This window comes from Pinus tabuliformis, chromosome Q, assembly GCF_031772625.1.
Source record: "Pinus tabuliformis cultivar Carrire ecotype Pingquan chromosome Q, CPIR1, whole genome shotgun sequence".
Taxonomy (NCBI): domain Eukaryota; kingdom Viridiplantae; phylum Streptophyta; class Pinopsida; order Pinales; family Pinaceae; genus Pinus; species Pinus tabuliformis.
Window position 1 is genome coordinate 1,182,577,210 of NC_142296.1, and position 72,089 is coordinate 1,182,649,298.

Sequence of the window (72,089 nt, forward strand, 5' to 3'; positions counted from 1 at the left end):
GATACTAAACTTGGTGTTAGATTCAGTCTTTGTAGCCTTCCACCAGCAATCAAAAATTCTCTTACAAAGTGGTCTTAGGGTGTCAAAGTCAAATTTTGTCATTTCAGTGAGTCTTCGAGTAAAATTTGGTCACTAGGTATTAGGTCTAGGATTGTTTTCACTCCTTCCTAAGTTTTCCAAGTATTGTTCAATGTCACCATTCAGTTGAGTGTACCATCATTCAAAGAGTTTTCATCATTATTTCAAGTTCCAATGGGTCATTTTACACCTTGTTTGTGCTTCAGTTGTGCTCAGGTAAGGCTCATTTCCCTCTCCTAGGGTTTTGAAGGTAATTTTTCTTGGATGGTCAAATAATCAACAAAACTTGTATCCTGATTATCATACACCTCTCCCTACCCTTAATATACCTTCTTAAACACTTCCCATCACTTATATCCCTCAAATTCATCATTTTCCCACAAACCTACAATTTGACACTTTCCTAGGTTAGGCCTATGTTTTTCCCTTTTGGACCCCTTGCCCTCACTCAATCCTTAAAATTACACTTTCCCCTGCTTCCTAACATCCCTTATTACTTCCCAAAATTTTCTCAAGAAATTAGAAGCCCCTCATACCCTTCATTTCCCTTTATTTATACAAATCCCCTGTTCCACACATCGGGATAGGTTTTATTCAAATGATTTTTCTGAGCAATAAAAGATGAATTTGAAAAATGTGAGATAGTATTTTGTCTAACATAGACTCAAGAAGAAAAACCTCCTTCATTTTTTACACAGATCTCATGGTTTGGGAGAAATGTCCAAAATATCATTTGCCTCAGGAGAGTTGATGCACTTCTAGAGTGACCTTGCGAAAATCAATCTTTCTCCTTAATGGAGTGACCAAATGACTTTCTAGATGAGTCAAATGATAACTAGACACAGATATATTTCCAATGAGCTATCATGAGCTCAATTTGTAGTTGAGGAAGACCTTCAAAAGTTGACTGAAACAACACTCTGCATTTTGGTAGCCTCATTCTACACATTTTGACCAGTCTTGGGAGATTGAGCTTTTGATATGGAAAATGAGCTCCAAATTGAAATATTCAAGATGTTATGGAAATTAGATAGGAAACTATTTCCAAATATCTATACAACACATAATTTGGACACCAGGAAGGTAGTCAAAAATTGTCTTAAAGTGGCACTGCGGGTTTAGTAGGTGGCACTGTGCGTTTGAGAGGTTGCGCTGTGTTTGTAGTTGGCGATGCACTTTTCCTAGGGTGGCCAATGCACAAATGGTTTGAATTTTTGGATATAGAGTGATTTATACATACACCCTATGGATTTTCTAAGTTTTTTGGGTAGAACTAGTCCACCAAAAGGTCAAAAAACACCCTAAAAATTACCTTTCTTCCACTTTTTGGACACACAGAAGCAATGTTTGGAGAATCAAGTTTTGAAGGGTCAAATGAGCTTCAAATGAAGCCATTCCAGTTTTTTTGGAAATTCTACTTGAATACCTTTCCAATGCGCTATCATGAGCTCAATTTGGATGCCGGGAACACCTCCAAAAGGGACCTGAAAGTGGCACTGCACGTTGGGCCAATGGTGCTGCGTGTAGGGCAAATTTGCACAGGATGGATATTTTTCCATTTTTTCACTGTGTTCATGGATTTTCTCCCATGGGGGATGTTTTACTGATGTAAATTATGACTTGGATTGTAAATATGATAGATAATTAGTAGTAGAGGGTAGATTCATTGCATTAAAAGTCAATTTGAGCTAAAATGAATCAGTTTTTCACTTTTAGAGGCAAGTTGTTAAGATGCCTATATTCTTGTTTCTTGTTTAGTGTTGGTTAGGTTAGTTGCTCATCTTAGGGATTCGACCCCTAAGGATGGGAGGAGGTTGAAACAAAGTCTATATCTTCTTCTTCTTTCTCATTGTAAAGGGTTGGACTCAGTTGGATGCTCAGACCTTGATTGTACATCATTTTGTAGCAGTTTAGCAGGAGATTAATAAGAATTGCAACTATTTTTATGGGATCCATATGGTATGGAGTTTTAGTACAGTTTATTCTTATGTGATCATATTTTAATGTGTTTTGTATACTTCATTAATCATTTCATTTCTTCTAAGTGAATGCTTTCAAGTTGATAGGTAGAATTCATTACATCAGTGCTCTGCTTTGGGAAAACATTCACCATTTCATGTTTTTTGCAGTCTAGGAAGGATCCATGGTTTTCACATGCTCTTCTTAGCTTCTCACCAATCTTAAACATCTCACTCCATCAAGCCCTAGAGTGCTAAACCTTATGCCTACCTTGCCCCATTGAACACCCCACAATTCTGACGTAATTCCCTAGACCTAAATTGTCCAGCTCCTCCTGATCCAGCAAAACCCTTTCAAAATCCAATCAAAACTTCGTGTTACTATACCTAGCCTAATATCCTTTACCTAATCTAGTCATATTGGCTGAGATCCTTACAGAGATAGCCCTCTCTCGGCCTAGTAGGGCTAGCTACTTAGCTAAGCGTGGTTTATGGTTACCTTGGCATTGCCTTCCTTCAGCTTGAGGTTTAATCCAGGTGATAACATAGTGGCGACCATACTGGGGATGTATTTTTATGTTCCTAAAAAAATGTATCAACTTCATATCTAGATTTGATTGTTGATGGTGGACAACGATCAGTCACCGGAAGGCTGAAATCATTCACCTGGCGACTCTAAATCAGTTTCGAGATCAGTTCCAAGGACTCCACTAGAGGATGAACCCACCAGCAAAAACATGAAAGGACAATATAGAAGGACCAGGTATTCAAGTTGGAATTTCATCCAAGACATTATGTTCTTTGTTATAAATTATTTCTTCTCTTTTCCTGAGAATGTCAAGAAGGCTTTACAAAGTATATTGTATTTGAGAAAATATCCTAGACCTGCATGTGATTCCTTCCCTTTGAGGATTGTGAATACAAAATATTCACATGCCTTTGATCTTGATCAAGACCCTTCTTCTGAATCTTATGATGACCATCTTCAAACTGATGAGCCTCAAGAGATCAAGAATAATTCTACAACTTTTGTATATACTCCTATACCTTGTAAAATTCCAGATAGATACAAGCCTCTGATTTTACCTCCTATCTCCCATGCTTTCCCTAAAAATCATTACCTATATCTACCAAGATTTGATGGTGAATGTGACATCACTGCTAAGAGACATGTACTGAATTTTGAGTCTTTTCTTGACCTTTTTGAAGTTGATGAAGAGGATGTAAGTATTAGGCTTTTTGCTCTTTCTTTGCACGGCAAAGTCAAGAGCTGGTTCAAAACCCTGCATGATGCGAGCACCTGAGATTTCCAACAGTTCGTCAAAGTTTTCCTTGACAAGTGGGTGGTCAGACAAAACCCTTTCTTGATTCTAGAAGAGTATAACCAGCTGAAAAGATAGCTAGGGGAGACAGTAGAACAATTTTCTACCAGATTTAAACAAGCTTACTATTCGATGCCTCTTAATATAAGACCTTCTCCTGATTCATCTCTCTTGCATTATCTAGAAGTCTTTGATCCAGAAATGGAGTTTCAGCTGAGGGAAAGGAACCTTGCAACACTTGAATAGATGAAAAACAATGCAGTAGATGTAGAGGCTACTCTGCTGATCAGAAGGGAAAAGTTGAAGGAAGAAGAGAGGGAGAACATAGATCCAGAGGAATCGACATCTTTAGAGGTAAAGCTTGACATTTTGGTTAGTGAAGTGGAAGAGATGATGCAAAAGATCACCACAAGGAATGAGTATGATGTTCAAGACCATGGCTCATTGATTGAAGAAAAACAAGGGGCTCATACCTTTCTTATCCCAGTTGTCATAGATTTGATAATGATTGTTTTATAGATAAGATTGTAGAAGAGAGATCTATTGATCTGACATGTATGCTTGATGATGTGTTTTATACTGATGATTTCACTAAGTTTGATCAATATGATGATGATTATGTTCTCCAAACAGAAGCTAGTCTTGCAGACAAATCAACAGCTGGTTTGTGGAAGGAGGAAGTTCACTTTCAGCAGCTCAGTGATCAGCCATTGCATATCAGCTATGGAAGTGAGGAGGAAAGTGCAGAAAATTTTGAAGTAAGTGAAGGATCTTTGCCTCTTTGTTTTACTTTGTTTTAGTTCATTAGAGACAACTTTCATGTAATCAGAAATCAACCATCGATAAGTTTTGATCTTGACCATTTAGAGGGCAATGAAATCCTTGTTCAAGACTTCCCATATCTAGATTTGCAGCCCCCGAATTCCATTGAATGTTAGGTTGCAGATGAAGACTTGGAATATAGAACATATGATCAAATGATGTAAGATGATTCCCTAACATTATGTTTTGAACCATTTCAGTTTTTAAATGGAAATTTTCATAGTATATCTTTAATAAAGGATGAGCAACCTGTAGAAAATCATGCAATCTCATTGGAACCAATAGAAAATGGGTTGCAAAAATATTTTCAAGTTTTTCATGATCCAATAGCTAATGTGTTGGACAATATCTGCAGTCAAAGTCCTTCTCCATTAGCTAACTGTGAGCTTGAAAAAATTATTGATACAAACTTGATCCGGCAGCTGGTTTCTTTGTCATTTTCAGCAGAAGTCTCGTCACAAAGCTCATATGAAAGTTTGCATTCATGGTATGAGGGGAAGCAAAGTAACCCATTAGATGAGCTAAGTCCCAGTGCACATGAATTTCAAGATCCTTATGCATTATTTTTGGAGTCAGCTAGAGAATCCATATTATTCAATCTGAGAAAATTTGGGTTTGTTTACAAGTTTTCATTGGAGTTGCATTTCAGTAGTTCTCTCTTGTTGTTCATAAGCAAGCACCTGTGGAGAATTCAACTAGCAGACAAAATGCTTACATGGTTGCATTGGTTGTTCCATTTCACTTGATCAGGTGAGGAATGGATCACTTAGAGTAGGGTGTGATTAATAAGCTCACAGAAGTGAGCATGGTTCAGTCAGTTTTAAGTTGAGTAAAAGTCAGTTTGTGTCTTTGAGTCATCAGTATTTAGTCATGTATTTCAGATTGAGTTTTTTTTTTTTTTACTCCATGCCCAATGGATAAGGCTACCTGGTCTACAGTGTTCTTGGTACCTCCAACGAGCTACCATCCCCAATGCAGCCAATGTTAGAGTCAGTCTTTGCAACCTTCCACCAACGATCAAACATGCTCTTACAAAGTGGTCTTAGGGTGTGAAAGTCAGCTTTTGTCATTTCAGTGAGTCTTCGAGTAAAATTTGGCCACTAGGTATTAGGTCTAGGATTGTTTTCACTCCTTCCTAAGTTTTCCAAGTATTGTTCCATGTCAACAATCCGCTAAGTGTACCATGGCCTATGTTTTGCCCTTTTGGACCCCTTCCCCTCACTAAATCCTTGAAATTATACTTTCCCCTACTTCCTAACATACCCCCCTACTTCCCAAAATTTTCTCAAGAAATTAGAAGCCCCTCATCCCCTTCATTTCCCTTTATTTCAACAAATCCCCTGTTCCACACATTGGGATAGGTTTTATTCAAATAGTGTTTTTGAGAAAGAAAAGATGAATTTGACAACAGCGATAGAGGATTTTGTCCATAATAGACTCAAGAAGAAAAACCTCCTTCAGTTTTTCACATAGGTCTCATGGTTCGGGAGAAATGTCCAAAACATCATTTGCCTCAGGAGAGTTGATGCACTTTTGGAGTGATCTTGGGAAAATCAATATTTCTCCTAGCTAGAGTGACCAAATGACTTTATTGATGAGTCAAATGATAGCTAGAAATAGAGAGATTTCTAATGAGCTATCATGAGCTCAATTTGGAGTTGAGGAAGACCTTCAAAAGTTGACTGAATCAACACTTTGCATTTGTCAGACTCATTCTACACATTTTGACTAGTCTTGGGAGATTGAGCTTTTGACAGGGAAAATGAGCTCCAAATTGCAAATTCAAGATGTTCTGGAAATTAGAAAAGACAATATTTTCAATGAACTATCCCATGCCTAATTTGGACACCAGGAAGGTAGTCAAAAGTCATCTTAAAGTGGCACTACGTGTTTAGGAGGTGGCACTGTGTGTCTGAGAGGTAGCATAGAGGTGGTGCTGCGCGTTTGTAGTTGGCGCTGCGCTTTTCTTAGGGGCACCCAATGCACAAAATGGTTTGCATTTTTGGATTAAAAGTGATGATTAAATTCACCCTATGGATTTTCTAAGTTTTTGGGGCATAACTGGTCCACCAAAAGGTCAAAAACACCTTAAACGTGACCTTTCTGCCACTTTTTGTACACACAGAAGAAGTCTTGGGAGAATCACGGTTTGAGGGGTCAAATGAGCTTCAAATGCAGAAATTCTAGGTTTTTTGGAAATTATACTTGAATACCTTTCCAATGAGCTATCATGAGATCACTTTGGATGTCAGGAAAGCCTCCAAAAGGGACCTAAAAGTGGCGTTGCGCGTTGGGCCAGTGGCGCTGCGCGTAGGGAAAATTTGCACAGGATGGCTATTTTTCCATTTTTTCACTATGTTAATGGATTTTCTCCCATGGGGGATGTTTTACTAATTTAAATTATGACTTGGATTGTAAATATGATAGACAATTAGTAGTAGAGGGTAGATTCATTGCATTAAAAATCAATTTGAGCTCAAATGAATCAGTTTTTCACTTTTAGAGGAAAGTTGTTAAGATGCCTATATTCCTGTTTCTTGTTTAGTGTTGGTTATATTAGCTCTTCATCTTAAGGATTCGACCCCTACATATGGGAGAAAGTTGAAACAAATTCTATATCTTCTTCTTCTTTCTCATTGTAAAGGGTTGGACTCAGCTAGATGCTCAGACCTTGATTGTACATCATTTTGTAGCAGTTTAGCAAGAGATTAATAAGAATTGCAGCTATTTTTATGGGATCCATGTGGTATGGAGTTTTAGTATAGTTTCTTCTTATCTGATCATATGTTAATGTGCTTTGTATACTTCATTAATCATTTCATTGCTTCTAAGTGAATGCTTTCAAGTTGATAGGTAGAATTCATTACATTAGTGCTCTACTTTGGGAAAACATTCACCATTTCATGTTTTTTGCAGTCTAGGAAGGATCCATGGTTTTCGCATGCTCTTCTTAGCTTCTCACCAGTCTTAAACATCTCACCCCATGAAGCCATAGAGTGCTAAACCTTATGCCTATCTTGCCCCATTGAACACCCTACAATTTTGACCTAATTCCCTAGACCTAAACTGTCCAGCTCTTCCTAATCTAGCAAAACTCTTTCAAAATCCAATCAAAACATCATGCTACTATACCTAGCCTAATATCCTTTACTTGATCCAGTCATCTTGGCTGACATCCTTACGGAGAGAGCCCTCTCCCATCTTAGTAGGGCTAGTTACTTGGCTAAGCGTGGTTTGTGGTTACCCTGGCATTGCCTTCCTTCAGCCTGAGGTTCAATCCAGGTGATAACACCTGGGTCATTCCAAAAGAAAATTTCTCCAAATTGGCACACATCTTATGTTTCCACAGTGTTTGGAGAAGTTGTTGGATGTGGTGGAGGTGCTCTTCCCAACTCTAGCTGAAGATCAGGATGTCATCCAAGTATACCACGACAAATGAGTTGTTGAATGGATGCAAGATGTCATCCATTGGCCTCATGAAGGTTGTAGGAGCATTCGTTAACCCGAAAGGCATAACCAACCATTCGAAAAGGCCCTCCTTGGCTTTGAAGGCAGTATTCCACACATCAGAGGGTTCGATTGGTACCTAGTGATATCCAGAATTCAAGTCGATCTTTTTGAAATGTTTTTCCCCCTTGAGTTGGTCCAGAAGGTCATCAATCCAGGGGATCAGGTACCTATTCCAAACAGTGATCTTGTTCAACGCCCAATAGTCAATACAGAGTCTCCAAGTCCCATCCTTCTTCTGTACCAACACAATTCGGATCCCACAAGGTGATGAAATCGATTGGATGTGACCTTTCAGCAGTAGCTCCTGAATCTACCTGTTGATTTCTTCATTCTCATGAATGAAGTTATGATAGATTGGTCCATTGGGCAATGGCGCACATGGGGTCACATCGATGGAGTGCTTGACCTGACAGTGTAGAGGCACCCCTGCAGGGGAGGTGAAGATGTCCTCATACTCCTCCACGACCTTGTCCATATGTTGTTTTCATGCAGAGGGTCCCTATCTGGAGGTTGTGGCCGTCGTCTTCTTCTTTCCCTAAGGGAATATCATCAGGAAAAAAAATTTCTCGGTTTTGGAAATGAGCTTACTGCATTATTTTGCAATAACAAAAGAGATGGCAGTAGGCAGTGCTACCTCTAGTATTCTGTACAATTTATTTCCCAAAGTAATAATAACAACACAAGGCCTTGACTCATACACAACATGTCTCTTCCACAAGTATGGTTGGCCTAATAATACATCAAAAACATCAAGGGGACAAACATCACATAATACCTCATCCGTGAAGGGCTTGATGTTGTATGGAAGGTGACACTTCTGGCTCACGTGAAGATCCCATCCTTCATGAATCCACTTGATTGTGTATGGTTGTGGTTGTGATATGGTCGATAAGCCCAACCACTTCATGACCTCTGCCGAAATGAGGTTTTTTTGGCTCCTGTTGTCGACAATGAACTGTAGCGGGGAACCCTTTACCCACATCTGGGAGTGGAAGAGGCGCTCCTCCTCCCCTGGATCTTTGGTTTCCTCCTTCTGGATATTCATGATGGCAACAGTAGCATTGGGCTCCGCATCGATAATCTGCTTCCCTTTGTCATTCCCCTTGTTAGGTTTTGACTCAGAGTCAGAACATGCATCTGATTCCGAAGCCTTCAGCTTAGCCACCAGTGACTGTTTGGCCCAAAACTTACTTGTGTTGTGAGTGGAGCTCTTATGGAACTCACACCACTTTCACGTGTCCTTCTTTAACTTCACATTGTTGTTCTTTGCTTGTGGCTTTGGGAAGTTGTTTTGGGTCACCCCGCCTTGGCCTTGTCCTTTGTTCTGTAGTTTGGGGGCACCTTCCCTTGCTTCGGATTCGCAGATCCAAAAGTCTTGCTTCTTTTGTTTAAACTTATGCTCGATCTTGATGGTGTAATGGTACGTCGTGCCTAGTGAGGAGATGTCCAAGAACTCCATTTCATCTTGATGTACCTATGTAGGCAGTCGCAGTACTTGAGTACCAAATGTTTCTCAGAATCCTTGATACCCAACTTTGTGTGAAGGGTATGAAAAACATTGGTAAACTTTGACACATCTTGGTCCCTTCCCTGCCGTAGTGTTCTCCACTTTATGTATTTATCCTCATAGCTCCTGATAGGGTAGTACTTCTCCTTGATGGAATCCCGGAATGAATTCCAAGTGGGTGCAACTAAAAACAGTGAGGTCGTACTTTCATCCTTCTACTCACAGTAGGTTTACTACCAATCCTTGATCTGGGGGGCGGATTTGAGAAGAGCAAAAGTAATCTTTTCTTGTTTGGAAAAATCATGAAAGAAAAATACCCTTCTATCTTATTTAACCACTTATCTATGGAATCTACATCTATTTCGCCCTCAAATATGGGAGTGTCAAAGTTTACTTGTACCTTAAAAGGAGTGGATCCTCTAGAGTGGTTGTTGGATGTGGATGTGCCGTCGGTGGGGAATCGTTGAAGGATCTAAGAAAAAATATCCATCATCGCATTCCTTTGTTTCCTGAGGGCCTCCTCAAGAAATATTTTGGTAGGATCCCTTGCCCCCTCATCTTTCTTTTCTTCCCCCATGAGCGGCCACTAGGGTTTGCGAGGATGATCTCACAAACGTTCAACCAGATCGAGCCCTAACTCCTTATATCTTGACCTCCTTGGGGACATGCAAAGGAAAATAGAGAAAGATCAGAATGCTCTAATACCACTGATCTAGATTTAAACAAGAACACAACAAATTACATATATAACCATAAATACAAAGATGCAGTAGAAATAACACTTTATTTCATTAATATCAAATACTGAAATATGCTTACAAACATAATGGAAATAATACTAGCTCGAGAGATGGTAGCTTATCTTTGAGAAGCGATGTGGTGGCTACATGCTTCTAAACTGTGTTACAATGAGGCTCGAAGGCCTATTTGTGGCTGAGAAATAATGGAAAATCCTAAACATCCAAAAACCTAACCCAAGGAGATGAAGCGCCAAACTATGGGCCCCGTTTGGGTAAATTGGTACAAAAACTTCTTGAGGTCGTAACTTTGGCATACGATCTCCATTTGACGTTCACAATACCTCATTAGAAATATCTATACGAGGAATACAACTTTTTAATGACAAACATTGGTCTACAACCCATGTTGGTCTCGGTGTTCCCAAAAAATGTCGTTTAGGGCCTCAAAATGGCTCTTAAAGTTCAGGACCTGAAAAACTGCCAGAAATAGTAACTTGTGCTACAAATAGGGAAACTCAAAAATTGAAAGAAACAATGGTGGGGGTCCAAGTGGAATAGGTGGGTGGCCACCAATATCCACCTGAATCATATTTTTACAGCTACAGCCATACAAACAAATGCCCCTTAAGTAAGATATGAATGATAATAAATTTTCACCCAAGTACTATGGTCCTTACAAGGTGATGCAAAGTTTTTTAATATGGCATACAAATTGAAGATACTTGCATCTTCCTGAGTACACCCAGTTTTCCATGTTTCGTGATTAAAGAAGGTTATCGGTGACAAGCTCCCGTTCAAACAGTGTTTCCAGAACTTGACGAAGAAGGAAAAATCATATTTGAGTCTAGCGATAGTTATGGAAACAATAACTTGACAACTATGGAATCGACTAATTTCAGAGTGTCTCATTAGTTGGAAGAACTTACCCGCTGAAGATTCCACATGGGAGGATGAGAATTTTATACAAAAGCATATGGAACTACTTAAGCATTGAGGACAACACTTTTTTGAAGGAGAGTGACATGTTAGGTCCCTATAATACTAGTGTATTCCCCTTTTTTTATTGCTAGTGTAGCCCCCTATTGTTATCTTTGTGCCAATGTATCCCCCATGTTTTTATAGTTGTGCCCCATAGAAGCCCATTATTGTTATTATTTTTCCCTTACATTATTATTGTTATGTAGGTTCTGATTATATTGTGACCCCTTAGACTCCTATATATACCAAGGAGGCCTTATCATTTATATCATCAAAGAATGGTTCATTCATGTAATGTGAAGGAGGCTTCCCCCTCGAAGAGGATAATTTTCAATTCGTTGAATTATATTTTATTCTATTTTGTGAGCCAGTTTCATAACACATTGATCCTCATGTTACTGAATACTATGGGCCCCCATAGCAGGGGTAATGATCCATGAGGAGAACACCTCAATGGACCTTGCCCAAATTTATGCACTATTGGGACTAGGGTGTCACATTGCCCCACCTCACAACTGGAGGTATGGATGAATGTGCTCCCTCTACCCACTTAGCTTGAACTCTCCCCCTACTAGAGGTCTCTGCTTGAGTGGATGTCCCCACTTTACCTCCTATCTACTTCTCCATTTGTTGCTTCTCGATAATTTCTTGAGGCTACTTATGAGGCTCCATTTTGAGAGGTAAATCATGCTCCATCTCAAACACCATGTCTCTAAGCCTTGCCTTTCTCCTCAAGTCATTGCATGCATCTTATGCCTCAAGTGCATATAGGTTCTTTATTTGAGCACTGATCTGTTTCACCTGCCCCATGGTTATGTGTCTCAGGAATGATTTCCCTTTGCTAAAGATCACATTGTAACCATGGACTTCCAACACTACTACAAATATGAGATTCTTCTTCAGACCTAACACAAACATAACATCATTGAGTCAAATATGAGATTCTGAATCCCTATTAAAGGTTAATGTACTGATCCCGGTAGCATTGTACCTTCCTTCATATCGAAACTCAGTGTTCATCTTGAGATATTTCTCCTCCAAGTCACTCAAAATTTATCTATTCCCTGTCATGTAGAATGAGGAAAACAAATCTAAGTGCCACACACTCCCCATCATAGTGTTGACTATGCATGCGATAACGGTGAAGTTAAGTTCGAACTGTGAATCCAAGGCTTCACTTGCTGCTACTATTGTAGGCTCCTTCTTGCTTGCCTTCTTGTGTGGACACTTCGTGGCATAGTGCCCGAATTCATGACACTTGAAGCACTTGATTTTGCACAAGTATTTATTCTTTCCCTCTTGGCTGGAATCATCCTCACCTTGGGAATTATTTCCCTTGGCCTTCATTCCTTTGCTGAGTAATGCAAAGTCATCTTCCTCTTCTTTAGATAAGGTCCCATATCCTTTGGTATTCTACCATATATCCTCCTATACCAAATCAAACCATAAGTGTTCCCAATTTGGTAGTTTAGCCCTCCCATTCACCAAATCTTGGTAGTTGTTCCAGCTCTTGGGAAGGCCTAGAAGGGCTAGGATTACCAAATCATCTTCTATAATAGTAACACCAACTTGACCAAGTTCATCATGACATTGTGTGAACCTAATCAGGTACTACGAAATAGTGTCGTTCTTCTGCATCTTGATATTTCAAAGCTTATCCTTGAGCGCCAACTTCCTATGGTCACTACTATTCTGGAACAAATCTGTCAATGCTTGCCACATTGCATATAAAGTCTCTTTCTCATGGATATTTGAGACAATATGGTCTTGTACTCCCTCCAATATGATTCTCCTCACCTTGGTTACACACTTATTCTTTTCTGCTAGATTCAGCGTATCAACTACTGCTAGTTTTGGGATGTCATTATCAATAAATTCCTTCAATCCATTATCTTCTAGCACTGCCTCCATGTAGTCCTTCCAAGCAACATAATTCAAGCTTACCTCAAGGTCATACTTGAGTCTTAGTCCATAGAAAGCCATCCTTATACCTCTGAAGAATTGATCTTGCGAATTTGATCCTCCTGTAATAACAACTTTGAAATTTATGCTCTATTGTGAATCCTACTCTGATACCATGTAGAAATTATTGTGTAGATCTAAATATTCTTATGAAATGTACTAAAACACAAGACTCAAATCTACTCTATTGCTCTGTATAATTCAATTCACGATCGAGAAAACAAATCATAAACATGCAAGAAGAATTATCACACATACACATATATTTATCTATGGGAAAGAAACTGCTCAAAACCCCTTCCTATCTGTATTGCATTAACCAAAGAATAGAGATGAAATACATATGTTTCTCAAGCTTGAGCACAATCTGCAAGTGTGTAGTCTACCCCCTTATCTGACTAACTAACTGTAGCCAACACTTAGCCAATTTTCAAGCCCTTCAAGCTCTTATTTCCTTGCACCATTCCTTGAGGAATTATGTCCCTATAAATTAAGAAATCCCTTCAATTGGATTGCACAATTCCTTTAGGCTCATCCTTTAACTATATGCACCACATGTACACATTATAATAGTCTACAACTGATAGTACACTGCCTTGGAATCTTCATCTCAACTGGGTAACTCAAATTCTCTGCATGCATGAGATAATTTAGGTTGATTGATTAGTTATCTGTATGATCCATGAGTGTGAATGTAGTTACACTTCCACAACTTGACCTTCCACTAATTCCTCCAACAGTTAGAACTAGTTTAACTAACCATAACTCAATTTAACTAAATTAGATTGCTACAATTGAAATTAACTCAACCTAGGCTCCTAAAATTTAGGAATCACTACACACAACTGAACTTCATGCCCCTAACTCAAATTAACTAAGCTAATCGAGTGACAAAAACCATGTCACCTCAGTTAACTAATCCAAGCTATATGTTGATGTGGAATTTCAAATTTTGTCAATTTGACTAAGGCAAAATCAAATTAAGAATTTATTGCTACATTTTTCAACAAATTCGGGTTCCCCAACTATGGTGGAGAGTCCAAGGCAGTGTAATATCTATTGTAGACTAGTCTTGAGTATACAGGTGTTGCATGCAATCAAATGATTAACCTTCGAATTTGTGCAATCAATTGGAGGAATTTCCTAAATAATTGTTCAAGGAAATAGGGGATCAAACAGAGGTAGAAATTAACTAAGTTTGGGATAGAGCTTCTCATTGAGCAGAGAGATAGGTTAATAACTTGTAGGTTTTTCTCATATTGATATAGAAATTGTAATACATCTCTATTAATTAGATTAATTGAAGCATGCAAATGGGTTTTTAGCAGATTTCTTTCCCTTGGAAAAAAATATTGTGTGCATGTGTGTTATTTCTCATTGCATGTTTGTGATTGATGTTCTAAATTGTGAATTGATTTTTGTAGAGAAGTAGAGTAGGTTTGTGTCTTGTGATTTTAATTAAAATTTCATTAGCAGTTGCAAATCTACACCATAATTTATACATGGTATCAGAGCAAGATTCACATTGGAGCAAGAATTTTGAAGTTGTTTCTAAGGAGAATCGAATTTGCAGTTTAGTGTTGCAAGATATCTACAGAGTTGGGAAGATGACCTTCAATAGGCTGAGGCTAGAGTATGCCTTAGCAGGCATCTCTAATTTCATCGCATGGAAGAATCACATGGAGGTGGTATTGGATGAAAATGGATTGATAGAATACATCAAGACAGATGTTGCAAAACCATAGGCATCTGATGCCTAGAACCTTTCTCGGTGGAAAAAATATGTATCCAAGGTGACGAGAATAATATTGGATGGAGTACAAGATCACATTGTCTCAAATCTCCATGGGAAAGACACTCCATTCTCAATGTGGAAAGCTGTTGGGCATCGAATCTCCCCACAACATGTTTTGGGGCTCAAAGCCCAAGTTTTGGTCAAATGCATTGTAAGGCTCCACGAATTGCGAGCACGGAGCACGAAGTATAGGTTGAGTCATAGGGTTGTCTACACTAAGTTTTGTAATGTAATGTAATGTCATGTCAGCCTACCCATGGTCCATGGACCATGGGATTGTACAAATAGAGTGAGGCTCTAAGTTGTAAAGATAGTGAATGAGTGAAGGAAAAAGAGATAGATGAATACGAATGGTGTTGGAAATAATACTAAGAGGGGGGGTGAATCAGTATTATCAAGTTCTTTTAACAAATCTTCCTTATTTACACTTTGAATTATTTTTGCATATCAGTACCATAAAATAATAGCATGAACAAGAAAAACAGATAGTCACACCAAAGAACACCAGATATAAGGTGGAAACCCAATGTGGGTGAAAACCACCTGCTGCAATATGTCTCTATCTTCTTTCAAATTAGAAACTCCTTTTACAATGATTTTGTACTGGTGCAGTCCTTTACCAGTACACAGGCTGCAACCTGCAGAGAGCTACAACTCTCTCTCGTTTTCCAATCTCTCCTGGAAGGGAGCTACAACCCCTTACTTCTTTTCTTACAAGGACCACTTTTCATAAATTTTCAAACTGGATCCATAAACATCAAATGATCATCAAGTACATGTAAATTACACAGTCAACTGCAGTAACCAGATCAACAATAACAGAACTAAACCCAAAACACCTTATCAACAAAAATATTCAGTCAACAGAAGATCTTAAGACAGATACGCAGTTTTTCTTTCTCTGGCCTGCATCGCTACGCACTTCACCTTCTGCTTCCCTGCGTATACCCGCAGAGAGCCTTCTTCTGCACTGCGTGCCCATGCACTGCTTCTTCAATCGCGCTGCGTATTGTTACAGTAGGTACGCACCCAGAGACACTATCGCGCCGCGTACTGTTACTGTAGCCACGCACTCATAGACACTATCGCGCCGCGTACCTTTACTGTGCGTACGCACCTGAACCTCTGTCGCGCTGCGTACCCACGCAGTTCTCCTTCTTCTGCTCTGCGTACCCACGCAGTGCCCCTTCTTCTGCTCTGCGTACCCACGCAGCTCTCCTGTTTCTCCTCTGCGTACCCACGCACTTGCACCGTTAATCACCTGCGTACTTCTGATTAGGGCCGAATTGGCAGTTCACCAGTGTGCCACAGTTAGTCAGATGCCCAGATCTGATCATGCGCTCGAGAGATCACCCTTCACAGATTCGCTTTCAACTTCACTTTCATATAGATCAAGCTTTTAAAACAACAACCCAATATTTCAGATCTTAAGATATTCAATTTGCAAAAGATGCATAGCCAAGTGATCTCCTTTGCTTTATATAGGCAAGCTCCTCCTAAAATCATGGATCAATACCATAGATAACCAATACAAGGGGCCCAAAAACATGGGGCTCAATAATATAAAACAATACCACGGGCCAAAACCATAGAATCAAGAGCGGCGGGCTACATACCACGGGCCAAACATAGGAAACCCCACGTGAACGTGCTTCTCTGCCTTGAAGTAAGTGAAACTGGGGGTACGCACCCTCTGAACGGATGACCTGCGTGGGTGGCCGTAGTTCCTTCACGGTGTACCTGCATGTACGCATCTTCTGAACTATTCTCCTGCGTACTTCTTAATTTTCAACATTTTGAGATCCTGAGCATTGCCACTTGAGGGTGTTGCCACCAAGTACAACATCTGTAACGTAGAGCCATACCAGAATCATAATGCCAACAATCTCCCCCTTTGGACTTGATGGCAACCTAAAAATCTTTAGCTTCATTCTCCCCCTTTGACATCAAGGGCAAAGGGTTATGCTCCCCCTAAGAACATGCTCCCCCTGAATATGAACCAGATCTGCAAAGAAGAACCATAATCCACCACAACACCATAAATGACCATGAAAGAGATAGAGACATATTACAGCTATAATCAGACCAACATCCATGATCTCCTTCTGTACATCCTCCATAATGCCAACAATGCATTATATGCTCCCCCTGAACCTGTGCCATTCAATCTTCAACCAATCCGCAACCCAGCAAATGTATGCATATACCCTAGATGAACCATGCATACAACCATCAATCAAAAGAGTTTCAACAATAAGATGATGCATCAACAACCCCCAGCTTTTGCCTGAGGTATTCAAAAGTCTCCCTGGGCAATGGTTTGGTGAGTATATCAGCAACTTGTTCCTTAGAAGGAACATACTCCAACTTGACCTTCTGTTCAAGCACTTGTTCTCGGAGAAAATGATATTTGATTGGTATGTGCTTGGTCTTTGAATGCATGACTGGGTTCTTTGAAATGTTGATTGCACTTGTGTTATCACATAAGATGGAGATAGGTGGTGTACAAGTGATTTGAAAGTCCTGCAAGGTCTGCATCATCCAAAGGAGTTGAGTGCAGCAAGATGCAGCACCAACATATTATGCTTCCGCTGTAGACAAGGCAATCGAACTCTGTTTCTTGCTGAACCAAGATACCAATCTGGAGCCCATAAAGAACGCACCACCACTTGTGCTCTTCCTGTCATCCACGCTTCCTGCCCAATCTGCATCTGTATAAGCATGAAGTGTGAGATCTGTATCTCTAGGATACCATAAGCCATAATTTTGAGTCCCTTGAAGATATTTGAAAATTCTCTTCACTGCCTAAAGATGAGTCTCCTTCGGATTTGCCTGAAATCTTCCAACTATTCCAACTGCATGCATGATGTCCGGTCGGGTACCTGTCAGATAAAGTAAACTTCCAATCATAGATTTGTAGGTTGGTTGATGCACTGCTGCAGAGTCATCGTTTGCACTGAGGCTACATCCTGTGACCATGGGTGTACATAGTGGTTTTGCATCTTCCATGCCATATTTCTTCAAAATCTGTTTGAGATACTTGGTTTGAGACAAAAAGATCCCTCCTTCTTTTTGTTGGATTTGCAAACCAAGAAAATATGTCAGTTCTCCCAGCAAGGACATTTCGAATTCTTTCTGCATCACCAAGGCAAAGCTTTGACTCATAGCTTCTTCATTGCTGCCAAAGATAATGTCATCTACATACACAACAAGTATTAGAAATTTGTCATTTTCAACTTTTATATAAAGATTGCTATTTGCTGATCCTTTTGAAAAACCTTGTTGATGAAGATATTTGTCCAAACGATAGTACCAAGCCCTTGGAGCTTGTTTGAGACCATAGAGAGCCTTTTTCAATCTGCATACAAGATTTGGATCATTTCCAAGAATGAACCCATCTGGCTGCTCAATGAATACTTCTTCTTCCAAGTCTCCATTCAGAAAGGCTGATTTCACGTCCATTTGAAATACTTTGAAGTTTTGAAAGCTTGAGAGAGCAAGGAACATTCAGATGGCCTCAAGTCTTGCAACAGGAGCAAAGGTTTCTTCAAAATCTATTCCTTCTTGCTGCGCATACCCTTTACAAATAAGTCTAGCCTTGTTTCTAATTACTTCTCCATTTTCATTCAATTTATTTTTGAAGACCCATTTTGTCCCTATAACATTCTTATCCTTTGGTCTAGGAACCAACTCCCAAGTGTTATTCTTTTCGATCTACTCAAGTTCTTCATCCATTGCTTTGACCCAACATTCATCTTTGCATGCCTCTTTCACATTTTGTGGTTCAGTGGAAGAGAGTAATGCCAAATAGCTTGAAGCTTCTGCAATTGTTCTTCTTGTTTGTACACCTGCTTCTTTCTGCCCCACAATCTGAGATTCTGGATGATTCTTCTGAACATATCTGGATGGAGTCTTCTCTTCTATTCTTGTCTGCTCCTCTGGTTCTTCTTGAGGTTCTCCTTCTTCATCATTCTGTCTTTGAGGGTAGCCTTCATATTCTTCGATGTCTTCATGATGTACTTGCTTAGGAATGTATCCCTTCTCATCAACCACTACATCAATGCTGTCAACAATTCTGCCAAGTCTTTTATTGTAGCACTTGTATGCTTTGCTATGTGGAGAATAACCAAGAAGAATGCCTTCATCTGCTCTAGGTTCAAGTTTGCCAAGTTGCTCATCGGTATTCTTAATATAACATTTGCTCCCAAAGATTTTGAAGTGCTTTATCGAAGGAGTCTCACCACACCAGAGCTCATGAGGGGTTTGAGTGCTGTTCACTCGGACATTTGTTTTGTTGAGAATAACAACCGCAGCATGTGCAACTTCACCCCAGAAAGTTGCGGGAGTTCCCGACTCATCAAGCATAGCACGAGCCATTTGTTGGATTTTTCTGTTCATTCTTTCCACAACTCCATTTTGCTGAGGAGTTCTAGCTGTAGAGAATTCTCTTCTTATCCCATGTTCTTCACAGAAATCGAAAAATTCATTTGAGGTAAACTCCCCACCTCTGTCGGATCTGAGGCACTTAATTTTATGTCCTGATTCATTTTCAACCAAGGCTTTGAAGGATTTGAATTTTTCGAATGCTTCATCTTTGTGCTTCATAAGTCCTAACCAGACAAACCTGGAGAAATCGTCAATGAATAATATCAAGTATTCTTCTCCTCGAGGTGTCCTTTTCCTGAATGGACCACATGTATCTGTATGTACTAGCTCAAGAGGCATGCTAGCTGATCCTTCCTTCTCTGGAAAGTTAGTTCTAGTTTGCTTTCCAAACTGACATGATTTTCATATGGTGTTGTCTGGAATTTTGATATCTAGAAGATCGCGAACTGCCTGATATTTGCATGCTTTCCTTATTTGTGAAAAGCTTAGATGCCCCAACCTCCGATGCCATAACCAGTGCTCATCATCCTTGCTCAGATAGCATTGTTGTTGTCCTTCTTCAAATATGTATAGATTATTTGGAGTTCTTTTACCTTTGATCACTGTTTTACCTGTATCAAGATCACGAACAAGACATCCATTTGATTTGAATATCACCTCGGTTCTTTGATCACACATCTGGCTGACACTTAGAAGATTATGCTTCAATCCATCAACATACAAAACATTTCCAGCTTTAACATTTTCTTTTAACTGAGCAGTGCCTTTTCCTTTTATAGTTGCAGGAGTATCATTTCCAAAAGAAACTTTCTTTCCTTTTTCTAGAGTAGAGTATGATTCAAGTTTTTCTTTATCACCTGTCATATGCTTCGAACATCCACTGTCAATGTACCATAGATTTTCCTGTCCCTCTGCATAAAATGCTATCCCACATCTTTCTGTTTGTGGTTCCTTTATTCTCCATGTTTTGGTGCTTGAGGCTTGTTCCTTTGTCTGCTGAAACCTGCTTCTACGTTCAGAATCTTCATGACCAAAGTTATTGCAAATAGAACATTCGACTTCATTTTCAAGAACCGAAAAGTTTTTATAGGTCCTTTTTGTAATCCCGGTCATACTTCTTTATTTTTTAGCTTCTCTAGTCATGATCGTTTTATATGCAACGCATTGAGCTGATTTGTGACCAAAGTTATGGCAAGAAAAGCATTGTCCATTGAAGAAATTTATGCGGTTATCAAATCTTCCGGCCAAATGATTGTAATTTCTATTGTCATTCATTCTTGAAAAAAATTGAGTGGATTTTACCTGTGGTGGGTTGTAGCTTTTGTTCATCCTTAAAACGGATTGCCCCTGATTTGCCTGATAGTCTTTGTTTGTAATTGGTCCCTGTTTTACCTGGTGATCTCCATTGTGATTTTGCTCATTCCTTTTTTCTGCATCAAGATAACTTTTTGAGGTGGATGCTTGAGAAGTTTCTCCATTATAGCCCAGACCTGTCTTGTTTAGAGGAGAACGCTGTACATTGATGATCTCATCCAGAGTTTTAGATCCTTTGACAAACTTAAGATTAATAGCCTTTGTTTTCTCAATTTCTTTTCTAAGACCAACAATTTCACCTTCTAACTTTTCAAGATATTTTTCCTTTTCATCAATTTGAAGTTGTAGAGTATCAATGATCCTATTCTTTTCTTCTATACATGTCTTGAGTCTAGAAATTTCTTCACAAAAGCTATCCACATCTATAGCATCCATGTAATCATCATCTTCAAATGCCATTAAAAGTTTATAGTCATTACCTCGTTCATCTTCATCACTATTTGATAGACCATCACTATCTTCATGCGTATAGTAGCTTTTCTTATTTGCAATCTGTTTCTTGTTCCATCTAGCAGGTTCCTTTCCTTTATCCTTATAGGGACATTTCGCAGCATAATGACCTACTCTTCCACAAGCAAAGCATTTAAAAGGTAACTTACCTCTGAACCTTCCAGAACCCCTTTGAAGATTTCTGACAAAATTTGATTCTTCTTCTTCTTCTTCTGGCATGTGACTTGCTTCATAATAGTCTCCTTTGCCTGAAGCCTTGAAAGAAGCTTCTCTTCTGTCTGAAGGGCCCCCCTTTCTCATTTCATAAGCAGTTAGAATTCCGTGTAGCTGAGACATAGTAAGAATTCGTAGATTTTCATTTTCTTCTATTGCAGACACTTTAGATTCAAACTTGGGGGATAATGATCTTAGAAATTTTTCAACCACAATAGCCTCTTTTATTTCTTCACCCAAGTTTTTCATGCAATTAACAATCTCATCTACTCGAAGAAAATAGTTAGCCACACTTTCATCATTATACATTCTGAGATTCTCATACTGAATCCTGAGGGTTTGAAGTTTAGCACGTTTTACATGTTCATCTCCTTCATAGCTCAAGACAATCTTGTCCCATATTTCCTTTGCGGATTTATATTGCATAACCTTTACGAATTCTGTTTGAGATAAGCATCCTAGCAGAGTATTGACTGCTTTAGCATTTGTTTCATATTTCTTTTTCTTAGCCGAATTTGTCGGAGTAGCTGAAGGAAAAGTGTAGCCTGTATCTATGATATCCCAAACTTCTGTACCAAGAGATTGAAGATAGGCAGTAACTCTTACCTTCCAATAATTGAAGTTTGTCCCATCAAAGATTGGTGGCCTGATTGATGCTTCCCTCTCGTAGTTGCTCATGATGAATGATCTTCCTTCAAGCGATCAAGCTTCTCTGAAGGACCTGCTCTGATACCAATTGTTGGAAATAATACTGAGAGGGGGGGTGAATCAGTATTATCAAGTTCTTTTAACAAATCTTCCTTATTTACACTTTGAATTATTTTTGCATATCAGTACCATAAAATAATAGCATGAACAAGAAAAATAGATAGTCACACCAAAGAACACCAGATATAAGGTGGAAACCCAATGTGGGTGAAAACCACCTGCTGCAATATGTCTCTATCTTCTTTCAAATTAGAAACTCCTTTTACAATGATTTTGTACTGGTGCAGTCCTTTACCAGTACACAGGCTGCAACCTACAAAGAGATACAACTCTCTCTCATTTTCCAGTCTCTCCTGGAAGGGAGCTACAACCCCCTACTTCTTTTCTTACAAGGACCACTTTTCATAAATTTTCAAACTGGATCCATAAACATCAAATGATCATCAAGTACATGTAAATTACACAGTCAACTGCAGTAACCAGATCAACAATAACAGAACTAAACCCAGAACACCTTATCAACAGAAATATTCAGTCAACAGAAGATCTTAAGACAGATACGCAGTTTTTCTTTCTCTGGCCTGCATCGCTACGCACTTCACCTTCTGCTTCCCTGCGTATACCCGCAGAGAGCCTTCTGCTGCACTGCGTGCCCACGCACTGCTTCTTCAATCGCGCTGCGTACTGTTACAGTAGGTACGCACCTAGAGACACTATCGCGCCGCGTACTGTTACTGTAGCCATGCACTCATAGACACTATCGCGCCGCGTACCTTTACTGTGTGTATGCACCTGAACCTCTGTCGCGCTGCGTACCCACGCAGTTCTCCTTCTTCTGCTCTGCGTACCCACGCAGTGCCCCTTCTTCTGCTCTGCGTACCCACGCAGCTCTCCTGTTTCTCCTCTGCGTACCCATGCACTTGCACCATTAATCACCTGCGTACTTCTGATTAGGGCCGAATTGGCAGTTCACCAGTGTGCCATAGTTAGTCAGATGCCCAGATCTGATCATGCGCTCGAGAGATCACCCTTCACAGATTCGCTTTCAACTTCACTTTCATATAGATCAAGCTTTTAAAACAACAACCCAATATTTCAGATCTTAAGATATTCAATTTGCAAAAGATGCATAGCCAAGTGATCTCCTTTGCTTTATATAGGCAAGCTCCTCCTAAAATCATGGATCAATATCATAGATAACCAATACAAGGGGCCCAAAAACATGGGGCTCAATAATATAAAACAATACCGCGGGCCAAAACCATAGAATCAAGAGCGGCGGGCTAAATACCACAGGCCAAACATAGGAAACCCCACGTGAACGCGCTTCTCTGCCTTGAAGTAAGTGAAACTGGGGGTACGCACCCTCTGAACGGGTGACCTGCGTGGGTGGCCGCAGTTCCTTCACGGTGTACCTGCGTGTACGCATCTTCTGAACTATTCTCCTGCGTACTTCTTAATTTTCAACATTTTGAGATCCTGAGCATTGCCACTTGAGGGTGTTGCCATCAAGTACAACATCTGTAACGTAGAGCCATACCAGAATCATAATGCCAACAAATGGTTCAAGCATAGAATAAGAGTCTAAGTGTATTGGGTTGTAGTAGTAGGAAGAGGCTCTGTAGCTGAGTGTGCAGAGGCCTAGTAGAGTCTGCAGCTAAGTGCGCGGACCCCTACAACTGAGTGCGCAGGGTGGTGTCGAGTTTGTAACCTTGAATGAAGAATAATAAAGAGAAGTTGATTCCAAATTATATGCATCTGCTTGTTTATTACATTTTATACATTTATACTGTTTTGTTTATCGCGCGCACTTATATGATTGCTGGATATACTATTAATTATCACTAGTCTAACACAGATAAGTTAAGTAATCAGGTAATAACAGGTTAAATGGTAAGAAACTTGGGTATAATATGGATCATGCCCCGAGTAGGGCTGCGTAGAGGCAGCATCATAGGTTGCGAGGGACTAATAGATTCTCGTATCGACATGCGTGCAGGGTCAAATCGTGGACTGCTAGAAGCTCATCAGATATCCCCAAGGTTCCAAAACCTAGTTCTAGCACCCTCCCATACTACTTCGGGTGAGACCTCAGTCCACGCTCCGCGGACTATTGCCGAAAGGGCCAATAGTACCAGGATTTGTTTGGCTAAATTACCTTTGAACCTGGGTCAGGCCCCTACAAGCCAACAAATGGTTCCATTACCGGGACCGGGATCTGCCTAAGGGATGTATGATGTCGTGCCACTAGAATCCAATAAAGAAAGAAATTGAAGGGTGTTTGGACAAGAAGATTCATGAGTTCATGGCGCAAGAAAATAGAAATCCATGAGTATCTAAGGAACAGCGGTTGGAACTCTACTTGTATACGGAAACCCACAAAATTTTCTTTGCATCCTTTCCCTCTGAGTTGTATGAGTGGATTGTGAAGCTAGAAGATAGTCAGGGAAGATGTAGGCTCAACAAACCAATGGTGTGGACTCTAGAATTAGTGCGTAGACTAGAAGCATCAAGAGATAAGATCACGCCAGTTGTGGACCATTGGCTCAACCGAATTATAGGAGGATTTATCGCTAAGTTCGCGGTAGATACGACTATCAGCTATAGTGAGGCGAAGCGATGTTTCGTCAAGGGACTACGAGGTAAGTATATTAAATCTTTGAACACTTGGATTAAGATGCTATTGTGTGAAAAGTAGGTTATACGAATAAATTAATGGTTGGGACTACGTGAAGTGGGAAGATCTACAGAAGAAGAAGTAGTGAAGAATTAGAAACTAGTCCCTTAATTTCCCCCTCACGGGAAAGCGAGGAAGAGCTCGTGAGAGTTTCTCCAAGAAGCACGGTCAGTCTGATAAGGCAGTGAATTCTGCGCTTACCACCTCCACCTACACCGCCACACGTCTCACCCTCCTCACCTCCATCTCCACCCGCCCAACCTCCGCTACCACCACAGTTCAACATGGAGAGTGCGATCAAACTACCAGTATTCAGAGGAGCGGGGAATGAAGATCCGAACCAATTTTGGTTTGTGGTAAGGGTGATGTGGGAAGCACAAGGCATCATGTATGACAATATCAAGAAGGCTACACTGGTAAGCGCATTGTAGAATCGCACATTAACATGGTACATCAAGCATTCTAATAACCATCCAAATGTAGGAATCACAAAAATCCAAACTGCGTTGAACAGGGAATTTAGCAGGCCAAAGTCGGAAACACAATCAATAATCAAGTTTAAGGAGATCGTAATTCTCCCGGGAGAGATCCCCTGGGATCTGGACCAAAGACTAAAGGGTATGATTCGTGAAGCCAACATGAAGTTGACAAATGGACAACACTGCACATGGTTTGTAGCGTCACTAACACCACACTTAAGGATGGTGCTATCATAGCAAATAATTTCCACCCAGGCCGAAGATTTGGAGATGGCAATGAGATTGCATGAGACCCCTATAAATGACCCTCATCTAGGAGACCAACAAATCCACGCACAACCGCAAAATCTATGTCTAGAGAAGCAGAGTTTGAAACAGGACAGGACACCTCGGCCAAAGGCGCACTAGGAGGTATGGTGCATAAAATGCAAAGGCCAAGGACATGACAAGGACAACTGTCCAATGTTCGTGAATTACTTGGTAGGAGGAGAGCCGATGCTGTTAAGACTTGAGGCACCAGTAGGACCAAGCGCGGTGCCTGCATTATGGTGCGTGATCTGTCAGATAGGAGGAAAACACACTATAGATAATTTCCATCTTTTGTAGAAGTATACGCAAATGTCCCAGCAATTGTTTTGTAATTTCTGCAGGTCGGTAGGTCATGATGAACGCACCTGTAGAAGCTACAAAATAATGATGGATCGGACTCGCACCTAAAGGGTGTAGACCGAAATGTGAGCCCTCGACCCAAATGCAGGAATGGTGCACCCTGGATTTCAGCGGCGCAGTCGAGGTCGAGGTGGAATGGGACTAAGAAGGGGTCGCAGACAACTAATTTTCTACAATTGGGGGGGGGGGGGCAGGGCACTGTGCCTGCTATTGTACAAACCCGACAAGGACATCATGTTTGTACTGCACTCAATTTGATCATGAGGCAAAATACTACCCTACATTGATAGCGAGGCTACACAAAAAGGGGGTACTCCAACCTCCCCCAACTCAGAATCTACAAATGATGAGGTTTGAGCCGTGCGAAGAAGACCCGAATGTAAACATGATGCTCAGGAGTGGTATGATCACTGGCGATGATAAAGGTAAGCAGTCAGAAGAAAGTGTGTGGGTTCGCAAGGCTCCTACAAAGGAACCTGAATTTGATTTAGAACGCACAAAGGAGACATTCATGGAAGCTAAGAAGAGATTCACGGAGGCCTCCACTTCAAGTAGTAAGGATCAACTAGAACCAAGGGTGGATCCTTTAATGCTCACTACCTTTTTAGAGACATGCATGAAACTGCTACATGACAGCAAGGAAGTAAAAGGACTACAGGAACTTATCACTAGGTGCGCGGGGTTAGGAGAACCGCACGTGGTCCGGAAACTTGGAAAGCATGCATTGCGCACCGGAAGGGAAACGAGGTTGACTGCACAAATCGGTGAGTATGAAATGAATCAGGCAATCCTGGATCTCGGATCGGACGTGAATGTACTGCCAAAACAAACATGGGAATGCATGGGCAAACCCGCACTACAGTGGTCCCCTATTTAGTTACGAATGGAGAACTAACAAAAGATATTACCCATGGGAAGATTGCAAGGGGTAACAGTAGATATTGAAGGTGTGAGCATGCAAGAAGATTTTGAAGTGATAAATATTATCGATGATAGTAATCCCTATCCCATGCTAATAGGAATAGACTAGGCCACCGATATGAACGAAGTCATAAATCTGAAGAAGCACAAAATGATCTTGGAAAAAAAGTCACTAAGTGTAGTAGTACCACTAGATCCAGCGGAAGGAGCACGATACACTGAACCAATGTGCGACGATGACAGTGATGATGATATTGATTGTATTTACAAGATAACTGTGCAAGAATATGATTAGGTGAATCCGACTATAGATGGAAGGTTTTCGTAGGAGCATGAAAGCTCTTGCGCTTCATATTCAAACAAAGAGATAGAGCAATGGCAAAATCGTTTGCATGAAGTAACAATGCTTAATTGTAACATGATGGTTTGATCACTGTGCTGCATGACAACAGAAGCAAGGGATCTACCTACATATGATGGGTTGACCAAGGTGGATGAATTCCTAACCAAATTTGAAAGCGCAGTACCAAACCAGCAGCGGTTCGATGCTCTAAAGTGGGCACTGCGTGCAACACCCTCACGATGGTGGGGTACACATCAAGGAAGTTTTGAGGACTGGCGCGGATGTAGAAGGATGATGCGTCTACATTTTGGAAAACCCCAGCTCAGAACGAGAGCCAGTTAGCAAGGGCAAAACAACTTGTGCACCCACCTTTCCCGATGGGTACGGACATATGATATATAGCCCGCACAAGCGCACACCAATCCCAAAATAGAGAATCAGAACAATCCATAGCAGTAGGAAAGGCAACACATGCTACCAATTATCCATGGAGAAGCATTCAATAGGGTGTGCAAAGTACTAAACAGGGTTCACCAGGCGAGACGCACTGATTGGGACCTATGTGTACCAATGGTTCGATGGGCCTATAGGACCATGTGCAAAACCTTGACCACGGAAATGATTCCAAAGGTGCGGAATAGAGTAGAGACCGTAATTTCTGAAGAGAATGCAAAGAGGAATCCACACGTAATAGCTCCTGTAGATGTGACAGTGTGCGAAGACCAGGACGAAGAAATCACATAGCTACGTGAGGTCGAACACATAAGGATTCAGGAAGCCATTCGATGAGGGAACCTTAGACTTCACGAACTCGAAAAAGACCGGGTATGATTGAGGAAGAAAATCATTTTGATGGACGCCGAGGTCAAGAGGCTGGAAAACGAGATCAAGCAAGCATGTCTTGTCAATAAACCAAGGATGACAAGGCAAGGTGCAGATGATCATACCACTAAATTAGAAGAGTGTCACCGAGAATTTATGACTCTGCTACCATGGCTATGACCAAATCTCACCAAACGTAGTAACCAGGGGAGCGCACTACATACGATAAAACGTGTGGCGCCGGCTGTCATGAGGGAAATTGGGGACTTTTCACAAACTATACTAGAAGGTGAGTTAAAGCCTCACATAGGTGGTGTGACCACCTGACTAGCTATAGGAAGCACAATCTCGGTGCTCCAGGCAGTTGAAAGAGAGCACAGGACTATAAAAGAGTTTGTTTGGGAGCTACGTGATAAGGAAGGTGTACACAGAATCAACATGTCACAAGGTCCGTGCCCGCACATGGGGGGCTGCACTGTCATGTGGGTAGGCTAGGAAGTGACTGTTAGTGTCACTATTCATGATGGGATGTCCGATTTGAGGCTAAATGGAGTGGGCGGTGGGCATTTAAGACACTAATTAAGGGCAAGATTTGGGACAATCTGCCTCCAAGAAAGCATTGATGGCCCAGAATTAGGGAGAACGGTTTAATTTGAATTAAAAAGGTGCTATAAAACTCCAAGGGCTAGCCACGAGACAACACTTTTTCACTTGAGATTTGAGTAGTTGATTAGAGCACAGAGTGTTGAGCGTCGAGCGATATTCGAGCCCCTAAGTTCGTGAAAGACCACATACAATTCAAACAAGATGGAAACTACCAGGAGAGGTTTGGGCTTTGTAGAAGGAACCACCGACGAGGCGGTGCAGAACCCCATGGTACACAATGTTCTTGAATATACTGGGGTTGTGACAGAAATCCAGAAATCACCTCGAACACTGAGACCGAAATAAGCAAGCAGTAGGACCAGTCCGTATGTCCCCAACGAATTTGCGGTTCGGTAAGCTCTAAATGGAAGAAAAAGGAAAGGCTGTCACCATTGAGACAGATGATGAGGAGGAGGACCTGCAGGCTCTCATTGCTAAGGTCAAGGAAGCAGAGGACATGGAAGAGGATATTCAACCGGTGTGCTCTCCAGCAAAATTGCCCGATTACGTCCCTCCGCGAAAAGGGAAAACTAAGATACCAAAGGATTTGGATGCCACAAAGAGTGCACTCCAGACCCTGCTCCTCCCTGATGGAATTGTGTTTGAGGGCTTGCACTTGGGTTGCATGCCCACAATGAAGTTTGAATATTGGGACCTCGTGGACAGTGAGAAGTTCCCACACTTAGAGACGGAGAGCCTCATGAAGCAGAGCACGGAGGGACTAGTAATAACATTAGAGCCGTGAAAATGGCTACGCGGTGTGGAGAAGGCCAAATTGCTTCATCTGTTGTGGATACCAAACTTCCACCGCACGCCCATCACCATTTTCGTTATCGGACAGCTACTTTTCTTGGTGCATGATGGGTACTTATGGCTGGAGGAGCCCATTCCCATCACGACAGCTCTCATCAACAAAATTTCTTGGCTTCCCTGTAAGGGAAAGGACCCTACGATGATGGCAGTAAAGAGCATCCATTTGGCTCTCGGGGAAGCCATAAAGAAAAAATATAAGCTCGAGAAGAAAAAGAGGGGTTACACCGTCAGCAATATCAAGGATAAAGGGGTGTGCGTAGCCACCCAACTCCTAGCCGGGAAGGTAAGCAGAAAATTCCACAGCGACGAAGTACTAGTGCTAATAGTTGCATTGGCCAAGTAATGCGCAGAGGGGGTCCAATTCAACTGGTTCAAGTTCCTCTACGAGGAATTCTTGATCAACTACAAGGAAGCCCAAGAGCAGGGTAAGACCTTCCACTACACGTGGTTGCTCTTGTCCATTTTGCTGTTAGTAGGAGAACTGCCGGAGGACAGTTAACTCCTGAGCATTGAGCATGACCTACTAGAGGCCGTGAAGTATGTGTCACTCTAGGCTACCAAGGACACAAAGCAGATTCATGGGAGAAAGATCTTCTGGGTGCTCATGGAGGCAAGCATCTGGATGTGGAATAATAATAGGTTGCGCCTATCCCCCACAATTCACAATAGTCTACGGAGCTTTGCAGACTTCAAGGCAGACATGCACAATATTTACATCAAGGTGCGAAAGGATCTGATGCAGCAGTGGATGAAGCTCCCCTTCATCGCCACTAATGATGCAATTTTGACAGTGCTAGAATCATGGCCTCCCAAGTGGCGCGCCCTGGATTTGGCGGAGTTGGATAGGAAAATAGCGCAGAAAAGAAAGGATGAGGCCAAGCTGCACGTCACACAACTAGCTGAGAAGAGGCGTAATGAAAAAGTGGCAACAGAGGTAAGGGCAGTCCGCAAGGCAGCACAAGAAGCTACAGAGCAGGTAAAGGCTGCTAAAGTAGCAGCAGCAGCGCAGAAAACAAGGGCCACAAAAATGCAGGTAGAGGAGGGCTAGGATTTTTCTACAGGACAAGAGGCAGAGGGCATAGACCATGCAGAAGAAGGTGTGAACCTGGGCACAACTTGCACCCAACTCAAAAGGTTGTGCATCACAGAGAGATCAGGTCCATGGAAAAAGGTCAAGGTCTCCAAGTTGACCATCGACCCGATCATGTTAACGGAGGCTAACCTCTATGACATTGGTGAGACAGTTCGTGATGTCACTAAGGAAGCTCTCCAAGAAGTCATGTCGGAGCAGCAGAGTGTGTTTGGGGTCCTAAGGGCATAGTTATAGGAAATACAGGTGTGGCCCCAACAGGAAGGAACCGTCGCCACCTACATTGCAGTAGGCACATCAGTAGCAGAGAAGATGCTACGCGCAAGGATGGCCAATTCCATAGTGCTACCAGAAGGGGCACTAGCAACAGAGAATGAGATCGACGGAGCCGCGGTTGCTAGGATCAAGGGACTTGGCCTTAATTTGGCTGCCCTTTTGTGAGACACACTGTACCAACTGTAGGAAGGAATAACAGAAGAGATCTGCACCAGGGAGGGCCATGTGATTCAGGTGATGAGTGAGCAAAAGATCGACATCGAATAGCTCAGCCTGTAGTGTGATGAACTGGTGGCACAAAACCAGCAGTTAGTATAAACAGTGGATGAAGCGTGTTGGCGTGTCTCGGAGTTGTCCATTACCGCAGACCTGCCAATAGAAGTGCGGATCCACTGTTTTGAAAGTGGAGTCTGAAACGCGTGTGAGGAAACAACGTGAGTGCATCTGGAGCTGAATCTCCAAATTGCTGAGATGCAGTTGAAGGCGCAGCTTTCCACTCCCCGGAAGTTATAGAGCAATGCATTAGTGCTATCTAAACAGGGTTGGAAGAAATTGGATGGGCAGTGCAGGACTGTACCAGTATATTGGACCAAGCCTTTGACGTCCACACATCCTTGCAGGAGGACCCCAACATATAGCACCTGGAAACAGAGGCATGCGAACTTTAGGAGCAGTAAGATAGTGTCCAAGGAACTATGAAAACAGTCATCCTTACTCAACAGCTCGCAAAGATGCAGAAAGAAAGGGCACTAAAAGAGCAGGTGGATGCCGCAAGACAGAAAAAGGCACTTCTCAAAGCGCCTGTCCAACCATGGATTGACGAGGCCTTCACAATTACGGCAGATATCAAGGTAAAGCTTGAATAGATGCAGTGGCTTTACGCACTAAGGCAGGGATTCGATCCTCACAAAGAAGCATCGGAAGAGAGCATGTAGCAGGTCCAACAAACTGTAGAACAGTGCGTTGTGGACCTCCAAGTAGTTTGGGACCAGTTGGAGGGACTCCACGCCAATATCACCACACTGATAGAGTGACTCGAGGGCAAGTCACAATGTTTTTGTTGGGGGCTTGTTGGGCATCAAAGCCCCCAACATCATGTTTTGGGGCTTAAAGCCCAAGTTTTGGTCAAATGTATTGTAATACTCCACGAATTGTGGGTGGGAAGCGCGAAGTATAGGTTGAGTCATAGGGTTGTCTGCCCTAAGTTTTTTAATGTAATGTAATGTCATGTCAGCCTACCCATGGTCTGCGAACCATGGGAATGTATAAATATAGTGAGGCTCTAAGTTGTAAAGATAACGAATGAGTGAAGGAAAAAGAGATAGATGAATACAAATGGTTCGATCATAGAGTAAGATTCTAAGTGTATTGGGTCGTAGTAGTTGGAAGAGGCTCTGTAGCTGAGTGCACAAAGGCCTAGTAGAGTCCGCAGCTGAGTGCGCGGACCCCTGCAGCTGAGTGTGCAGGGCGGTGTCGAGTCTGTAACCTTGAACGAAGAATAATAAAGAGAAGTTGATTCCAAATTCTATGCATCTGCTTGTGTATTACATTCTATACATTTATACTGTTTTGTTTATCACACACACTTATATGATTGTTGGATATACTATTAATTATCACTAGTCTTACATAGATAAGTTAAGTAATCGGGTAATAACAGGTTAAATAGTAAGGAACTTGGGTATAATACGGATCGTGCCCCGAGTAGGACTGCACAAAGGCAACTTCACAGGTTGTGAGGGACTAATAGATGCATCTAGCGACGTGCATGCAGGGCCAAACCGTGGACTACCAGAAGCTCATTAGACATCCCCAGGGTGTGGAAACCTGGTTCTAGCACCCTGCCATACTACTTCAGGTGAGACCTCAGTCTGCGCTCCATGGATTGTTTCCGAAAGGGTTAGTAGTACCAGGATTTTTTTGGTTAAATCACCTCTGAACCTGGGTTAGGACCCTACAAACCAACAAAAGCACTGAAAAAATTATTAGAGAATAGTAGTTACCATAGGAAGTTGGCACTCAAGGATAAACTTCGAAATATTAAGATGCAGAAGAATGACACTATCCTACAATATATGAACATATTTACATAAGATCATGATGAACTTTGTGGGGTTGGTGTTAATTTTGCACAAGATGACTTGTTAATCCTATCCCCTCTAGGCCTTCCCAAGAGCTGGCATAACTACTAAGATTTGGTGAATAGGAGGGAGAAACTACTAAATTGGGAACACTTATGGTAAGATTTGGTATAGGAGGAAACAAGGCGAAATACCGAAGATGGGACTTCATCCAAGGGTGGGGATGAAGAAAATTTTTCATTGGTTGGAAAGGGAAAGAAGGGAAAAGGGAATAAGCCTCAAACCAAACCATAATCCAACCGATGGGGGAAGAAGAAATATTTGTCCAAAATTAAATGCTTCCATTTTCATTAATTCAGGAAGTATGCCAAGAAGTTTCCACATAAAAATGCAAGCAAGAGGACCTCAGGAGGAGCAACAAGTGAAACCTTTTCTTCACAATTCGAGCTTGACTTTTCCTCTATCGCATGCATGGCCACGGGATAAGTGAAGGATATCGGGGTTCGTGTGAAGAACATGTATAAGCTAGATGTGGAAGACTTTGTTGCATTAAGCACCAAGGTGGAGAAAGTGTAAGGCCACAATTTTGGTGAACTTTGACACAAAATACTTATCCATTTACATCATGGCACCTTCAAGATTATGCATCAAATAAAAAATGGCCTCCCTAAAGGAGAAATTGAGAAACAGGATGTATGTAAAGGATGTACCTTGGGGAAGTACACAAAATCCATATTCCATGATCGGGACAACAAAGAACATGCAGTCCTAGAAAGGATCCAGTCTAATGTCTGTGGACCTTTTTGGATAGCCTCCACTGCCAAACACAAATATTTTGTCATTTTTATTTATGACTTCTCACGAAATTGTTGGATCTTCTTCATGCAGAAGAAAGATGAGACGTTCTCCAAGTTTGTAGAATTCAGGGCACTAGTTGAGAAAGAAATCAGAAAAAAGGTGAAGGATCTCAGGAGTGATAGTGGAGGTGAGTATGTTTTGAATGAATTCAATAATTTCTGTGTGAAATAAGGTTTTCGAAGAGAGCTAAAAACATCCCACAACCCACAACAACATGGGGTGGCTAGGAGAAAGAATTGTTGCATTATGGGAGTTGCGAGGGCTATGTTGCATGACTAAGGCCTACCAATGCATTTGTGGGCAGAGGCATGAAACACAATAGTCTACTTGAAAAACCAGAGTCCTCATCGAATTTTTGGTATGACTACACCATAAGAGGCCTTCTCGGGGAGAAAACCGGATGTGTCACACTTCAAGATTTTTGGAGCCTTTATTTACTGCCATGTATCCAAAGAATCACGGAATAAGCTTGATCTAACAACAAAGTCTGGGGGTATTTTTGGGTTATAAAGAAACTCCTCACAACTATAGTGTGTACTTACCATCCCTCAGAATGATAGTTATGCGAAGCGATGTAAAGTTTGATGAGGAGAAAGCAATGTAGTGCTCTCTTGAGAGGGAGCTTTAGATCCCACCAGAGGAAGATGTTTTAGCTCCAAAGGAGGAGCCTCAAGAAATTATGGAGAAACGAAAAGTAGAGGAGAATAGAGTGGAGACATCCACTCAAGCATAAACATCTAGAGAAGACAGAAAAAGAACCAGGGAAGTTGATAGACTTGTGAAGGATGTGAGGGAGAATGTGGGAGCTCCCTCAAATTTGCGTAGGCAGAGGAGGTCACCAGATCGGTACATTAGATACTTGGCTCTACTGGCTAAGCTTGTAGATATTGAGCCATACTCTTTCGAGGAAGCGATACAACAACCTATATGGTTTGATGCAATGTTGGAGGAATATGAATCCATTTTAAAGAACAATGTTTGGGAAGTGGTCCCAGGATCGACAGATAAATCAGTTGTGGGTACGAGATGGATCTTCAAGGTTAAGCATGCAATAGATGGAAGCATAGAAAAGTATAAGGCAAGATTTGTAGCCAAGGGATAGTATCAAGTTAAGGGAATTGACTATGAGGAGGCCTTTTCTCTTATAGCAAGGTACTCAAACATTAGATCAATTCTTGCACTGGTTGTGCAGATGAGGTGGAAGATCCACCAGATGGATGTGAAAACAACATTTCCCAATGGAGTTATTAAGGAGGAGGTGTAAATCGAGAAAACATAAGTTTTTGAGACATTTTATTGTGAGTCTCATGTGTGCAGGCTCAAGCTAGCCTTGTACAGTCTCAAGCAAGCACCTTGTGGTTGGTACACTAGGATTGACACTTATCTCACTTTTCTGCTTCACCAAAAGTGAAGTAGATCCAAACCTCTATCACATATTGGTAGAAGGAAAATTTATTATTATCGTCTTACATTTTGATGATTTGATTTTATCTAGTGATGAGCAGTTGATCAGATCTTTCAAGTATGACATTGCAAGGGAATTCGAAATTAAGGATATGGGTCTCATGCACTACCTCCTCAGGTTGGAAGTATGGAAAGACGATGGGGAATTATTTGTGTCTCAAGGAAAGTACGTAAATGAGATAATACAAATATTACTCATGGATAGATGTAAACCCATGGGGACACCTTTGGAAACCAATTGGAGGATGGAGGATGCCAGTTCAAGTGAGGAAGTGGATGCTACCATTTATTGACAACTAGTGGGTTCACTGATGTATCTTGTTAACAAATGACCAAATATGTGTTATCCAATCAACTAGCTAAGCCAAACTATGGTTAGGTCAACCAAAATTTTTTTTGAAGGAAATACAACATGTTTTACGGTACCTTAGAGGCAGTACCCAATTTGGAATATGGTACAGACAAACAAAGGGAGTGAAGTTGTGTGGCTTCACAAATGCAGATTGGGTGGTGATTCCATTAGAATGGAAGAGTACATTAGATGGAATTTTTAGTGTTCGTTCCACAACGGTTTTCTTATACAATAGGAAGAAAATATCTGTGGCACTCAACCTAACATAAGCATAATACATGGATGCAAGCCAACAAGCATGTGAGGTGATCTGGATGAGAAAGATACTTGTGGGACTATTTGGGCATATGGCAAATCAAAATATGATCTATTGTGATAATGAGAGTTCCATTAATCTCTCTGAGAATCCTGTATTTCACGATTGATCCAAGCATATAGATATCTGGTGGGACTATGTGCAGAGGAAGATAATGTCGCTACAAAACATTCCGAAAAAGGAACAATATGTTGACGTTTTTCCAAAGTCCTTATCAAGAGGGAAGTTTGAGTTCTACAGGTGTAGGATAGGGGTGGTTGATAATCCATTTCTTGCTGAGAGGGAGTGTTGAAAAATGTAGCAAGAAAGTCTCAATTTGATTTTGCCTTGGTCAAATTGAGAAAATTTGAATTTCCACATCACCAGACAACTTGGATGTAGTTAACTTACATGCCATGGCTTGTGTCACTCATTTTACTCAATAAATTTGAGTTAGAGGAGTTGGATTTTAGTTAATCATGTGTGATTTCTAATTTGTAGCAATCAAGGTCAGTTATTTCAAGTTGTTTTTGTTAAACTAGTTCTAACTATTGGAGGAACTAGTGGAAGGTAAGTTGTGTAGTGTAACTTTAATATAACTCAGTGATCATCCATTTAACTGATCAATCAACCAAAAATAGCTAGTGCATGCAGAGAATTCATGTTCTCCAGCTGTGGTAGAGATTCTAAGGCAATGTAACATCAGTTGTAGACTAGTCTTAAGTGGACAAGTGTTGCATGAAATCAGATGACCAACCTTGGGAATTGTGAAATCAAGTAGAGGCTAAAATTGACTAAGTCTGGATCAGAGCTTCTCAGTGTGCAGAGAGATAGTTTATTCACTTACAGGTTGAGATTAGATTGAGCTAGCAATTGTAATACATCTCTATTCATCATATTAATGCAAGCAGGGAAAGGGGATTTTAGTAGATTTCTTTCCATTGTAAAAATATATTGTGTGAATATATGCTATTTCTCATTGCATGTTTGTGATCGATGTTCTAAATTGTGAATTGAATTCTCCAGAGCAGTAGAGTAGGTTTGTGTATTGTGATTTTGACTAAAATTTCATGAGAAGTTGCAAATATACACCATAATTTCTACATTATTTTCCAACTAGTAAAAGGAAAAAGAAAAATTTGGGTACCTCATAACCTTTGTAAGTCATTGAGGGAATTGGGTACATGAGAAAGTGGTATCATAGCCTAGGTTGAACACTCCACACTAGATGGGCCTTAAAAGGGGAATAATTATTCTGATAATTTAATTTTCGTATATATATATATATATATATATATATATATATATATATATATATATATATATATATATATATATATATATACGAACTTTAAACGTGCAGATGTCGTGGTTGTTAACCTTGATAAAATGTTAATTTCAAACCTACTATTGATATGGTTACAAACATGTTGATATGTTCATTTTTCTTATTTCTTGGAATATGTGACTAACATGGGTTTTAGATGTGTAGACAATATTAGATCGACATGCTTTAGATCAGCATTCTTAGTGTTGGCATGACAAGGTAACAAGTTAATATGTTTATGATTGATATAACTAATAACTATGTGTGTGTGACAACACATAAGAAAATACAATTTGTAGAAAGGAATAGTGGAATGGATATTGGTATGGTACAACACAGTATGGTCCAAAATAATGATGAGTAAGAAGAAGAAATTCCCCTAATGGCGTAGATACTCTTAGTAGCTTTAAGGTCGATTTGAAGAGTTGCAAAGTAGAGAATGAAGGACTCGTTACAAAATAAGAAGAACATGCAAAGCTAAACAAGGTGTTGCTACAAAACCTGTCCTACATGCAAAGGTTGTTGCAACATGCATCAACCTCTAGAGATATAGAAGAGTCTCATAATGACAACATCAAAGAGAAACCTCATAAGGTTGGGAGGAAGAGAAAACCATTGACATGTTGGGGATGTGAATAATAACACCTAATCTATGAATTCCCTTACAAACAACAAACAAAGGATAGCCCATGTAAAATCCAGACACTTGAACCAACAACGAACAATATTGAAGAAAGTAACTCAAAGGGGAAGAGAGGTGAGGAAGAATCCCCTCAAGCTCTTTAAAACATTGAAAATTTCCTCTCAAACTATTTAAAAATAATTTTGGGGTCTTAAATTTGTTGTATACCTCAAGGAAGAATATGATTAAAAGCTTGTGCATGTGCTAAGTGTTCTTGTTGAAGTAAATATGGAATGCTTGATGTGTTGTGAATCAAGATATTTTTATATTCTTTTTGTGTTTTTATCTACATGATTTGTTTTGTTTTGTTGACATTGATCATAACCATGTTTCTTTGTGTTGGCTGTCATGTGTTTTTGTTTATTTCTTTGTTTTTATTTTTCTTTCCTTCTTCGTTTTGTCTTGATTTGGTTTCCAGTGTGTGGGGAAGGGAAGGGAAGGAAATCATGGAGAACAATTGAATAAAACCCAACTAGAAGTTCAAGACCCTAATTCAATTCTATGCATGCGATAAATTTCATTAGGGTAGATGTTGACCATCATAATAGGAGGATGACTGCATGAATGGTATGCAAAAGAAACTTAGCACTTGCAATATTTTGGGTAATATAGTGACATTACATAATGGATTGCATGTCACATAGAAGATTCATATAAAAAGTGGGAAAGAATGACCTCTTATTATTAACTACCACTATTAATGTGCTTATGCTTATGACATTTGTTGTGTGGATAATTAAAAACAATAGTGACTGAAAGTTGAATCTAAAATTAGCAACATATGAATAACATAGAATGCATGCAAGTATGACACATGCTTGTCAAAATGAATATGCGTAGATTAAAGTACATGGATGAAGACATGAATTGGATATGTAATTGAAATTTATTTATGGAATATCATTGAAACTTCAGGTATGATAAAATGCAACTAGATTCCTTGAAATTATTCATCTAATAATGCTTACGATGACAACCAAGTAAGTAAAGCAAGCAAAGGTAAAAAGGTAGGGGAAAGGAATTTAGTAATAATTCCTTTTAGCTAAACTAATGTATTTTGATTTCCCAAATCATTGAATGCTTTGTGTGGATACCCAACCTGAGGGTATGGTTAAGGCAAGAAGCCTTCACTATGAAAATATTCCAATGAAGTTTGCAATGCATGAAAAATCAAAGTGTAATATAATTACTCTTGAATTTAGAGATATGCATTTCTCATTTCTGACTCATTGGTCTGTCAGAATAAATGTTTGATTTCATTATGAAATGCTTGGAATAAATGTGATGCACACATATGATGATGTGGAAGCTCCATTTCAATTTGTTTGAAATTAGATGGATTATCACAATTTCTATATGTTTAATAATTCTAAGATCACTTTAGGATGTTGTGAATCTCTACAATAAAAAGATAATATGTATGAATACTAACAATTTCTTGGATTATTGAAATATTAGATTACATGTAAAGTACTAGAATGGGGTTTAAGATAAAATCCACCATGACATAATAACACCACTTGCAAGGAGCAAATAACAAGACTAGAAGTCTCATTCTTATGGAATCCAACTTCTGAATGAAGCAAAGTTGGGCAATTAAAATTTCTGAATCGAATTTTTTTTAGTATATCTCATGGAAAACTAAATATTATGACACAAGTGAAATGATGGAGCATGGAGCTTAGGAAGAATACTGTCATGATGGGATTGCGGCCCTATGGCAATTTTCTTATCTCATGGGAGCAAGTCATAACCGTTACCTTGACTATATAACTCTATGACTAGTGCAATAAAGCATGCCAAACCAATAATTAGCCATAAGACTTCATGCACATTACATTAGGGCATGCTATACTAGTACTTGACTGTAAGACTCTATTGAATACCCCACGCACGAAAACCCTTGGATAGGTAGAATTCCTAGAATAGTTTTTTCTTGGGCCTGAAAGGGTGAGTAGTTGATAGGGGCCCATGCAAGAAAACCTTTAGTCAGGTAGACTGCTCAGAATCAAGATTCCTGGACCCATAAAGATGAGTAGTTAATGGGGTCCCATACAAGAAAACCATTTGATAGATAAACTACCCAAAATGGTGTTTCCTGGGCCCATAAAGGTGAGTAGATGATGGTACCTTGTTATGCAACCAACTCACAAAATAGAAGAAAATATAGATCAACGACTTCAAATTAGCCTCTTCAAGGGGGAAACCTCCTTTACATTTGTTGGGACAAGGTCACCTAGGGTCATTTTGGGGAAAAAGCCCAAGTTTTGGGGAAAAAAGCCCAAGTTTTGTTGTAAAGAATGTAAAGTCTTCACAAGTTGTGGTCGCGGAGTGCGTAGATAGTAAAGTGTCATAAAGGCTTTTACCCTTCTTTTATGTAAGTTGTGTCAGCTTGTATAGCTCTACCCATGGTCCACAGACCATGGGATTGTATAAAAAGGAGAGTCTTAGAGAGTCTAAGAGAAAGTAGATATCAATGAAGACAAATGTAATGGGTCAGTAGAAGAAAGAGCAAAGAATTCTTAGAGTAGAAGAGAGGCTCTACAAATGTGTGTGCAGAGGCCTAGAGTAGAGTCCGCAACTGAGTGCACGGACCCCTACAGCTGAGTGTTTAGGGAAGTCTTAAGTCTGTAAGAATAACTGAAGTATTAATAAAGAGATTATTCCAAAAATTCTTGTGTTTATCTATTTCCTTCTGTTATGAATGAATGCGCTATTATGTTATGACGAATGATGGGTTTATGAATTAATACTATATTGATGGACAATTTTACATGATTTATATTGATATATGGATGCAAGTAATAATAATTGTTTACATGAACAATATCTTGTTGCATGTTAAAGTTATCGAATACTTTAGCCGATCTAGGTAAATACGGAATTAGAATTAATCACAAAGGTGCTTAAGTGGTTGATTCACTTGTTTAGGGTTCGTGAAAGACAGTCATGACTGTTTGCGGAGGTATATAATCTGCTTAAGGGAAATTATATTAATAACCCCTAATGGCTTATCGATCTGTAGGAAGGTAGGTTTAGGGCATAAAACGACATTACACTAATCTCTGAGTGCAGAAACTTGGTTCCAACATCCCCCCATACTGCTTCAGGTGAGACTTCGATCCACGCTCCACGAGTTGATGTCAAAAAGGCCAGTAGTGTAGGGATTTGTTTGGCAAACTTAACTTTGAACCTGGGTGAAGATCCACTAAGCCAACAAATGTTTCCTTCACACACAGCAAGCAGGTGTGATCACAGAGATTAAGGCTTGAGAGGAGCGCGCACTGAGCATGATCAGTGAGTATAAGGTCAACAAGGAACAGATGTTCGTGGAGAACACAGCAGCGCTGGAAGCACGGAAGAAAGTTTAGATGCAAAATGAACAAACCTCAGCGATGGTGGCTGAGGCATGTAGAACATTCTTGTTGGCTTGTTGGGGCCTGACCCAGGTTTAGAGTTAATTAGCCAAACAAATCCTATACTACTAGCCCTTTCGGCAACAGTCCGCGGAGCGCGGACTAAGATCTCACCCGAAGTATATGGGAGGGTGTTGGAACCAGGTTTCTGCACCCTTGAGATGACTGAGAGGTTGGACTAGTCCAACTGTGCGTCCCTGCATGCAGGTAACTTCGCGCACTTCCCTATTCCTTACTACCTTCACGCAACCCTATCTAGGGGATGCAGAGCTTCCGTGCTGCTAGAGCAGCGCTTTGCACTATTACCCGAGATCTTACTTATCTTCTTATACCAATTAGTTATTCTCGTGTACTTGGATCTCTTACGTTATATTTATTTATACAAAGCATTCATATGAGTTTGCACAACAAATAAATAATATACTTGCAAGTTATACCCACTCATACATTAAAATAGGAAAATATACACATAAATATGATAAACTTCTCTTTATTGATTCTTCCAAAGGTTACAGACTCGACCTGCCCTGCGCACTCAGCTGCAGGGGTTTGTGCACTCAACTGCGGACTACTAGGCCTCTGTGCACTCAGTTGCAAAGCCTTCTCCTCTTCTACGGCCAAAGACACACTTCGACTCAATCACTTAGACTTATCATCCTCTTATGTTATTCATTCTTCTATACACTTAGAGCCTCGCTCTATATATAAAATCCCATGGTTTGCATACCATGGCTATGTCTATCTAGTCGACATTACATTACAAAAACTAGGGTGGACAACCCTATGACTCTGTTATGATTTCGCTCTCTGCATCTGAAATTTGTTGAGCTTTTACAAAAGGATTTGGTCAAAACTTGGGTTTTAAGCCCCAAAACATGCCTTAGCGGGATTCCATGTCGGACAGGCCCCCAACACAAACATCATGACTCGCCCTCATGTTAATCTATCGGTGCAGAGATCTTCGCGCGGAGTCCCTCCAACTCTGCTCGTTGCAAGGTCGGTAGTGCACTGAGCTGATGCCTGCTGGATCTGATGTACTCATTGTTCCAAGACCGTGTTGTCAGAACTGCTTCTCTGCATCTATGCCAGAGTGCCCTACATTTGTTTATAGTCCCATGCCTTCATCCAGAACCTTGGAGTGCAAAGACTATGCTTCGTTCAACTAGTCAAATAGTCGGGCCACCCGTGTAGGGCTTCAAGTGGATGCCATTCACTTTGCCTAGGAAAGGCTCTCCATTGAGTTTGACTAGCTATACCTTGCCTCTATCTGTAACTTCCTTAACAATGTATGGTCCCAGCGAATTCATTCTGAACTTTCCTGAGAACTTATCAAACTTACTATCATACAACAACACTAAATCATTTACCTTTAAGGTGTGCAAATTAATATGGCGATCATGCCAGGCCTTCTCACGTTTATTTTGCACCTACTGATGAAAACCAACGAGGAACTGTTCCTCCTCAAGTTCTTCCAACTGTGCAAGCCTCTCTTCCAGGGCTTCGCGGTTTGTCATACCTATGAGAACTGTTATGCGCAGACTATGTACAATATACTCCATTGGCATGATAGCTTCCATGCCATAAACCAACCCGAAAGGTGTCTGTCCCATCAGTTTCTTGCATGTTGTCCTATAAGCCCATAGTACTGCAGGTGCGCGTAGGTCCCAGTCACTCCACTACACATTGCATACTTTGGTTAGCGCAGTCTCCAATATTTTGTTGAATGTTTCTACTATCCCATTGGCCTGTGGGTGATATGGTGTGCTTTTTTGATGATACATGTGGAACTCTTCTGTTAGTGCACTGATGGTTTTATTCAGGAAATGTGTACCGTAATCACTCATTAGGATTTTTGAATAGCCAAATCAGGTCAACACGTGTTCAAACAAAAACTTCACATTCATGGCAGTCGTGCAGTCTTTGACCAGCTGTGCTTTCGCCCATCGAGTCAGGTACTCTGTCGCGGTGATAATGTATTGCGCACCCTATTTTCCCTAAGGTTTGATAGGTCCTACAAAGTCAATTGCCCACTTTTCAAAGGGTTGCAGTGTCATTTGTGGATTCAAAGGCATCTCATTCCTCCATGATGGTTTACCTGTCCTTTGACATATATCACAGGCCTTACAGTGTGCTTTTGAATCTTGATGAAGGGTGGGCCACCACAACCCTGTGCGGAGAATCTTTTGCACGGTCGCTCATCCTGCATAGTGTCCTCTTGCAATGCCCCCATGCACTTCTGCGAGGATCTGACTTCATTCAAATTTAGGTACGTACCTTTGCAGTATCTCATCATTGCCCATTTTTTATAGGTGCCCCATGATGACAAAAAAATCAGTCGCGCGCACCACTAGTTCCTTCTTCTGCTGGATGGAGTATTCCTTCCACATAGGCCCTGTTGTCAGAAAGTGGATTATATCTTCAAAGTTTCCATCCACTACGCACACAGCAAAGAGCTGTGTGTTAGGTTATCCATCATCCAAACTAGTAGGTTCCTCTCCCATCTCAATACACGACAAGTGATCTGGTCCTGTGTTCAACCATCCAAGTTTCACCACGACCTCAAATTCATATTCTTGGAACAATAAGAGCCACTTGCATATGCGGCCCCCCAACATAGTCTTGTCGACCAAGTATTTTAGCGTGGAATGATCTGTCTACATCTTGAAATGTCATCCTAGCAAATAGTGCCGGTATTTTTGGAGCGCGTACACCATAGCCAATCCCTCGTGTTCGGTTGTGGAATAGTTATTTTATACTTTAGACAACCTGTGACTCGCAAACGTGATAGGGTAATCCAAGCCCTCTCCACCCTCTTGTGTTAGCACCTCTCCCAGCACTATACATGATGCATCAACATGGACATGAAACTCCACATCCCATTTTGGGAAGAGTAGGATTGGAGCGGACGCCAATTTCTCTTTTAGTACATCCAGGCTTTTCATGTAATCATCATTATAGTAGAACATGACATCCTTTTTCAATAGTTTCTCCATTGGCACGATGATCTGGGCATAGCTTTTGATGAACTTCTTGTAGTACCTCATATGTCCCAGGGTAGGGCGCAACTGTTTAACACTTCGCGGTGCTTCCAAATTCAGAATTATTTCAATATTTGTGGGGTCTACCATTAGTCCCTGTTTGCATACCACATGTCCCAATAGGTTCGCAAATGGAATGAGGAACATACACATTTTGAGGTTTAGCTTGATTTGGTGTCATCAGCAAGTATCCAAAATCAAGCGTAATCTTGCTACATGGTGCTTAACCAATCCAAATATAGTCCAATCATCCAGATAAACCTCTAGGAATTTGTGGATATATTCTTTGAATGCTGCAACAACAATGCGTGAAAAGATGTCCGACGCATTCTTTAACCCAAATGGCATAATGGTATATTTAAAGCAGCCCCACTCAGTTGCAAAGGTGGTCGTGCTCCTATCTTCATGCGCGATTTTGATCTGGTGGTACCCTGAGAACCCATCAGTAAAAGAATGTTCTTCTTGCCTGCCGACATTTTCCAATACTTCATCTATGAATGGGGTCAGGAATGGGTCGTGCACACATGAATCATTCAATTTCCTGAGGTCCATGCATATTCTTATCTCACCCTTTTGCTTCTTCTCCTGCACTACCATAGGGCTTACCCAGTCGGATTCTTCCACTGGCTCAATGATTCCAGCTGTGAGCATTTTGTCTAGTTCTACGCAGACATTTTCCTTGTACTTCGGATTCAAGCGGTAAGGCCTCTGCTTAACCGGCTTCACGTCGGGTTTTAGGGTGATCTTCATCATTCCTAAATCACCAACGATCCCCTTTAAGTTCGTGATCTTGGTCAGGAATAAGTCTTGGTACTTGTGGAGTAACTCAACGACATTATCCATTGTCGTGTCATCCCAATAGTCATCGAGCGTTGCATACTTCGGTTCGTCCTCTGTACCAATTTTTACCTTCTTTGTCTTTATCAGCGCGGTTATATCAGGGTCTTCAATCAATGGCCCTTGAACCTCGTGATAGCCTTCAGTTTCTGGAATGTTAACTTTTCATGGATCTTTGTCGTCTTCTTCAATATTTACGTTGTAACACTCCAGCGCGCAGCTCAGCTGGGTCGCCCATTCAGGTTGAAACACTTCCATTGGCTCCTGGGGTATTTTAAAGATAACCACTTTTACTTCTTGTAGCGCATCATCAATAGTATCCCACCAATGATCCTCAAACATGAAGGTTAATAGGAATCCTTCGCGCAAGATATCCCATTTGTTCGTGCCATGGCGGAGCTCCATCTCTATATACCAATTCATGGGTATAATATCCAGGGTATGATAGAACAAGTGCACCCACTCAAGTTGTCGCTCTTCCCCATAGACCTTTGTCCATTTTGTGAAGTGTGCATGTGGACCATCCCATCTGTCATATTTGTCTTCTAACCACATCTAAGGCTTCCCAAACCGCATGCACATCATCCTTTTGCATTCATGCCAGTCCTCAAAACTTCTTTGGTGTGTACCCCACCACTTTGCAGGCGTAGCACGCAGTACCCATTTCAGAGGGTCGAAGCGTTGCTGTTCTGACACTTCTCTTTCAAATTTTCTCAGGAAGTCATCCACCTCACTTAACCCATCATATGTAGGAAGATCTCTTGCCTCTATTGCTATGCAGTGCAACGATCTCATCATCATGTTACAGTTGAGCGTGGTTACCTCATTTAATTAGTTCTACCATCGTTCTATCTCCTCATCAAAATCTGATGTGCAAGAGCTTTCACGCTCCCATGAGATTTGGCCATCCGTAGTTGGATTTACCTAGTCTTGCTCCCGCGCATTTATCTTGTAGATGCAGCCCATATCGTCATCTCTGTCATAGTCACGCAATAGATCTGTGTAGTGAGATCTTTCTGCATGGTCTAAAGGTACCACTACGTGTAGAGACTTTTTCTCAAAAACATCTTGCGCTTCTTTAGATTTATCACTCCATTCATGTCAGTGGCCCAATCTATTCCCAATAGCATGGGGTATGGATTGCTGTCATCAACAATCTCTATCAGTTCGAAATCTGCTAGCATGCCTGCTCCTTCAATATCTACTGTGATTCATGCAATCTTCCCATAGGTAGGATCTTTTTTTTGGCACTCCATTCGCAGTTGGATAGGAGACCATTGCAGCGTAGGCCTGCCCATGCGCTCCCATGTCTACTTTAGCAGGACGTTCGTGTCCAATCCTAGTTCCAAAATCGCTTGGTCCATCTCATATTCCCCAATCTAGACAGTCAATATCATCTCCCTTCCTATTTGCATTGTGTGCTTCCTGAACTTCTGGACTACATGCAGTTCTCCTGGTCTGGTCCCAGCACATCTAGTTATGAGTTCTTGCAGCCTCTTTATAGCCTTGTTGTCACGTAGCAGCTTCATGCATGTCTCCAAGAATGTAGTGAGCATTGATGGGTCCATTTTTGGGCTCCAATATGTCTTTACTTCCTAAAGTGGAGGTATCAACGAAGCTCCTCTTAGCTTCCATGAAGGTCTCCTTAGCGCTCTCCAATTCTGGTTCCTTCGTTGGAGCCTTGCAAACCCATGTACTTTCTTCAGGCTACTTACCTTTGTCATCCCCTGTCGTATTTCCACTTCGGAGCATGCTATTTACATTAGGGTCTTCCTCGCGCAGCTCAGACCTCATCATTTCCAGGTTCTGAGTTGGGGGAGGATGGACTGCTCCTTTATCGCGCAACCTCACTATCAGTGTGGGACAATCCTTCATCTCATGATCAAACAACGTACAATACAAGCATGATGGTCGTGTTGGATTCATATAATCATGGGCATAATGCACTGGCCCTCTGCAATTGTAACATATCAGCTATCCGCGACCTCTTCTTGGTCCACCTCCACCTCGGCCTCGTCCGCGCCCCTGAAATCTAGTGTGTGCCATTCCTGCATTTTGATCGAGGGGCCGTGTTTCGGCCTGAACTCTGTAGGTAAGAGTTCAATCCATCATTAGCTCATAACTTCTATAGGTGCGCTCATCATGTCCTACTGACCTACAAAAATTATAGAACAACTCCTATGAATTCTGTGTATACTTCTGTAATAGAAGGCAGTTATCTGTAGCATGCTTTCCTCCTATCTGAAAAATCACGCACCATAGTGCAGGCGCCGCGCTTGGTCCTACTTGTGCCTTTGGTCTTAATGGCATTGGGCCTCCTCCCGCAAGGTAATTTGTGAAAACTAGGCAGTGGTCCTTGTCATGCCCTTGGTCGTTGCATTTTACGCACCATAACTCATCGCGCATCTCTGGGTAGGTTGTCCTGTCTTGTTTCAAACTCTGCATCTCAAGGCACAAGTTTTGAACTACACGTGAATCTACTTAACTCCTAGGTTGGTATCTTGTATTAGGGTCTCATGAAATCTCATCACGACCTCCAAGGCCTTGGCCTGAGTGGTTAGCCTCTGTTGTGACAACTCATTTTGTAGATGCAGTGTTAAAGATGCTACAAACCATTCACGATGTTGCCCATCTATTAACATCATGTTAGCTTCACAAATTGTGCACTTCAGTCTTTGATCCAACTCCCAAGGGGTCTCGCCTGGTAGCATTGTGATTTCCTTGAACTCGATGATTGATTGTGACTTTGATTTTGACCTACTAAATTCTTTATTTAGTGCAGCTTGGATATCTGTGATCAGTGCATTCGGATTGTCATTGGAATTCTTAATGTACCAGGTCATCATGCGATCCTGCAGAGTGGTGACCAATGTTGCCTTCTTTATATTGTCATCCATGACTCCCTTTGCTTCCCATACAACTTTTATCATGAACCAAAATTTGTCTAGATCTTCATTCCCTACTCCCTTGAACATTGGTAGCTTTATCACACTTGCCATACTGCTTCGTGGTGGTGGTGGAGGTGGTATGGGCGAAGATAGGGGTGAAGACGATGAAACTGGAAATGGTGTGGGTGGGGGTGGAATGCGCAGAATTCTTTGCCATATCAGATTGATCGTACTTCTTGGCGAGACCTTCACAAGGTCTTCTTCACCCCCTCGCAGAGGTGAAATCAAGGCGCTAGCTTCTAGTTTTGTGCTACCTTCATTTCTGTAGATTCTCCCACTTCACATAGCCCCAAACATCAATTTATTTGAATAACCCATTTTTAACACAGTAGAATTTTAATCCAAGTGTTCAAATATTTAATGTACTTACCTCGTGGTCCTATGAGGAAGCATCGTTCTGCCTCACTATAGCTGACTGAAGTATCTACCTCGAATTTGGTGATGAATCCACCTACGATTCGATCGAGCCAGTGTTCGATAATGCGCGCGATCTTATCTTATGATGCTTCCAGTCTGTGCACCAATTCTGGAGTCCACCCAATTGTTCTATCGAGTTTACGCCTTCCTTGGATATCTGCTAGCTTCGCGATCCACTCGTATAACTTATTGGGGAAGGATGTGAAGAAAATTTCATGGATTTCTGTATATAAGTAGCAGTATAACCACTCTTCCTTTGATAGTCGCGGATTCCTATTTTTTTGTGCTACAAACTCGTGAATCTTCCTATCCAACCAATCTTCAATTCCTTTCTTTCTCGAACTCCAGTGGGACAACATCAGACATCTCTATGCAGATCCCGATCCTAGAAATGAAACCATTTGTTGGCTTGTTGGGGCCTGACCTAGGTTCGGAGTTAATTAGCCAAAAAAATCCCTGTACTATTGGCCCTTTTGGCAACAGTCCACAGAACACGAAATGAGTTCTCACCTGAAGTAGTATGGGAAGGTGCTAGAACCAATTTTCCACACCCTTGAGATGTCTGAGAGGTTTGACTGGTCCATCTGTGCGTCCCTGTGCACAGGTCACTTCGCACTTCCCTGTTCCTTACTGCCTTCACAGAGCCCTAACCAGGGGATGTGGAGCTTCCATGCTGCTAGAGCAATACTCTAGCTATTACTCGATATCTTACTTATCTTCTTATACAAGTTAATTATCTTCGCATACTTGGATCTCTTACATTATATTTATTTATACAAAGAATTCATATGGGTTTGCGCAACAAATAAATAGTATACTTGAAAATTATACCCAATCATACATTAAAACAGGAAAAGATACACAGAAATATGTTAAACTTCTCTTTATTGATTCTTCCAATGGTTACAGACTCAACCTGCCCTATGCACTCAGCTGCAGGGGTCTGCGCACTCAGCTGCAGAGCCTTTTCCTCTTCTACGACCCAAAGACACACTTCGACTCAATCACTTAGACTTATCATCCTCTTATCCTATTCATTATTCTATACACTTGGAGCCTCGCTCTATTTATACAATCCCATGGTCCGCGGACCATGGTTAGGTCCATCTAGCCAACATTACATTACACAAACTAGGGCAGACAACCCTATGACTCTATTATGATTTCGCACTATGCACCCGCATTCACAGAGCTTTTACAAAAGGATTTGGTCAAAACTTGGGCTTTAAGCCCCAAAACATGCCTTGGGGGGATTCCATGTTTGGAAAACTTAACTATGAACCTGGGTCAAGACCCACTATGCCAACAAATGGTTCCTTCACATTGCAAGCAGGTGTGATCACAGAGATTAAGGCCTGAGAGGAGAGCACACTAAGCATGACCAGTGAGTATAAGGTCAACAACGAACATATGTTCATGGAGAAAACAACAGTGCTGGAAGCATGAAAGAAAGTTCAAATGCAAAATGAACAAACTGCAGCTGTGGTGGCCGAGGCATGTAGAACATTCCCTTAACTGCATATCCCGGAGGAAGCCCAATGGATGCAAGGATCAGAAAGTTGGCTGCAGGTGTGCGTGATGCGAAGATGGAAGTGGCCAAGGTTCAGTTTGAACTGAACCTAAAGATAACAGAGCTCGAGTTGAATTCACAACCTTCAACTCCACCAAAGTTTTGATAACAGCATGAAGCAGCTATAAAGGATGGAGTCACAATAGTATATGTCGTGGTGGTGGATTGCACCGCGCTCTTTGAGCAATCCATGGAGGTAGTCATGAAATTGTAGGAAGATCCTAACATGCAGAGGTTAAACATAGAAGCCCATGAATTGCAGTAGTGGTATGATGAAGCAAGATAAATGGCGCACATCATCACTACATCACAGCGATTGGCCAAGCTGCATGAGGAAAAACAGTTGCTCAAACAGGTGGAGGCAGTGCAAAGGAAAGAGGCGGTCCTCAAGGCCAAATTGGGTCCTTGGCTAGATGAGGCCTATGTTATATCTTCCATCATTGAGGAGAAGTTGGCAGGCCTATAGACAACGCAACATAAGATCCAGGAAGACAGTGCAGGACCAACAACAGAGCAGCTGGTGGAGAAGATCAAGTAGGGAGCCACGCAAAGCGCGACTGAGGTAGTCGTAGCACAAGTAGAGTTGGGAGGTCTTTGTAGTAAGATCTCTGCACCAGCAGAGTGACTCAGGGGCGAGTCACAATATTTATGTTGGGGGCAGTTAGGACAAGGTCCCCTAGGGTCAATTTTGGGGTTAAAGCCCAAGTTTTGTTGTAAAAAATGTAAAGTCTCTACAAGTTTTGGTTGCGGAGCACGTAGATAGTAAAGTGTCAGCTTGTATAGATCTACCCATGGTCTGTGGACCATGGGATTGTATAAAAAGGAGAGTCTTAGAGAGTCTAAGAGAAATTAGATATCAATGAAGATGAATGTAATGGGTCAGTAGAAGAAAGAGCGAGGAAGTCTTAGAGTAAAAAAGAGGCTCTGCAGCTGTGTGCACAGAGGCCTAGAGTAGAGTCCACAACTGAGTGTGCAGAACCCTACAGCTAAGTGCACAGGGAAGTCTTGAGTCTGTAAGAAAAACTGAAGTATTAATAAAGAGATTATCCCATAAATTCTTGTGTTTATCTATTTCCTTTTGTTATGAATGAATGCACTATTATGCTATGATGAATGATGGGTTTATGAATTACTACTGTATTGATGCGTGATTTTAAATTATTTATATTGATATATGGATGCAAGTAATAATAACTATTTACACAAAGAATATCTTGTTGCATGTTAAAGTTATAGAACACTTAAGCCGACCTGGGTAAATACGGAATTAGGAGTAATCACAAAGGCGCATAAGTGGTTGATTCACCTGTTTAGGGTCCATGAACAGTCGTGACTGTTCATGAAGGTATAGAATCTGATTAAGGGATGTTATATCAATAAGCCTTAACGTCTTATTGATCTACGCAAAGGTAGGTTTAGGGAATAAAATGACATTAAAATAATCTTTGGGTCTAGAAACTTGGTTCCAACATCCCTCCATACTGCTTCGGGTGAGACTTCAGTCCATGCTCCACGGGTTGATGCCAAAAGGGCCAGTAGTGTAGCGATTTGTTTGGAAAAATTAACTCTAAACATGGATCAGGACCCACTAACCCAACAACATTACACAAATGAACAATTCCTAGATGATACAAATGACAAAACCTCCTTTCTATATATAGGAGTCTAAGGGGTCCCAATAAAATTAGAGCCTACATAACAATAATATTGTAGGGTCACAAAAATAACAATATTGGGCTTCTATGGGGCACAATAATAACAACATGGGGACTATATGGGCACAATAATACAATAATGGGGTTGCATTAATAACAATAAGGGGTTACACTAGTAGTATAGGGACCTAACATGCCCCTCTCCTTCAAAAAGTATTGTCCTAAATGCTTGAGTTGTTTTCGCTGCTTCTATACAAAATTATCATCCTCCCATGTGGAATATTAAATAGGTAAGTTCTTCCACTTTAATATATACTCTGAAATTGATAGATTTCGTAGCTGTCAATTTCTTGTTTCTATGACTGCTTCAGGTTCCAATATGATTTTTCCTTCCTCGTCATGTTCTGACAATATTGCTTGAACTGGGATCTTCTGCAAATTTTGAATGAGTGCCCACACTTCTTCATCATTCTTCCATTCATCCCTTGCTTTGTTTATCCAATCTAGTTGGATAATAGAAATGGCACAAAACAATGCTTCAAAATCCTCATCCTTTCTTGAGATTGCATATGCAACAACAATTTTCTTCCCTTTTTGTAGATGACTTCAAAGTCATAACCCAACATCTTTGTGACCCATTTTTGTCATTCTTCTAAAGACAATATTCGTTCTAAAAAGTATTTAACACTATCATGATTCGTTTTTACCTTGAAGTGTCTTCCCATTAGGTCACCATTTCTTAAGTGCATGTAGTATTGCCAACATTCCCTTCTCATAAATAGCTTTGTGTAAATACTTTCCTTTGATTGGATGAATTTCGTAAGAAATGGGTCTTTCTTCTTGCATTTAAACAACACCAATTCCATTTCCTAAGGCATCACATTCCATAATAAAGGTTTTTGTGAAATCTAGCGTAGCTAAGACCAGTGCTTGGCACATTTCCTCTTTAAGATGTTCAAAGGCCTTCATTGTTTCTGGAGTCCAAGAAAATACATCTTTCATTAGTAATGTTGTTAGAGGTGCTGCTATTCTCCCATAATTCTAAACAAACTTGTGATAATACCCTATCAACCCGAGAAATCCTCACAAATGCTTTAATTTTCCATTCCTTAATGGCTTTAATTTTGCTAGGGTATACCTTAACACCTTCATGAGATACAATATGATCCAAATATTCCACCTCTTGTACTCCAAAGAAACATTTGGATGTTTTTGCATATAATTGTTTCTCCTCCAATAGTTTGAGCACCCTATCAAAATGTTGAACATGATCCTTCCAGGACTTGCTGTAGATTAGTATATCATCAAAAAATACAAACACAAATTTTCTAAGGAGGTTTGAAAATGGAATTCATCAAACCTTGAAATGTAGAAGGTGCATTGGTAAGGCCAAAAGGCATGACCAAAAATTTATAATGACCCTCATGAGTTCTAAATGTTGTTTTTGGAATGTCTTCAATCTTCATTCTAAAATTATGATATCCTGAATGAATATCCAACATGGTGAAGTAAACTGCTCCATGTAATTCATCTAATAATTCATCAATGACAGGAATGTGAAATTTATCTTTAATAGTAAGATTGTTGACCTCCCTATAATCCTGACACATCTGCCATGATCCATTCTTCTTGTGAAAAATACCACTGGAGTAGAGAAAGAAATTTGACTAGGTTGAATGATACCAACCTCTAGCATTTCTGCAACCATACATTCAATTTCACTCTTTTGGGCACATGGATATCTATAAGGCCTAATGTTTGGGGGAAAAATTCCTGGAATCAAATGAATAGAATGATCATGATCATGAATAGGTGGGAGGCCTTTGGGAGTCTAAAATACCTTGGAATGATTGTCAAAAAGTTTTTGGAGATCTGGAGAAATAGATGATTTCGATGTGGGAACATCTAGTGAACATAATTGGGAAATTACACCCTGTTATTCTTTCTTTAGAATCTTTTTCATGTTGTTAGAGTTGATTGTCTTTCCTAGTTTCACTGCAACACTCCTTAATTCAACTTCCTTTCCTTCCCAAAAAAATTTCAAGGAAAGTTCTTGAAAATTAAAAGCTATCGTACCCAAAGATTGTAGCCATTGGACTCCTAGTACAACATCAACACCACCCATTGGAATGGAAAGCATTTAACTATTCATTAAATATTCTCCCATGGCCTTGGCTTAGTGGGTCCTAACCCAGGTTCAGAGTTAGTTTTGCCAAATAAATCCCTACACTACTGGCCCTTTCGTCATCAATCCATGGAGTGCGCACTAAAGTCTCACCCGAAGCAGTATGGGGGGGTGCTGGAACCAAGTTTCCGCACCGAGAGATTAGCGTAATGTCATTTTATACCCTAAATCTACCTTCACACAGATCAATAAGCCTTTAGGGCTTATCGATATAACTTCCCTTAATAAGCTTCTATACCTCCGCAAACATTCATGACTATCTTTCATGGACCCTAAACAGGTCTATAAACTTCCTTCATGCCTTTGTGATTAGTCCTAATCCCATGTTTTACCCAGATCGTCTTAAGCATTGAGAACTTTAACATGTAATAAGATATGCTTCGCGTAAACAGTTACTATTACTTGCATTCATATGACAATATAAATCATCTAAAGTCACGCATCAATACTGTATTAATTCATAAATCCATCATTCATCATATCATTATAATGTATTCATTCATAACAAAAGTAAATAGAAAAGCACAAGAATTTCTTGAATAATCTCTTTATTAGTACTTTAGTTCTACTTATAGACTCAAGACTTCCCTGCGCAGTCAACTATAGGGGTCTGCGCACTTAGTTGTGGATTCTACTCTAGGCCTCTATGCACACAGCTGCAAAGCCTCTCTTCTACTCTAAGACTTCTTCGATTTTCTTCCTACTAACCCATTACATTCATCTTCATCATTGATCATTGTCATGCCAAAGACTCTTTAAGACTCTCCTGCTTATACAATCCCATAGTCTGTGGACCATGGGTAGATCTATAAAAGCCGACATATCTTATATAAAAGAAGGGTGAAACCCTTTACGACACTTTACTATCTACGTGCTCCATGACCACAACTTGTAGAGAAATTTACATTTTATACAACAAAACTTGGGCTTTTTGCCCAAAAACTTGGGCTTTAGCCCCAAAATTGACCTTAGGGGGCCCTGTCCGAACAGGCCCCCAACAAAAATAACGTAACTCGTCCTTGAGTCACTCTGTTGGCATGAAGATCTTATTGTGGAGACCTCCCAACTCTACTTGTGCCATTTCTACCTCAGCTGTGCTTTGCGTGGCTACCTATTTGATATGCTCCACCGGCTTCTCTGTTGTTGGTCCTGTGTTGTCTTCCTTGATTTTCTTCTGCGTGCTCTATACGCTTGCTAACTTCCCCTAAATGTTGGCGGGATAATATAGGCCTCATCTAGCCAAGGCCCAAATCTGGCCTTGATGACTGCCTCCTTCCTCTACCCTGCTTCCACCTATCCGAGCAACTATTTCACCTCATGCAGTTTGGCCAATCATTGTGCTATAGCGATGGTGAGCATCGTTTCTCTCACTTCATCATACCACTGCTACAATTCACAGGCCTTTGTGTTTAACCTATATAGGTTAGGATCTTCCTACAGAGCCGTGACTACCTCCATGGACTGCTCAAAGAGCGCAGTGCAATCCACCATCGCGACATCCACTGCTGCGACTCCATCCTTCACAGCGGTTGTGTGCTGTTCTCTGACCTCTAGCAGGGTTGAAGGTTGTGACTTCAACTCTAACTCTGTGATTTTCAAGTTAAATTCAAACTAAACCTTGGCCACTTTCATGTTTGCATCATGCACACCTACAACCAACTTCCTGATATTTGCCTCCAATGACTCTTCCTCTGGGATATGCAGTTCAGGGACTGTTCTGCATGCCTCAGCTACTACAGCTGCAAGTTGGTCATTCTGCTCCTGAACTTTCTTCTGGGCCTCCAGCACTATTGATTTCTCCATGAAAATATGTTCATTGTTTACTTTGTACTTGTAGATCAGGCTTAGCACATGTTGTTCCCGGGCCTTAACCTCTGCTATCACACCTGCCTACAGTGTGTGAAGAAACTCGCTAGGGAGCGTGGCCAAGTTAAGGCCAATATTCTTCAAAGGGCTTACAATAGTCTTGTCAGTGGCTACCTCCACACTCAAAGCTCCATCAGGTAGCACAACTTCCTGGAGATTCAATGACCGAACCATCTCTACTGCTTGAGTGGTCCCTGGTGCCAAACTGGTTGATGTCACGCTGCTATGTTCTGCACCTGCCTGAATTCTTGTTGTCTGGATATGCAACTTGCGCAGACCCATCTGGATGATGCTCAGTGCCTTCTTTTGTTGTTTCTCAAACTGCTACAGTAGTTCTACAGTAGTATCCTATGCCTTGTCTCCAATTTCATCCAAGTCGCCATTCGTCAAAGTAATCAGATCTAGCGATGACTTGGTGGCTTTCATCTTCTTTTGCGGTCCTTCCTTTTCCTGCTCCCTATACCGCTTTATTTAGAAGGGATTGCTTTCCTGATACTCACTACTTCCCTTCTCTGACCACTCTTCCTCCTCCCTTTGGGACAAAGGAGACTTTTGACTTCTTTCAGATCCACGCTCTTCCTTCTCTGCCTGTTCCTTCTCGGCGTGCTCCGCTTCTACTGGGGCCTTTTCCTTGGCCTCTTTCTTCCTCTTTTCAGCCAAGTGCTGAAACTTCTGCTTGGTTGCTTCCTTTTTCTTCTTCTCCATGGAGTTGCTAGTCCTTGTGGCCAGGTCAGAAGGAGAATGCCACTCTATTGGCCAACACTTGATGACTTCTTCAATAGCATCATCTGTAGCAAGGTATGGTAGGTCAAACTATTTCTTCCTAAGGCACCCAACTATAGACATGGTGGAAGTTTGCATTGAACTTCATGTACCCCGAAAGGTTCTCAAAGACGGTTGGTGACAACCGCAGCTTCTGTTTGATGTTCATGCGAATGCTCACCTCCATTAGCACCAAAATACTTTGCTCTCTATGACCCGTGCAACATCTTTGGTGGCCTAGAGAGATGCAAGCTTGGCAGCTTCCGATAAAGCCTTCTCTTCTCCACCAAAGGAAATTGGTTGTCCTCCAGTAAATCCCACACAACGAGCACTATCGAGAGAATCATCCATGAATATTGGAATGCCTTAGTGTCATTATGTGCCTCTCTATAGTTCACGAGGAACTCACTACACAATTAGTGTGCCCAGTTGAACTGTACGTGCTCCGCGCACTATGCTGCCAATGAAACCACTGGTGTCGGCACCTCTTCCGCATGGCACTTCCTCATAATCTTACCAACTAGAATCTGCATGGAAATCTTTACCGCGGGGTCAGTAATGGAAATAGTCAAGTATCCGTGTGACTTCTTCACAAGTTTAAACTTGTCCTTCATCTTCTCAGCGAGGTCACGCTCACTTGTCTTTCCGCTAAACGCCTTGGCTGGATTCAATCCTGAATGTGGAAATAGCATGATCTAATGGATCAGCATATTAGTGATGGGGATCGATGCGTTTAGCCACAAGCACCCGTCATGCACTAGGCACAAAAACTTCTTAATGACAATCAGGTTTATATTTGAGCGATGGTAGTGTAGCACTGACAACAAGTTCAACAAACTTGACTTGTTTACTCCAAGAATCCATTCGACAGGGTCCAACGCGGTGACACCATATTATTTGTAGAACACCCTCTACATGAAGGTGTTAGTATCAAGGTGGGGGAACCACTCATGGTCCACCAAATCCGAGTTTTTGAGATTTAAGTGTGGGATCTGTGCCAAGCGCGGACCTTCAAAGGTGATGCTCTCCAGTAGCAGGGGTGTGTGGAGGAGGAACTATGCTACATCTAGGTCCTTCAGGACCTTCACTTTTCCCTTGCACGGAGGGATATACTCCGGTAGCTTAGAAATAGGGTCCACACCGTCAATGTCGATATCTTCCACACCCTCCTCAACCTCTAGATCTACCATCTTCCCCTTCTCATTTGCGCTCAGCTTTTCTTTCCTCTGGGCCTGGTGTTGAGCCTCAAAATTACTCTTTCCCTAGCAACACTTCTCATTCCTTTTCTTTGTTTTTCCATAAGAAAGATGCATTCTCATCATTAATAATTGCTATATATTATCTTGAGGAGGACATTTAGTGATTTACATGTTATGATTTTTATGTTTTGTTGTTTGAATAAATTTTTGTATATTAGCTACGGAACGCAGCGTATTCTATAGCTAACCGACTGTTCTGCAGCTACCTGGTGTCAGAGGGAGAAACTAGTCACATGGGTAGATTTGGAATCATCATGACATGGACCCTGTCCTATTCATTCAGCCTAAGTCAACAAAGAAGATGGCATAAGACTATGGTCAATCGATAAGTCAAACACAAAGAGACCAAGGGTAACAGGACTCTATTTCATGGTTAATTAATGCGTTTCACAGTGATGGGAAGCGTTATCCGGAGAAACTACCTGTACCTACAGACTCCAATAGCCACTTGTACAAATGAATCCAACAGCCACCATGTCTTGGATTTATTTCTCCAGCAGTCGAGGAAGAAATTCTGCATATCTGTCTTCTACGTGTTTGGTTGTAGCATGCTTTTCTCCACAAACAGTTATATGATTTTTCTTATAAATACCTATGTAAGGGACTAAAGAAGTTAGTAATAGTTTTAATGTGAAATCGAAGTTCTAGACTCTGTAATTTTTTGGCGTTTTGTGTCCCTGTTTTAATATGAGAAGACCGCATGTTTTTATGAACATCTGAAGGAGTTTTCTTGGAGTTGATTGAGCAAGCGTAGCCTAATTAGTTGCAGAGGGCCCCTGCACTGAAGAAGGTTTCATTTTATTTATTTTTCTTCTTCTTGTTAACTGTAGATTCATCATTTTCTTTCTAAAATAGTAATTATAATCATTTTCTTACTAAAAGTGTTTATAATTTAGAGTAGTTTCCATTAGCTTGATTTATTTTTAGTTTTTATCAGTAGTTTAGAAGATAGAACTCAATAGTGTAATCTTGTTTCTTCAATTAAAAACTAACCTTGTTTCAGGATGAGAGTAGGATTGAAGAATGATAAGGATACATTGTTGGATAGTTTACTTCATTCACTGTTTTGCTAGTTTAAATTCTCAATTAAACTAATCAGTGTCATTTACTATCTTTTCCATTTCATTTTTAGTTTAAAATACTAACTCATGGTGTTAATGAATGTTTATGGAAAACCCTTCAAGTTGATAATTCATCCTTAACTAAGTGGTTGAACATTTCATCTATGCAATGAGTTATTTCTACATCTTTGTATTTACTTTCTTTTATATTAATGAAGTACAAAATTACTTAAATGTCATCCCAAGGAGGATTTCTCCCAAAATTGATAGGTAGAGTAACCAAGTATTTCATTTAGTTTTATTTCTGTAATTAGTTAGACATCAATTGCAAATTTCACTTTCAGTTTTAATTCATGATTTGGAAATAATGGTAAAATAAGAATAGAAACTTTGTTTTCATTTCTTTCTTAGCTTTGTTTCCATATCTTTCTTAGCTCTGTTTTCATTTCTTTCTTAGCTCTATTTTCATTTTTAGATTTTGAGCAGTGTTTAAGAAAGTTAGATTTAGTTTTGATAATTTACATTGTAAATCATTAGGAATTAAAAGACCAAAAACCCCCAAATCAACATAAAACAATGAAGTAAGAAGGGTTACCTAGCACAAATAGTGCACTACACTTCATCAGTTTACAATACCCGGATTGATAATTTATGTAGAGCAATTTAGGATGCTAAATTGACCAAACACCTGGGTAGCTGCATGTTTCCTCAGTGACTCGCGCACTAGCACCAACTTCTTTTGCTTTTCCTTCTTAGGCTTGGGGACCTCCTTTACCGGTGTAGGCTTCAGCCTATGCGACCTTGGCACTGCAGCTGGAAACCCCATACTTATCACTTCTAGAGCAGGTCCCTCAGAGGTGATAGCTCCCCCAGTACTAGCAGTCTTTGCTGGTGTGGATATTGTGTTGTGGATAAACTGTTGGGTGTATGCAGGTAACTTCTCAAATACAAAAGCAGCGACTAAATCCACGTAAAATTGAGGATTCATACACACTCGACAACTCAACACATAAATTCTTAGAATGCAAAGCATTCTTCACTAGATGGCCACGCGTAATTTATAGGTGAATTCAAATTCAAATTCGATCGTTCCCCCCAAAATCCATCCATAAATGCTAGATTGGTGGTAGACTTCCAAAGATTTCACTCTTAAATTCGACTTTAAATGTTGGCCCCCTGCTCCTCAACCATCTTCTCACTGCCGAATCATGAACAGTGACGATAACGGTCACTTTCTGGTTGCATTGCACAATCTCTCCTCCTATAGCATAGATCCCTTCACGCTTCTTCTGTACTGTCACACCCTCTTGTTTCACGTAGAGCCCCTGTTGCGCAGCGCTACACATCGGGCAATGTATTTTATAGTCTCATTCCTCCTTGCAGCTTCCTAGAGCAATAAGGTTGCGCTACCATCCTGTAGTCATCGGGCAGGATCCCCAGTGTAGGGATTTAATTGGCTTCCATTTACCTTTCTCAGAAATGGATCTCCATTCAATTTCACAAGCTGAACTGCTCCACCATCGGTAATCTCTTTGATAACATATGGCCCCAGCCAATGCATCTAAAATTTTCCTGGAAAATTATCAAACTTACTGTCATATAATAAAACTAAATCATTTACCTTGATGATGCATAGTTTGATGTGCCGATCATGCCATGCCTTTTCGCGTTCCTTCTAAACCTGCTAATGGAATCCAACCAAAAATCTATCTTCCTCGAGCTCTACTATATGTGCGAGCCACTCTTCTAAGGCTCCACGGTCCACCATTCCTATGAATTCCACTATGCATAGACTAGGCACAATGTACTCCATGGGCATCATAGCCTCTATGCCATAGACCAGCCTTAAGGTGTTTGACCAGTAAGCTTCTTACAAGTAGTTCTGTAAGCCCATAATATTGTTGGTATGTGCATGTCCCAATCATTCCTCTACACATTGAAAACCTTTGTCAGTGCATTCTCAAATATCTTATTAAATGCTTCAACCATCCCATTGGCCTATGGATGATATGGTATATTCTTTTGATGATAAACTTGGAATTCTTCTATCAGCGCGTTGATCATTTCATTGAGGAAATGCATACTGCGATCAATCATCAAAATCTTTGGGAAACCAAACCTGTTCAACACATATTCAAAATAATAACTTCATTGATGTTGCCCCTATACAGTCCTTTACGGGCTATGCCTCCACCCATCTGGTCATATACATGTTCGTGGTGATGATATACGCACACCCGTCTTCTTTCTCGAGGCTGAATCGGTCCTACAAAATCAATTGCCATTTTTATAAAATGGCTGCAATAATTCCTGTGGATTCAAAGGCAACTCATCCCTCCACGATGGCCTGTTGGTTCTCTGACATGCATCACACACCCTACAATATGATTTGGAATCCTTATGCAACATTGACCAACATAACCCAACGCATAAAATCTTCTGTGTTGTTTCTTTTCTTGCATGATGGCCTCCTACAACCCCTCCATGAGCTTCAACTAGGATACTATTTCATTTAGAATCAAGCACATAGTGTCACAGTATCTCATCCAATCCCATCTTATACAAGTGGCCTGCAATAACAGAAAATTATACCATGTGCACCACCAATTCCTTCTTTTGTTGATTCGTGTATCCTTCTAGAGCCGTTCCCATAGTCAGGAAGTGGATAATGTCTACAAAGTGATTATCTGTTATGCGCACCACAAAGAGTTATGTGTCAGGCATCCCTTCTTCTAAATTGGTAGGCTCCTCTCCTGTTTCAATGTGTGACATATGATCTGGCCCTGCATTCAATCACCCTGGCTTCAAAATTACATTGTAATCATACTCCTGAAACAAAAGTAACCATTTTCATATTTTCCCCCGTAGCACAGGCTTGTTGACTAGGTACTTCAGTCTTGAATGGTCTGTATACATCTTAAAGTGTCTGCCTAGTAGGTAATGTCTAAACTTATGGAGTGCATACACCATAGCCAACCATTCACACTCTATCATTGAATAATTATTTTTAGCCTTAGACAACTTCCTACTTGCAAATGCTATAGGGTGATCCAATTCCCCTTCACTAGCTTGTGTCAGCACTACTACCAGTGTGATACATGAAGCATCCACATGCACATGAAATTCCTTCTTCCAATCTGGGAAGACTAGGATCAACGCGGTGACCATTTTCTCCTTCAATACATCTAGACTCCACTGACATTCTTCATCCCAACAGAATGTAGCATCCTTCTTTAGTAGCTTTTCCATCGGCGTGGTAATCTGGGCATAACTTTTAATGAACTTCCGATAGTATCCAGTATGACCCAGTGTTGTGCACAACTGTTTAACACTTCTTGGCACCTCCAAATTAATTATAACTATGATCTTAGCAGGGTCCACCATTAATCCTTGTCTGCATACCACATGACCCAGCAAGATTCTGAAAGGGATGAAAAATAAGCATTTCTTCAAGTTTAGCGCGATCTGATACCTTTGGCATGTATCCAACATCAATCAAAAACTAGCTACATGGCACTTTACCAGTCCAAACACTGCCCAAACATCAAAGTATACCTCCAAAAAATTGTGAATGAATTCTTTGAACGCCGCGATGACTACACGTGAGAAGATCGCCAACGCATATTTTAGCCCAAAAGGCATTACCCTATATTGAAAGTATCCCCACTCAGTCACGAAGGTCATCTTACTCCTGTCTTCTAGCACGACCTTTATCTGATGGTACCCAGAGAACCCATTAGTGAACGAATATGCTTCATGTCTTCCAACATTATCCAATACTTCATTTGTGAACGGAGTTGGAAAAGGGTCATGAACGTAGGCATCGTTGAGCTTCCTGAGATCTACGCAAATCCTAATTTCATCCTTTTTCTTCTTTTCCTAAACTACCATTGGACTCACCCAATTAGATTCCTCCACCGTTCAATAATACCTGCTGTAAGAATCTTGTCCAACTCCAGACAGACCTTTTCCTTGTATTTGGGATTAAGGCGTTATGGTCTCTGCTTAACTAGCTTCACATCTGGTTTTAAAGTTATTTTCATTACTCCCAAACCAACGATGATGCCTTTTAAGTCTGAAAATTTTATGGGAAACAAATCCTGATATTCACGGAGCAACTCAGCGACCTTATCCACCATAGCATCACCCCAGTAATCCCCTATCTTCGCAAACATTGGTTTCGCCTCTGTGCCAATATTTACCTGTCTAGTCTTTAGTGGCGCATTGATATCTAGATTCTCTATTTGTGGTCCCTCAACTTCACGGTGACCTTCTTCCCCTGGGATATTAATGTTCCTTGGATCCCCCTCTTCTTCTTTAACAAGAACATTATAGCACTCCAGCACATGGCGAATCAAGTCCAAAGGATACTGCGGTATTCTGAATATCGCTTCCTTGACCTCCTGCAACACTTCATCAATACATTTGAATCCATCTTCAAGCTTAATGTCATCAAGAATCCTTGTCTCAAAATGTCCCACTCTTCAGTGCCATGGCGGAGCTCTGTTTCTAGGTACCAATTCATTGGTATTACATGCAAAGTGTGACAGAATAAATGCACCCACTCATCATTCCTCCCATCATATTTCTCTATTAGCACACTTTTGGGTGACCAAACTACAACCGCATCATTTTTTTTATTTGCACCATCCCTCAAAATTGTCTTTATGCGTACCCCACCATCTTACGAGCATAGCACGTAGTGCCAAATCCAGTGCTTGGAACTGATGCTTCTCAAGCACTTCCCTTTCAAATGCATCCAAAAATTTATCTACGTTAGTTAGACCATCATAATAAGGCAAAATCCTAACCTCCGACTATACACAATGCAACAATTTAGTCATCATGTTACAGCGTAGTGTAGATACTTCATGCAACCTATTCTTCTAGTGCTCTAGCTCTTCATTTGAATCTGATGTACAAGAACTTTAGCGGTCCCATGCAATGCATCCACCAACTATCAGATTAACCCAATCTTGATCTCGTGTTGTTATTTTATAGATCTGGTCCAGATCATTGTCACTTTGCTCATAATTGCGGACCGATTTAGTATAGTGCAGTCTTTTTGCAGGGTCCAAAGGTACTACCATGTAGAGAGATTTTCTTTCAAATGACATTGTTCACTTCTTCAGATTGATCAACCCATTCATATCGATATCCCAATCGATCCCAAGGAGTGTGGGGTATGGGTTTCTGTCATCCATGATCTCTATCACTTCAAAATCGGCCAACGTGCTTATGCCTTCAATATCTACTGTCACTCCCTACAAACTTCCCATGGGGATAATCTTCTATTGATTTTCCATTCTAAATTGAATCGGAGACCACTGCAGTGTAGGTCTCCCCATCCTCTCCCATGTCTGTTTAGGCAAAACATTCGCATCTGACCCAAGATCCAAAATAACTTGGTCCATTTCATATTCTCCTATTTGCGTGGTGAGCCTCATCTCACGCCTAGTTCTTTCCTTATGCTTACCAATTTTTCTGACTACGCGAGGTCCTTCAAGAGCATTTTCTTTACCGACACATTTACTTATCAACTCCTATAGTCCATTCATGGCCTTGCTATCACATAACAGCTTCATACCAGTTTCTAAGAATGTAGTAAGCATGGAGGGGTCCATTTCTTCATACAACTTATCCCGACTTCCTGAGGTAGAAGCTTCAACGAAGATTTTCTTCCTTTCGTGCACTCTAAATCAAACCCAACCTATTTTTCTGAAGCTTTGCAGACCCATTCACTTTCTTCAAGTTATTTTCCTTTATCCTCACCAATCATAATTCCACTTTGCAGCACGATATTTACATTACGATCTTCTTCACGAGGTTCAACCCTCATCATATGTAGGTTCTGGGTAGGTTTTTGAGATTGCACCCTCTTCTCCTACATCTTAGCTATCAATACAAAGCAGTCTTCTATCGCATGATCAAACTGAGTACAGTATCGACATGAAAGGTGTGTTGGGCTCATAAACTCATGTACGTAGTGTCCTGGCACTCCACAATTGTAACAAATAACTTGTCCCCAACCTCTACCAGGTCCTCCTCCTCCTTGGCCTTGTCCGTGCCCCTGATATCCTCCGCGCACCTGATATTAAGGCATTGGGGGAGAGCACAGAGGATATCATCAGCTCATAGCTACGGTAGTTACGCTCATCATGGCTCACCAATTTGTACAAGTTGTAGAAGAATTGTTGCAGTGTCTGTACAAATTTCTGCAACATGTGGAAATTGTCTATTACATTTTTTTCCAGCTACCTGAGAGATAATACACCATAGTGTGGGCCCTATACTTGGCCCTACTTGAGCTTCTAGCCTCAAAGGAATTGGCCCTCCTCCTACAACATAATTTGCGAAGACAAGGCAGTGATCTTTATCATGTCCCTGGCTCATATTTCAGACACGGCCGATCCGCTCTATCTTTCTTCAGACTTTGGAAATCTAGGCAAAGATTCTACAACTCCATGTGAATCTGTTGAACTCTCAAAGCAACATCTTCAATAGGTGTCTCATGCAAACACATAGCAATTTCGAGGGCTTTCGCTCGGGTCCCAATATTTTGCTATGATAAAGCAACCCTTAGGTGGGGCAAGAGCAAAGCTACAAACCATTTGCGGTGCTGCCCACTTGTAAGATTCATGCTAGCTTCATGGATCTGGCACTTTAGTCTCTGATCTAGCTCCTAGGGTGTTTCACCAGGCCTCATCATGATTTCTTTGAATCCAATTGTTATAGACATTTTTGTGCCTCGCAGCATGGAGCATGAAATGTCAATAATTACAGGGATCCTCAGTCCCTAAACATGTTGTTCTTACCCCTAGAGGAACAAGGTCAGCAAACCACAGCACTTCCTATCAGTTCTCCACCTGAAAACACTCAAAAACAGGCTATTTTTGGATCATGTCAGCTGCTCCACTGAGCATCTGCGCTGAATGTCAACTGCTCCTCCTTGTACCTGCATTGAAAGTCAAAACCAATGAAGGCTACCTGTGCTGGGCGAGATTGGCCAAGTGGCACAGTCATTCTGCAAGGTGTCAATTGCCCAGGAAGCTTCCAAACTGACACTTGGTTCGAGGAATTCGCCCTGTGATGAGTAAGAGGTACTTGATCTCCATGTGGAAGCAAGGATCTCCAAGTGGACTCAAGAACTGAAGTTTAACTGAAGAGGGAGAGGACACAAGGCAGCTTTATGTCAGTCTCAAGCTGACTCATCCTTTCTCCTTCTACCTTATATATAGAGCTCTTCTATGAGGTCTAGGGAGGCTGGAATTTTGTGCAAAGCAAGGAAGTGCTGTTGGTTTACAGTTAGAGCTATTGGGTGATTGCTTTTATAGAGGAGAAGAGGAGATTTCTTGCTGCTGGGGAGGTGCTGCTGGATTGGAGCCATTTATGGTTGTAACCTTCTCAGAACCTTTTTCTTCTATCAATAAAGCTTTGATGTTCTCCTATATACTTGTATTGCAATGATGTATTGTTTTTATCTGTATATTTGATCCATTCTAATCCATGCATCAGTTATGAGTACATGTTTCTTGTAGTTTCCCTCTCTTGTTTTTGCAGGATCTTTGTGTAGCTGGGCCGGCAAAGGGAGCAAGGAGCTGGGAACAAGAGGCAAAGAGAGAAGACAGGATCGACAAAAGCGAAAGACATCGGTTGGTCAATCTTTTCTTCCTTCTCTGTACTTTCATAAAGGAAAAATATCAAAGCTTTACTTTCAGTTGTTGCTAAGGAACTATCACCCTTAGAGTCGGGATAGGGTCATTCCGAGTCGGATACTTTTCCCCACAACAAACTGGCGACTCCGCTGGGGAGCCTAGTATCTTGTTGGTTTTGTAGTATCTTTGCTATTCATTTCCTGAACAAAAGAGTACCAAATCGAAAAGCTTTTGACTATATCAAAAGCGAAGTAGAGGGGCTGCTACTCTTGCTCATTCTCTGAGCAGATTCATGATTTGGAGAGCTGATCTACGAAAGACTCTTGTGCTCTTTGTGATAGCTTTTCATCCTCTTGATCATCCCTTAGCTTGTACTTGACCTATAGCTTTTTATTTCAGCAAAAACAGTGAATTTTTGAGCCTTTTATGACCCGGAAATCCTTGTAAACGCAACTCTCGTGTCTCAGTGCAGGCTGTCCAAAGGCAGTCTGCATTTCAGCGCAGGTACTCCCTTCGGGAACTGCGCTGAGAGTCAGTTTGACAGACCAGAGCCTGCGCTGAACCAGTTAGGCTATGTCTTCCTGAGGTTTCCCACTGAGTCTTGGCCCTGTTTTCACTGTTATTTTTGCTGCTGATTGCTTGTCATTAGTACTTGTTGTAAACCAACTTTCCTTGACATTATTCCGCCTCAGTTGTGTGATGAAACTGTGATTGTTCTTTCAGTATTTCTTGTTTCAGTTACAGTTTCCCATTGTGAAAAGCAAACCAGTATAGCTGTGGCCTCTTAGATCCTGAACTGTAAAAGTGTCTTTGTGATCTTAAGAGCTAGTTTTGTTACTGTTCATGGCCGTTTGAGTTTGTTTGTTTTTCATTTTGTGGTTTGAATCTATACATTTCTAGTGTCTAAACAAGTCGATCTTAAGGTGTCTTTTGATTTTGGACAAGCTTGTTTACTTTCGCTTGAAATTAGATTCAAAGTTATACAACAGTTTCCTTTTTGTCTTACATCAACATTAAGGAAAAAGAAAAGAAATATCTGCATTGTGCATGTGCATTATTGACAGTTTGCATGTGATTTAGGAAAAAAATGCATTTAGTGTGTGTTCTATGATCTGTGAGAAAAGTTGATGTCTTTCTTTTCCCTCAGTAGATTAAGGTTTTCAAAGTTGAAAGATTGAAAAGTTTTGCTTCTCATCTTAGATTGCATTTAGGAAGTTGTATACATACATCTCGTGGTGATCCTCAAAGGAAAACTGCTAAGCAAGATCAACATTAAAATAAATCCAATTTACATAACAACGCTTTGTAACATAACGCAAACATCTAGAGGTCTAGGTAGAGACGTGTTCCGGCGTCGTTAAACATAGTGACTGTCGATCTCTACGAAGGTGGGTGATTCCTCCTGAGAGTCGGTAGCACTAACACGGACTTGTGCTCCCACGTACCGTTGCGTATATATTGGGAGACCCCTATAGGAAATTATCCTTTATCCATAGGAAGCCGTGTCGGCCGCCCTACTGATCGCGATGCAGTGAACACAGCATTCACGAAGATCGACCACCCGTACCGTAAAATGTATTCTGTGGTTTCGCGAAAAGTTTGGCACACCCTTTGCCTAGAACTCCAGAGCAGTTTCTTTTGGCCTTTTTCAAACTCTATAACTGAAAAATTCCAACCGAGCATTTGTCACTTCGGGCTCGTTAATACATCGAAGGCGACTAGAGTCATCTTTAGCTTTTTCTCGACTCTTAAAACATGAAAAAGCAAGTTTGTGTCTAAAAGCGTCGTTAATAAAATTTATTTTAAGCGGAACAAAATCACCTGTTATTCCCACGTTGATCTTTTAGTTGAAAAGTATGGAGCCCACCAACCAAGGATGCAACCTTGGCGGAAGTCCAAATCCCTTCTCCTCTTGGGGAGATGTTGGTGCGCCTCATATGGCGACATTGTCACTTCCAGGATTGACAATTGGCCTACCTGTATGGCTCTTTTCAACTAATGTAGTCCAGATCGCCACTAATCCTGAACAGTCGAATCAACAGTCAAAACAGTCTAGAACTACCCACCAGCCTTCCACTTCTTACAATACTTCCTCCGATCCTTCATCTTCACAAGGTAGAGCTGGCAAAAGTCAACCTCCCAAGGAGAAGAAGGAAAAGAAGAAGAGAGAAAAGAAGCAGAAGGAGCCTATGGCGAAGGCGACTGGGGGCAAGTAGAAGACAGCTGACAAAAACTCACACACTGCACCGACCGGGCCCAAATCGCCATGTGTCATATGTAGAGGAGACCATTTCCACAGAGATTGTCCCTGTATTCCCCGGATACTAAGGGACTGGTCCCCTCGTCTGCACAATTCGGGGGCATCAACCTCTGACAATCAAGTTGATTGCTTTCCGTCAACCAGCGAAAGTGAAGGATCAAGACAAAAAGGGGGAGTAAGATTCCCCTGTATGTTGTGTGAAGGCAGTCATGCCATCCATCGTTGTCCCTTCTTAGACGAAGCGAAGAGAGTTTTGGAAGATCGTCCGGTTTCACTAGTAAAACTTCCTCCTGGATACAAAAAACTCGTGCCAAGTCCTTCGTTGGTTGAAAATACAGCTGGCCCGCTCAAGTGGTCGGCTGAAGCGTCAGTCACTGAAAATGAACCTACTGAATCCAGACCGGACGAAAGTCCAAAGGTCGATACGGCAGTTGACCCGGTTCTACCTTCAGAAGTTTCATCTTCAAATGACACCGTCGCCGAAGAGTCATCTTCATGCGACACCCTCACTGAAGAGAATAAGGATGACACCATCCAGGTTCTTTTCATCAACACCGACTCTGATGAGCGTCAGGGCAATGCCCATTCCTTTATCGCAGGAAGGAACATCATCAGGGTCATACCCGGCCGTATATTCGGTCCCACCACCAAGCAACCTGGTTGTATCCTTTGATTGGAATCAACTAGGCAGACCCCGGTTACCAGCCAGTATACCATTCAGAATCATTGTCCAGATCTATAGAATGATTATGGCTAGTACTATCATTGATGAGGGGGCGTCTGTGAGTATCCTTTCCTCTATTGCTTGGAAAGCACTGGGTTCCCCGGCGCTTTTACCTGAGTTAAGAAATCTCTCAGGTTTTGATAAAGGAACCAGTCGACCATTAGGAATCCTCCCCAATGTGCCCGTTACATTGAAAGGGAAGACCGTTAATTTGAACGTGATGGTCGTCCAAGGACCCTTGGATTATAACCTACTCCTTGGACGTGACTATATTTATTGCATGGGAGCGATAGTCTCCTCACTCTTTAGAGTAATGTGTTTTCCACACGAAGGAAGGATGGTCAAACTCGTAGACCAACTTTCATTTCCGGGATCTCGCATCGCAAATAGTCAAATGCCAATCCTAAATGGTCTGTTCACTCAAGATATGCCTCCACCCCCAGTCCTCCTTCCCGATGAGTGCGAGTGATTCGGAAAGAAAGACTGGAACCCAGGGGGCATGCACCCTGGTCTGCTTCGGGCAGAAAAAACCCTGGGTATAAGGTAGAATTTCCGCAGAAGAATATGACTAGTCCATACCCCGTCTGTGGATGGAAAAGGGGTTGTTCTGGAATAGTATTCTTTTGTTAAAGTTATGAGTTTGGCAAAAGAGTCATTCACCTTTGTCTAAAGAAGTGGGCAATGCCCAAGTAGGAATTCCCTTATTGCGACAAGCAGTAACCATCTTTGGGGAAAAGCAAGCCTCACCCATTAAAACAAATGTTTTGAAGGATAAGTAGGGGCAGCCTCCAAAGAAAGAGATTCTATTGTTGTGACAGAGGGTAACCATCTTTGAGTAACCTAATGATAGACATCGCCGAAGAAAGAGATTGATTTGCGGCAGCGAATAGAACCCTCTTCGGATAATAAGAAAGAGGCAAGCCTCCCTCAATAATACCAATGTTTTGTCTTTGAGTAGTGCTCTTCTCTTGTCACAAATAGCTGTTCGTTAAAACTTGGGCCGACGGGAAGACTGAGTACCGCGTAAGACCCCTTAAAATAACGAGAAGACTAGTATCGTTAACATTAGATTGGCAAGATGACAAGTAGCTGTGAACACCCAAAGAAAAGCAGAGGTGGGGGAGAGGAGGGGCAGCCTCGAAATCCTACCCTATACCTGGGGGCATGCAAACCTTTTGGAGTGTAAGCTAGGGGCGGTTATTTATCTGTTTTTAAGATTAACCGTTTTCCGAACTTACATAAAGGAAGGATGAGTTGGAGCATAGCTTTGGTAAGGCGCAAGCTCTATAAAAAATGGAACCTTAGAGGAGGCATTCTTATTTTATGACTGGTATATCGAGCAGTTTTAGCACATAGTTCATGCTCGTTAAAAAATAAACGCAAGATCCGAGCAGTTTTAGCGCATAGTTCATGCTCGTTGAAAAATAAACATAAGTTGTGAGCAATCTTCCCCTAGAGTTCAAGCTCACCCAGAAAAAATGAACCGGTAAATAACCTTGGTGAATGTAACCTTTGACAGCCATATTAAAGCCCTTGGTCGTGTTCTTGCAGTCTCACCTCCATCCGTTCATTTGGCCAAACGTTCGTCTCCATATGTTTGTTTACCCATTTTGAGGAACAGCTGCGAAGAGTGATTTCACTTAGCCATCCTTGTGACACTGCCGTGATTGGAATATTCCAACTTGTACCTGGAATCTGCTGCTATCCCTGTTTATCACTCGTTCCTCAAAAGACGAGTCTTCTTTGAGCTCTTTTCACTGACTCGTAAAATATGAAAAGTTTGCCGAGTTTTGGCCTTCCAGCTCGTTAAAGCGACCGGAAGAGCTATCCCTCCTCTAGATTTTAATCTTTTTGGACCTGAGGGATTATTGCACAAAAAGATCGAGTGCTTGTTTTGTTCGGCTCGTTAAAGCAATCGAAAATTCATCCCTTCTGTATTGTTTTATACTTTTTCGGACTTAAGGGATTAGATGACGAAAAAGGAATTATGGAGTTAACTTTCTGTACCTTTTCAGACTCTCTAAAAATGAAAAGGACCGAGTTTTCCTTGTCGTTAGACTCGTTAAAATGATTAAATAGCGACAAACTTGTCTTTAGACGAGAACGAGTTTCCCTATCGCTAAGCTCGTTAAATCATAGCGATGGGCTTGCCTGAAGGGCAGGTTATAGAACAAGCATATGTTATCCTCCTCAAGCTTGACAAAAATAAAGAGGTACTGGTCAGAAATGACTGGGGAAAAATTGGGAGAACATCAAAGCTTAATGGTAGCAAGTCGCTCTTGAACATGACACTTTTCTTCCGTACCACATCGGGTTGGGTTGTTTCATTCACCGGTCTCTTCACCATGGTCTTCGCCAAACCATCCACATTTTGGGGTAATGCTACCGATCCATCGCATCAGTGTCGTTATATGTTCAAGAGAGGTCATTCTGAAAGTGTCAACCGTGTCCCATCCACTGCCATACATTATCCTTCATCCATTCATGATCGCCACCCTGAATCATATGTCACAGTTTGTTTTCACCTCCACTAAAATCATTAGCTCCGTTCCGTGTCATTGATGTGGGATTCATTAAGGCCCTCCTTTGACAGATCGCTTCTTGTCGACTTCAACTCATTATCCAAGAAGTTGATCTAGGAACAACCCCATCGGTACTTTGAAGCTTGCATGCCTCAATGGCAAGTTTCTCACTTCCGGCGACAGGTATACATCAATGACCTTCGACCAGAAGATTTTGCGTGGCGTTCGACGCCAAGTCCTTTATTCACGCCACGTGAATTGTACTGCAGTACCTTGAGGGTCATTATCATTATCGGTGATTCCTCTCGTGCTTGTTA